The following is a 72,089-nucleotide window of genomic DNA, read 5'->3' as shown; positions in this document are numbered from 1 at the left end:
TCTTCTTCCTTGCCTCCATCTTGCTGGTCTGGCCCTTGGTCATGGCGGCGATGGCGAGCTTCTGAGAAGGATGGGAAGAGAAAGGTGTATGAGCGCAAGAGGTGGCGAGGAAGATGGAGCAAGCGAGAGCAGAGGATTCGGCGAGCGTAACCGAAGGGTCTCGTCGGCCGGAGTTAAATAGAACACCGACTAGGTCGCTGGCGAGTGGGCCCGAAATCTTATCCGCCCAACCAGCCGCGACGATATCGGCGGAAGAGTTGAAGGCGCGAGGATCGAGGGATCAGGCGCTACTCGAGCGCGCTGACGTCGCCCCCGCTAAGCGCGCGGAACCCGAAATTCGAGATCCCGGAAAATCCGCCGCTGTCAGTTGACCGGTCGTGTCAAAAGATGCCACGAAGGCACTCGGTTCCCGACAGTCCGTTCTGCAGAACACATTCACTCGGATCATCGGCCAAGAGAGATAGAATGGATAGAGGCAAGCAACGCCCAAGCCGAACCTAGTCCAGTCGGATCTGAGCATCGAGCACTGCTTTGACGTTTCAACCCCAATCCATTCGGGGACTAATGATGGGGTCATAGTCCTAGGGTAGGGTCATAGGCCTGTCCTACAGGTCCTACCCAAGGACTACCCCACGCAAGGGACAGGACCTTAAGTATGCCCGACTGTATTAAGGTGTCCCCATCATCCAGTCGGTAACGGGCCCAGAATCATCCAGTCGGAGACTAAGACTCGGAGGACACCGGACCTACCGACTGGATACACTCGGTGCGTCGTAACCTCCCTGGAGGGAAACTGCCGTATGTTTCCGGGTGCATTAACTAGCATTTATAGCATACGTTACCTGTAACGCATGCATTCAATCGCCACTACTCCACCCTTGAATCAGAACCGTTGTGGAGGGCAGCGCACTCTATATAAGCCGCCCTCCCCCACTGGTAAAAGGGTTAGAAAAACATTGTACTCCATATTACACTCGGTAACCAGCTCAAAGAGCACTGAGACGTAGGGCTATTACCTCCACCGTAGAGGGGCCTGAACTCATACAACCTCGCCGTAGCTAGGACTCTGCCCATCTCATTCGTACCCTACACATCTACTGGCAGGCTTATACCCACGACACACTGCAATATCTTATCTTTCGCATTCAACTTAACTAATTTCAAACTATAAGAAATATTGCATTTCTATAGGTGCAACTCCTCACAAGTTTAATTCAGACATGCCTGTTAGATGGAACACTACATATTTGATGCTTAAGGTAGTTATTCGAGACAAAGTTCCATTCAATGGTTTTATTAATGCAAATTATGGGGTTGATCCTCTAATCACCAATGAAACTTTACATGCTATTACAACATTAATTGCATTTCTTGAGTAGTTATATGATGCAATAATTACTTTGTCTAGGGTTTATTACCCCACGTCTCCTTTGATGGTGCATACCATATTAGACATTGCTAGTCATCTGAAAGCATACGAAGGTGATGTTGGGTAACGTAGCATAAATTCAAAAAAAATCCTACGCATATTCAGATCTTCCTATGGAGAGACCAGCAACGAGAGAGGCGTGAGTGCATCTTCATACCTTTGAAGATCTCTAAGCGGAAGCGTTGCTAGAACGCGGTTGATGGAGTCGTACTCGCGGCGATTCAGATCGCAGTGTGATTCCGATCTAGTGCCGAACCACGGCACCTCCACGTTCAACACACGTGCAGCCCGGTGACGTCTCCCGCACCTTGATCCAGCAAGGAGGAGGGAGAGGTTGGGGAAGATCTCCTGCAGCACGACGGCGTGGTGTCGATGGAGAGACAAGGTCTCCCGGCAGGGCTTCGCCAAGCACCGTGGGATAGAAGGAAGAAGGGGGGCAGGGCTGCGCCGAGGGGGATGGAAAACTGCGTGCAAAACAGCCCCAAAACCCCCACTATATATAGGAGTAGGGGAGGGGGTGCCACCCCTAGGGTTCCCACCCTAGGTGGTGCGGCAGCCCCCCCAGATGGGAGGTGCGGTGGCCAGGGCAGGGGGAGGGGGTGACGCACCCCCAGCGCCTAGGGTTCCCCTCTCTCTCCACCTCCTACGCCTTGGGCCTCCTTGTGGGAGGCGCACCAGCCCACTTTGGGCTGGTTGCCCTTGCTCTTTTGGCCCATGCTACCTCTTGGGGCTGGTGGCCCCTCCTGGTAGACCCCCGGGACCATTTCCGGTGGTCCCGGTGGTCCCGGTACATTACCGGTGACGCCCGAAACATTTCCGGTGTCCAAAACCATCCATCCTATATATCAATCTTTACCTCCGGACCATTTCGGAGCTCCTCGTGACGTCCGAGATCTCATCCGGGACTCCGAACAACTTTTGGTAACCTCGTATAACAATTCCCTATAACCCTAGCGTCATCGAACCTTAAGTGTGTAGACCCTACGGGTTCGGGAGATAGCCAGACATGACCGAGACACCTTTCCGACCAATAACCATCAGCGGGGTCTGGATACCCATGGTGGCTCCCACTTGCTCCACGATGATCTCATCGGATGAACCACGATGTCAAGGATTCAATCAATCCTGTATACAATTCCTTTTGTCTGTCGATATAGAACTTGCCCGAGATTTGATCGTCGATATACCTATACCTTGTTCAATCTCGTTATCGGTAAGTCTCTTTACTCGTTCCGTAGCACGTCATCGTGTGACTAACTCCTTAGTCACATTGAGCTCATAATGATGTTCTACCGAGTGGGCCCACAGATACCTCTCCGTCACGCGGAGTGACAAATCCCGATCTCGATTCGTACCAACCCAACAGACACTTTCAGAGGTACCCGTAGTGCACCTTTATAGTCACCCAGTTACGTTGTGACGTTTGATACACCCAAAGCACTCCTACGGTATCCGGGAGTTGCGCAATCTCACGGTCGAAGGAAAAGACACTTGACATTAGAAAAGCTTTAGCATACGAACAATACGATCTAGTGCTATGCTTAAGATTGGGTCTTGTCCATCACATCATTCTCCCAATGATGTGATCCCATTATCAATGACATCTAATGCCCATGACCAGGAAACCATGATCATCTATTGACTAACGAGCTAGCCAACTAGAGGCTTGCTAGGGACACATTGTGATCTATTTATTCACACATGTATTACTGTTTCCTGTTAATACAATTATAGCATGAACAATAGACGATTATCATGAACAAGGAAATATGATAATAACCATTTTATTATTGCCTCTAGGGCATATTTCCAACAGTCTCCCACTTGCACTAGAGTCAATAATCTAGTTACATTGTGATGTATCGAACATCCATAGCATTATGGTGTTGATCATGTTTTGCTCGTGGAAGAGGTTTAGTCAACGGGTCTGCAACATTCAGATCCGTATGTACTATACAAATCTCTATTACTCCACTCTGGACATGGTCCTGGATGGAGTTGTAGTGGCGTTTGATGTGCTTCGTCTTCCGGTGAAACCTGGGCTCCTTGGCTATGGCAATGGCCCCAGTGTTATCATAGAAGAGTGTCATTGGACCCGACGTGCTTGGAACCACTCCAAGGTCGGTGATGAGCTCCTTCATCCAAATTCCTTCATGAGCTGCTTCTGAAGCACCTATGTACTCCGCTTCACATGTAGATGCTGCCACGACTTCTTGCTTGCTGCTGCACCAGCTCACTGCCCCACCATTCAAAACATATACGTATCCGGTTTGTGACTTAGAGTCATCCGGATTTGTGTCGAAGCTAGCGTCGACGTAACCCTTTACGACGAGCTCTTCGTCACCTCCATAAACGAGAAACATTTCCTTAGTCCTCTTTAGGTACTTAAGGATATTCTTGACCGCTGTCCAGTGTTCCATACCGGGATCACTTTGGTACCTCCCTACCAGACTTATGGCAAGGTTTATATCAGGTCTGGTACACAGCATGACATGCATAAGAGAGCCTACGGCTGAGGCGTAGGGGACAGTACGCATCTTCTCTCTATCTGCTACCGTGGTCGGCGACTGAGTCTTACTCAATCTCATACCTTGCAAAACTGGCAAGAACCCTTTCTTTGAGTTTTCCATATTGAACTTCTTCAATATCTTGTCAAGGTATGTACTTTGCGAAAGACCTATGAGGCGTCTCGATCTATCTCTATAGATCTTGATGCCTAATATGTATGCAGCTTCTCCAAGGTCCTTCATCGAAAAACTCTTGTTCAAATAGGCCTTTATGCTCTCCAACATCTCTATATTATTCCCCATCAATAATATGCCATCCACATACAGTATGAGGAAAGCTACAGAGCTCCCACTCACTTTCTTGTACAGACAGGCTTCTCCATAAACCTATATGAACCCAAACGCTTTAATCACCTCATTAAAGCGAATGTTCCAACTCCGAGATGCTTGCACTAGCCCATAGATGGAGCGCTGGAGCTTGCACACTTTGTTAGCACCCTTAGGGTCGACAAAACCTTCTGGTTGCATCATATACAATTCTTCCTTAAGATTCCCGTTAAGGAACGCTGTTTTGACGACCATTTGCCAATTTTCATAATCATAAAAGGCGGCAATTGCTAACATGATTCGGACTGATTTCAGCTTCGCTACGGGAGAGAAAGTCTCTTCGTAGTCAATTCCTTGAATTTGTCGAAAACCCTTTGCGACAAGTCGAGCTTTATAAACGGTTACATTACCGTTTGCATCAGTCTTCTTCTTGAAGATCCATTTATTTTCTATGGCTCGCCGGTCATCAGGCAAGTCGACCAAAGTCCATACTTTGTTCTCATACATGGATCCTATCTCGGATTTCATAGCTTCAAGCCATTTGTTGGAATCTGGGCCCACCATCGCTTCTTCATAGTTCGAAGATTCACCATTGTCTAACAACATGATTCCCATCACACGGTTGCCGAACCACTCTAGTGCGGAGCGTACCCTTGTGGACCTTCGCGGTTCCGTAGTAACTTGATCCGAAGCTTCATGATCATTATCATTAACTTCCTCTTCAGTTGGTGCACGCGCCACAGGAACAATTTCCCGCGCTGCGCTACTTTCCTGTTCGAGAGGGGGTGTAATTACCTCATCAAGTTCTACTTTCCTCCCACTTACTTCTTTTGAGAGAAACTCTTTCTCTAGAAAGGATCCGTTCTTGGCAACAAAGGTTTTACCTTCGGATCTAAGATAGAAGGTATACCCAATAGTTTCCTTAGGGTATCCTATGAATACGCATTTCTCTGCTTTGGGTTCGAGCTTTTCTAGTTGAAGTTTCTTCACATAAGCATCGCAGCCCCAAACTTTAAGAAATGACAACTTAGGTTTCTTGCCAAACCATAGTTCATATGGTGTCGTCTCAAGGATTTAGACGGTGCCCTATTTAAAGTGAATGATGCAGTTTCTAATGCGTATCCCCAAAATGATAGCGGTAAGTCGATAAGAGACATCATAGATCATACCATATCTAATAAAGTGCGATCACGACGTTCAGACACTCCGTTGCATTGCGGTGTGCCAGGCGGCGTCAGTTGTGAAACGATTCCACACTTCCTTAGGTGCGTGCCAAACTCGTGACTCAAATATTCTCCTCCACGATCAGATCGTAGACACTTAATTTTTCTGTCACGTTGACTCTCGACCTCACTCTGAAATTCCTTGAACTTTTCAAACGTCTCAGATTTGTGCTTCATCAAGTAGATATACCCATACCAACTCAAATCATCGGTGAGAGTGAGAACATAACGATAGCCACCGCGAGCTTCAACGTTCATTGGACCACACACATCAGTATGTATTATTTCCAATAAGTCGGTTGCTCTCTCGGTTATTCGTGAGAATGGAGTCTTAGTCATCTTGCCCATGAGGCACGGTTCGCATGTGTCACATGATTCAAAGTCAAGAGACTCTAATAGTCCATTAGTATGGAGCTTCTTCATGCGCTTAACACCGATATGACCAAGGCGGCAGTGCCACAAGTATGTGGGACTATCATTATCAACTTTACATCTTTTGGTACTCACACTATGAATATGTGTAACATCACGATCGAGATTCATGAAGAATAAACCATTCACCAGTGGAGCATGACCATAAAACATATCACTCATATAAATAGAACAACCATTATTCTCTCCCTTAAATGAGTAGCCGTCTCGCATTAAGCAAGACCCTGATACAATATTCATGCTCAAAGCTGGTACTAAATAACAATTGTTAAGGTTTAAAACTAATCTCGACGGTAGATGTAGAGGTAGCGTGCCGACGGCGATCACATCGACCTTGGAGCCATTCCCGACGCGCATCGTCACCTCATCCTTGGCCAGTCTCCGCTTATTCCGCAGTTCCTGCTTTGAGTTGCAAATGTGAGCAACAACACCGGTATCAAATACCCAGGAGCTACTACGAGCGCTGGTAAGGTACACAACAATAACATGTATATCACATATACCTTTAACGTTGTCGGCCTTCTTGTCTGCTAAGTATTTGGTGCAGTTCCGCTTCCAGTGACCTTTTCCCTTGCAATATAAGCACTCAGTCTCAGGCTTGGGTCCATTCTTTTTCTTCTTCCTAGCATCTGGCTTGCCGGGCGCGGCAACGGCTTTGCCGTCTTTCTTGAAGTTCTTCTTACCCTTGCCCTTCTTGAAACTAGTGGTCTTGTTGACCATCAACACTTGATGCTCTTTCTTGATTTCTACGTCTGAAGACTTGAGCATCGAGTACAACTCGGGAATGGTCTTCTCCATCCCTTGCATGTTGTAGTTCAGCACAAAACCTTTGTAGCTTGGTGGGAGAGACTGGAGGATTCTGTCAATTATAGCATCATCTGGAAGTTCAACTCCAAGTGAACTCAGACGACCGTGTAACCCAGACATTTTGAGTATGTGCTCACTGACAGAACTGTTCTCCTCCATCTTACAGCTAAAGAACTTGTTGGGGACTTCATATCTCTCGACACGGGCATGAGCTTGAAAAACTAGCTTCAGCACTTGGAACATCTCATATGCACCGTGTTGCTCAAAACACCTTTGGAGCCCCGTTTCCAAACTGTATAACATGCCACACCTAACCAGAGAGTAGTAATCAATCCGTGTTTGCCAGACGTTCAGAATGTCCTGGGCTGCTGCGGGAGCGGGAGGGTCACCTAGCGGCGCATCAAGGACATAAGCCTTTTTAGCTGCTTCAAGGATGAGCTTCAAGTTGCGAACCCAGTCCGCATAGTTGCTACCATCATCTTTCAGCTTGTTTTTCTCTAGGAATGCACTGAAATTGAGGTTGACGTTGGCCATCTACAATATTTATAAAGACAACTTTTAGACTAAGTTCATGAAAATTAAGTTTATTTAATCAAATTAAGTATGAACTCCCACTTAAATCGACATCCCTCCAGTCATCTAAGTGATACATGATCCATGTTGACTAACCCGTGTCCGATCATCACGTGAGACGGACTAGTCATCATGGTGAGCAACTTCATGCTGATCGTATTCAACCATACGACTCATGTTCGACCTTTCGGTCTCTTGTATTCGAGGTCATGTATGTACATGCTAAGCTCGTCGAGTCAACCTAGGTGTTTCGCGTGTGTAAATCTGGCTTACACCCGTTGTATGCGAACGTTAGAATCTATCACACCCGATCATCACGTGGTGCTTCGAGACAACGATCCTTCGCAACAGTGCACACTTAGGGGAATACGTTCTCAAAATTTTAAGAGGGATCATCTTATTATGCTACCGTCGTTCTAAGCAATAAGATGAAAAACATCATAAACATCACAATGCAATCATATAGTGACATGATATGGCCATTATCATGTTTGCTCTTTCGATCTCCATCTTCAGGCATCGCATGATCATCATTGTCACCGGCGTGACAACATGATCTCCATCATCGTGTCTCCGTGAAGTCGTCGCGCCAACTACTACTATAGCTAACTGTTAGCAATGAAGTAAAAGTAGTAAGCACATGGCGATGCAATAAATTAAGACAACTCCTATGGCTCCTGCCAGTTGTCATACTCATCGACATGCAAGTCGTGAAACCTATTACAATAACATGATCATCTCATACATCATACATGCAACATCACAACTTTGTCCATATCACATCACATGCCAAACCTTGCAAAAACAAGTTAGACGTCCTCTAATTGTTGTTGCAAGTTTTACGTGGCTGATTTGGGTTTCTAGCAAGAACGCCTTCTTACCTACGTGACAGCCACAACGATGATATGCCAAAGTTATTTACCCTTCGTAAGGACCCTTTTCATCAAATCCAATCTGACTAGAGTAGGAGAGACACACACCCGCTAGCCACCTTTATGCATGGTGTGCATGTCTGTCAGTGGAACCAGTCTCACGTAAGCGTACGTGTAAGGTCGGTCTAGGCCGCTTCATCCCAGAATACCGCCGGAAAATAATAAGACTAGTAGCGGCAAGCAATTGACAAATCATCGCCCACAACCTTTTGTGTTCTACTCGTGCATAGAATCTACGCATAGAAAACCTGGCTCGGATGCCACTGTTGGGTAACGTAGCATAAATTCAAAAAAATTCCTACGCATATTCAGATCTTCCTATGGAGAGACCAGCAACGAGAGAGGTGTGAGTGCATCTTCATACCTTTGAAGATAGCTAAGCGGAAGCGTTGCTAGAACTCGGTTCATGGAGTCGTACTCGCGGTGATTCAGATCGCGGTGTGATTCCGATCTAGTGCCAAACCACGGCACCTCCGCGTTCAACACACGTGCAGCCCGGTGACGTCTCCCGCACCTTGATCCAGCAAGGAGGAGGGAGAGGTTGGGGAAGATCTCCTGCAGCACGACGGTGTGGTGTCGATGGAGTGACGAGGTCTCCCGGCAGGGATTCGCCAAGCACCGTGGGATAGGAGGAAGAAGGGGGCAGGGCTGCGCCGAGGGAGATGGAAAACTGCGTGCAAAACAACCCCAAAACCCCCACTATATATAGGAGGAGGGGAAGGGGTGCCACCCCTAGGGTTCCCACCCTAGGTGGTGCGGCAGCCCCCCCAGATGGGAGGTGCGGCGGCCAGGGCAGGGGAGGGGGTGGCGCACCCCTAGGTGGGCCTTAGGCCCACCAGCGCCTAGGGTTCCCCCCTCTCTCCACCTCATGCGCCTTGCGCCTCCTTGTGGGAGGCGCACCAGCTCACTTTGGGCTGGTTGCCCTCCCTCTTTTGGCCCATGCTACCTCTTGGGGCTGGTGGCCCCTCCCGGTGGACCCCCGGGACCATTTCTGGTTGTCCCGGTGGTCCCCATACATTACCGGTGACGCCCGAAACATTTCCGGTGTCCAAAACCATCCATCCTATATATCAATATTTACCTCCGGACCATTCCGGAGCTCCTCGTGACATCCGAGATCTCATCCGGGACTCCGAACAACTTTCGGTAACCTCGTATAACAATTCCCTATAACCCTAGCATCATCGAACCTTAAGTGTGTAGACCCTACGGGTTCGGGAGACACGTAGACATGACCGAGACACCTTTCCGGCCAATAACCATCAGCTGGGTCTGGATACCCATGGTGGCTCCCACTTTCTCCACGATGATCTCATCGGATGAACCACGATGTCAAGGATTCAATCAATCCCGCATACAATTCCCTTTGTTTGTCGGTATAGAACTTGCCCGAGATTCGATCGTCGGTATACCTATACCTTGTTCAATCTCGTTATCTGTAAGTCTCTTTACTCGTTCCGTAGGACGTCATCGCGTGACTAACTCCTTAGTCACATTGATCTCATGATGATATTCTACCGAGTGGGCCCAGAGATACCTCTCCGTCACGCGGAGTGACAAATCCCGATCTCGATTCGTACCAACCCAACAGACACTTTCAGAGGTACCCGTAGTGCACCTTTATAGTCACCCAGTTACGTTGTGACGTTTGATACACCCAAAACACTCCTACGGTATCCGGGAGTTGCACAATCTCACGATCGAAGGAAAAGACACTTGACATTAGAAAAGCTTTAGCATACGAACAATACGATTTAGTGCTATGCTTAGGATTGGGTCTTGTCCATCACATCATTCTCCCAATGATGTGATCCCGTTATCAATGACATCTAATGCCCATGACCAAGAAACCATGATCATCTATTGACTAACGAGCTAGCCAACTAGAGGCTAGCTCGTGACACATTGTGATCTATTTATTCACACATGTATTACTGTTTCCTGTTAATACAATTATAGCATGAACAATAGACGATTATCATGAACAAGGAAATATGATAATAACCATTTTATTATTGCCTCTAGGGCATATTTCCAACAGGTGATGGATTATTACTTAATGTTGTTGCTGACATGAAAACCAAGTATTTAAAATATTGGGAACATATTCCACTATTGTATGCATTTCCATTTATCTTGGATCTAAGAGCTAAACTTGAACGCTATCATAGTGCACTCAATGTACTGTCTACATCCCTAAGTTCAGATTATACTGATGACTTCAAAATGGCTCGTGAAAAGCTATTTGAAGTTTATGCTAAGTATGAGAAAAAATATGCCGGAGTTTGAGTGCAACGACCTCCACCAGCACCTACTGTAGGTAAAAAGAGAGGAGCATGTAGCAAGATCTTTGGTTATTCGTCTTCCTCTATCGCCGAAAGCTCTTCCACTTCAACAACTTCGGTTCAAGTTGCCGGGGAGTTAGCGAAGTACCTCAATAGTGACAAAGTCATGTTTGATTTAGATAGTGAGGAAGACTTCAACATATTGCAATGGTGCCAAGAACACAAACATACAATTTCGGTGCTTTCCATATTAGCATGTGATGTGTTATCGGTACGCGTCTCTACAGTGTCATCGGAGTCTGCTTTGAGCCTTGCTGGAAGAATAATTGAGGAAAGAAGAACTAGTCTCACCCCTGATATGGTGAGAACAATGATGTTCGTGAAAGATGGGGAGCTATCAAGAAGGAGAGGCCAACACACTGCAGAAAACATGGAACTACTAGCCATGTTTGAATATATGGGCCTTGACGAAGACTCGACAATGGACCTATCGGTAGATTAGAAGTGTAGTGTAGTCCTTTTCTATTTCTTTTGTAATTTTCTTATCATTTTGTGATTTTCTTTTCTTTTTGTAATTCTAGAGCGTGGCTTTGTACTCTTTTACTTCCCAGGGATGGAAGGTTTTAATGAGGCAGTCACTAATAAAGCTCAAAATTTATCCTAGATGCTACATTGTCTTAAAATCTTAATTAGTTAATTTTTGTTGCCTAACGTGTCATTTTTGGCTATAAAAAGGGATGCCCACTCTCTCATTTCTCACACTCAAATTCCATCTCATTTTACACACGCAAACATGGCTGATGCAAATCAAAACTTTCTTCACGGTCTTGCGAGACGCGGTCGTGGTACCATTTGGAGTTACTACGATGAAGAATTTTTTAGAGATGAGGATGGTCTCGCCCAGATTTTTGCAAAGTGAAAACAATGCGGTAAGAAGCTGCTCGTGAAACAAAATGCGGGAACCGACCACCTCATGAGGCACAAGACGGCACACGCGAAGGAGGCAACACATGCGGCGGCTATAGCTGCACCTGTAGGGCAAGACTGAAGGATTTCCACAGCATGGCATGTAATGTAGTATTTGTAAAAAAAATCCTTTCTCTATCTTTTAATATTTTAGTATTTCTAGAGGATGGTTTGTACTCTTTTACTTCTATGGGATGGAAGGTTTTAATGAGTCCAATGCTAATAAAACTCTAGACTTATCCCATATAATACTCTGTCAAATTATATATTTTTTGCCTTCTTTCGCTTTTTTGGTCCGTTTTACGATAAAAGAAAAAACGGTGTAATCGGGCGAGCGTGCCAAACCGGGCGGGCGTGCCACGGGCCAGCACGTCTACCCCGCGTTTCGCACGTGGGCCGGCACCCCGAGCACGTGGGCCGACACGACATGACCCGATTAGTAAACGTGTCGGGGCGGGTCGTGTCGGGCCGTGCCGTGTTGATCCATCTGATGTACTACTTTTGTATGGTGCGTTTGTTGGGATCCGATGAATTATGGGTTTATGTTCAGATTATCCATGACAAGTATTAGAGTCACCTCTGACATTATTATGATTCTTAATTGCATGATCATCATAGCCTCGTAAGTCTCTCCAATCTATTGAATTGCTTTGACCAAGTATATTGATAGTTCTTTAGTGAGAGGGATGCGTTGTAGTGGGTTCAACCTGACGGGTTTCTATATCCAAGTGACAAAAGGGGACAAGATACATCTTTGTTTTGTTGCTACTAAGGATAAAATGATGGGGTTTATTCATATTCATTTAGTTTACTTTGTCTACATTATGTCATCGTTCTCCAAGCATTACTTTGTTTGTCATGAACTTAATACGTGGAGAGGCAATCATAGAAGCGCTCTTGAAGTGGAGTAATAGTAGTAGGTGGAGGCAGGAGTCGACCTATTTGCTTGTGGACATGATGCCTATATACACATGATGATTGTCGTGAACATCACATAACTATCTACTTTTCTGTCAATTGCCCATTAGTAATTTGTTTACCCACCATATGTTGCTTTTATGCGAGAGGCCACTAGGGAACACTATGGCCCCCGGGTCTATTCACTTATATATTTACAAAACTTATCTTTACCTTGCTTCCATTATTTGTATTTTATTCTATTTTGCAATTTACAATTATCTACACACTTCACTTGCTTGCAAATAACGAGATCAAGGGGATTGGCAACCCTCTTGCCGCATTGGGTGCAAGTTGTTTGCTCTTTTGCGTGGAGCCGTTGAAGACGGTTGTGGATTGATATTCCTATTGGTTCGATAAATCTTGGTTTCTTAACTAAGGGAAATACTTACCCGTATTGTGCTGCAATTACTCGTTCCTCTTCACGGAAAACCCAACACAGATCCCAAGTATCAGCCACAAAACTTGGTGATGAAGGTTTGGATGGCATACCATCGATATGATAACGACCTCACATTGCGATCATGGATTATATGCATGTCATAGGGCACAACATGCTTTCATGCGTGAAACAGTTCATGCACTTGATGCCTGAAGGTCCCCCCCCTCTGCTCCTGCCTACGAAATCCGCGGATACGACCAACCACACATCACACAACAACTCATCCTCCATGGTCGAGTATCCCACCATTCTTCTTAATCTAAAAAAACGACATGACGTTCAAAATAAGCTTAGTGGGATTTGACCAAACACCTACCAGGCGTGATGTTGGACATAGACGACGTCGATTACGGGGGTGTACCTGCCTACAGATGGGTCACAATGTCGCCATGAAAGGTGAGCGCGCGGATTGGTGATGTTTGCGGATGTCCGACAATGCCTATGTGTCGACCAGAGAGACATTGGAGGAGGAGGGCATGGATGCAAAGTAATGGGGGAGCAAAATGGAAGAAAATGGGTCCGGGAGGGGGGTAGTGGGTTGGGGGTGTCACAGTCCTACGTGATTGATGTCTGGACTTTTCCAAAGCCTCCCTCCCCCACTTTTCTCCCACTTTGCCGCCAAAAGTACGCCCGAATCACTCGTCGAATGAAATAGACCTATGTTGATGACACGACACACCCATACAACATGTTTCTTATACGGACGGTTTGAGAGTCGAGATGTGTTAAGAGACTAATACTCGAGTGTTGAGTATACAATATACGTGACACCAGTGTGTGGTATCTAGTGAAACATGGTACTAGTGTGTGTATGCGTTGTGGCGTTGCACATAATGTTTGTCATCAGAAAATAAAATAACCATTAGCCATCGTCATAGATGTTTATTTACTAGCAGAATCTGTGACAGAGACAGGGGGACCAGAAAGGGCCTTGTCCCCTAACATCACCATTTCCTGCTAACTTATATGAACAATGGTAAAATTGATCATTATTTACAACTAAAAATCTACTCCCACCGTCCCAAAATTCTTGTCTTAGATTTGTCTAGAAATGGATGTATCTAAATACTAACATGTGACTAGATAAAAGTTGGAAATATGCCCTAGAGGCAATAATAAATTAGTTATTATTATATTTATTTGTTCATGATAATCGTTTATTATCCATGCTATAATTGTATTGATTGGAAACTCAAATACATGTGTGGATACATAGACAAAACAATGTCCCTAGTAAGCCTCTAGTTAACTAGCTCGTTGATCAAAGATGGTTAAGGTTTCTTGACCATAGACAAGTGTTGTCACTTGATAACGGGATCACATCATTGGGAGAATGATGTGATGGACAAGACCCAAACTATAAACGTAGTATATGATCGTGTCAGTTTATTGCTACTGTTTTCTGCATGTCAATGTATCTGTTCCTATGACCATGAGATCATGCAACTCCCGGACACCGGAGGAATACCTTGTGGGTTATCAAACGTCACAACGTAACTCGATGACTATAAAGGTGCTCTACAGGTATCTCCAAAGGTGTTTGTTGGGTTGGCATGGCTCAAGACTGGGACTTGTCACTCCGTGTGACGGAGAGGTATCTCGGGGCCCACTCAGTAATACAACATCACAACAAGCCTGGCAAGCAATGTGACTAAGGAGTTAGTTATGGGATATTGTATTATGGAAAGAGACTTGCCGGTAACGAGATTGAACTAGGTATAGAGATACCGACGATCGAATCTCGGGCAAGTAACATACCGAAGGACAAAGGGAATAGCATACGGGATTATATGAATCCTTGACATAGAGGTTCAACCGACAGAGATCTTCGTAGAATATGTAGGATCCAATATGGACATCCAGGTCCCCCTGTTGGTTATTGACCGGGGAGTGTCTCGGGTCATGTCTGCATAGTTCTCGAACCCGCAGGGTCTGCACACTTAAGGTTCGGTGAAGTTTCGGTATAGTTGAGTTATATGTGTTGGTGACTGAAGTTTTGTTCAGAGTCCCGGATGAGATCCCGGACGTCACGAGGAGTTATGGAATGGTCCAGAAACGAAGATTGATATATAGGAAGTTGGTGATTGGATTCCGGAAGATTTTCGGACATTGCCGACAGTGTACCCGGAGTGACGAATGGGTTCCGAGGGCCCACTGGGTGGGCCCACCATGCCCCAAGGGGTCCACATGGGTTTATTGTATGCACAATAAGGTATAATGGGCTGACAAAGTCATCCAAGGAAAGCCCATGAGGAAAAAGTGGAAAATCCAAAAGAGGTGGGAAAATAAGGAAGGAGTCCTAATCCAAGTGGAATTGGAGGAGGACTCCTCCCTTCCCCACTTTGGCCGACCCAATGAGGCCTTCCTTGGCGTGCCAAGGCTGCCCCTCCCCTCCTCCTATATATACTAGAGGTTTAGGGCTTTTGAGACACAACTTTGCCATGTGCTGCCCTGTCCTCTAGATCATAGTTCTTCCTCTAGATCGGTTTTCTGCGGAACTGGGGTGAAGCCCTGCAGGAATAGATCATCACCATCACCGGCGCGTCGTCACGCTGTCGGAGAATTCATCTACTTCCCCGCTCTCTTGCTGGATCAAGAAGGCCGAGATCATCATCGAGCTATACGTGTGCGGAACGCGGAGGTGTCGTCCGTTCGGCACTTGATCGAGACGGATCGTGAGACGATTCGTGGGACGGTTCGTGGGACGGATCATGAAGACGTACCACTACATCAACTGCGTTTATAAAAGCTTTCGCTTAGCGATCTACAAGGGTATGTGGATCCGATCTCCCTCTCGTAGATGATCATCACCATGATAGGTCTTCGTTTGCGTAGGAATTTTTTTGTTTCCCATGCAACGTTCCCCAACAGTGGCGTCATGAGCTAGGTTCATGCGTAGATGTAGTCTCGAGTAGAATACAAAAGTTTTTGTGGGCGTTGATGTTTGATTTGCTGCCCTCCTTAGTCTTTTCTCGATTCGACGGTATTGCTGGATTGAACCGGCTCGGACCAACATTACTCGTACGCTTACGAGAGACATATTTCGTCAACTAACATGATGACTGGCGGGTGCCTGTTTCTTCAACTTTAGTTGAATTGGATTTGATCGAGGCGGTCCTTGGATAGAGGTTAAATAGCAATTCGCACATCTCCGTTGTGGTTTTGCGTAAGTAAGATGCGATCATACTAGATACCCATAGCAACCACGTAAAAAATGCAACAACAAATTAGAGGACGTCTAACTTGTTTTTGCAGGGTATGCTTGTGATGTGATATGGCTAAAGACATGATGTGATATATTGGATGTATGAGATGATCATGTTGTAATAGTTAATATCGACTTGCACGTCGATGCTACGGTAACCGACAGGAGCCATAGGGTTGTCTTTAAACTAACGTTTGTGTTTGCAGATGCGTTTACTATATTGCTAGGTTGTAGCTTTAGTAGTAATAGCATAGATAGAACGACAATGTTGATGGCGGCACGATGATGGAGATCATGGTGTGGCGCCGGTGACGATGAAGATCATGCCAGTGCTTTGGTGATGAAAATCATAAAGCACAAGATCATGGCCATATCATGTCACTTATGAATTGCATGTGATGTTAATCCTTTTATGCACCTTATCTTGCTTAGAATGATGGTAGCATTATAAGGTGATCCCTCACTTAAATTTCAAGATAAAATTGTGTTCTCCCCGACTGTGCACCGTTGCGATAGTTTGTCGTTTCGAGACACCACATGATGATCGGGTGTGATAGACTCAACGTTCACATACAAGGGGTGCAAAACAGTTGCACACGCGGAACACTCGGGTTAAACTTGACAAGCCTAGCATGTACAGACATGGCCTCGAAACACAAGAGACCAAAAGGTCGAGCATGAATCGTATGGTTGATATGATTAACATAGAGATGTTTACCAATGAAACTATAACTCAAGTCACGTGATGATCGGACTTGAGTTAGTGGATTTGGATCATGCACCACTCGAATGACTAGAGGGATGTCTATTTGAGTGGGAGTTCTTAAGTAATATGATTAATTGAACTAATTATCATGAAAATAGTCAAAAGGTATTTGCAAATTATGTTGTAGCTTGCGTTGTAGCTCTACTGATTTTCTATGTTCCTAGAGAAAATTTAGTTGAAAGATTATAGTAGCAATTTTGCGGACTGAGTCCGTAAACTGAGGATTGTCCTCATTGCTGCGCAGAAGGCTTATGTCCTTAATGCACCGCTCGGTATGCTGCACCTTGAGCGTCGTATGTCGATGTTGCAAACATCTGACATACACGTTTTTGATGACTACGTGATAGTTTAGTGCATAATGCTTAACGACTTAGAATTGGGGCGCCGAAGACGTTTTGAAACATCACCGAACATATGAGATGTTCCAAGAGACGAAATTGGGATTTCATGCTCGTGCCCTTGTTAAGAGGTATGAGACCTCCGACAAGATTATTTGTCTACAAAGTAAAGGAGAAAAGCTCAATCGTTGAGCATGTGCTCAAATTTTCTGAGTGCAACAATCGCTTGAATCAAGTGGGAGTTAATCTTCCTGATGAGATAGTGATGGTTCTCCAAAGTCACTGCCACCAAGCTACTAGAGCTTCGTGATGAACTATAACATATCAAGGATAGATATGATGATCTTTGAGCGATTCACAATGTTTGACACTGCGAAAGTAGAAATCAAGTAGGAGCATCAATTGTTGATGGTTAGTAAAACCACTAGTTTCAAGAAGGGCAAGGGCTAGAAGGGATATTTCATGAAATGACAAACCAGTTGCTGCTCTAATGAAGAAACCCAAGGTTGAACCCAAACCCGAGACTAAGTGCTTCTGTTATGAGGGGAACGGTCACTGAGGCGGAACTACCCTAGATACTTGGTAGATGAGAAGGTTGGCAAAGTCGACTAAAGTATATTGGATATACCTGATATTGATGTGTACCTTACTAGTATTCCTAGTAGCACCAGGGTATTAGATACCGGTTCAGTTGCTAAGTGTTAGTAACTCGAAGTTATAGCTACAGATTAAAAGGATACTAGCAAGGGTGAGGTGACGATGTGTGTTGGAAGTAATTCTAAAGTCGATATGATCAAACATCGCATGCTCCCTCTGCCATCGGGATTGGTGTTAAACCTAAATAATTTTTATTTGGTGTTTGCGTTAAGCATGAACATGATTGGATCGTGTTTATTGCAATACAATTATTCATTTAAAGAGAATGATGGTTATTCTGTTTGCTTGACTAATTACCTTCAATGATTTATTGAATCTTGATTGTAGTGCTACACATGTTCATAATATTGATGCCAAAACATACAAAGTAGTAATGATAATACCACTTACTTGTGGCACTGCCACTTGAGTCATGTTGGTATAAAATGCATGAAGAAGCTCCATGTTGATGGATCTTTATACTCACTCATTTTTGAAACGTTTGAGACATGCAAACCATACTTGTTGGTGTAAACGCATGAAGAAAATCCATGCAGATGGATCGTTTCGACTCACTTGATTTTGAATCACTTAAGACATGCAAATCATACCACATGGGCGAGATGACTGATGACCTCGTTTTCCAGTGAGATGGAACACGACAGTAACTTGTTGGAAGTAACACATTTTTGATGTGTGCAGTCCAATGAGTGTTGAGGCATGCAATGGATATCGTTATGTTCTTACTTCACTGACGATTTGAGTAGATACACGAGTATTTACTTGATGAATCACAAGTCTGAAATATTGAAAAGTTCAAATCTATTTCAGAGTGAAGATCGTCGTGACAAGAGGATAAACTGTCTATGCTATGATCATAGAGATGAATATCTGAGTTGCGAGTTTTCGTACACAGTTAAGACAATGTGGAAATTGTTTCACAATTCATGCCACATAGAACACCATAGTGTGATGGTGTGTCCGAACGTCATAGCCGCTCCCTATTGGATATAGCGCATACTATGATGTCTCTTATCGAAATACCACTATCATTTTGGGTTAGGCATTAGAGACAACCACATTCACTTTAAATAGGGCACCACGTAATTCCTTGAGATGACACCGTATGAACTGTGGTTTGGAGAAACCTAAGTTGTCGTTTCTTAAAAGTTTGGGGCTGCGATGCTTATGTGGAAAAGTTTCAGCATGATAAGCTCGAACCCAAAGCGAATAAATGCATCTTCATAGGACACCCAAATCAGTTGGGTATACCTCCTATCTCAGATCCGGAAGCAAAGTGTTTGTTTCTAGAAACGGGTCCTTTCTCGAGGAAAGGTTTCCCTCGAAAGAATTGAGTGGGAGGTGGTGCAACCTGATGAGGTTATTGAACCGTCAGTTCAACCAGTGTGTAGCAGGGCGCATGAGGTTGTTCGTGTGGCGCCTGCGCCAATTGAAGTGGAAACTGATGATAGTGATCATTAAGCTTCAGATCAAGTTACTACAAACCTCGTAGGTCGACAAGGTCGCGTACTGCTACAGAGTAGTACGGTAACCCTGTCTTGGAGGTCATGTTGTTGAACAACAATGAACCTACGAGCTATGGAGAAACGATGGTGGGCCCGAATTCCGACAAATGGCTGGAGGCCATGAAATCTGAGAGAGGATCCATGTATGAAAACAAAGTGTAGACTTTGGAAGATCTACTTGATGGTCGTAAGACCGTTAAGTACAGATGGACCTTTTAAAGGAAGACAGACGATGATGATGAAAGTCACCGTTAAGAAAAGCTCGACTTGTCGTAAAGATGTTTTCCGACAAGTTCAAAGAGTTGACTATGATGAGACTTTCTCACTCGTAGCGATGCTAAAAGTCTGTTGGAATTATGTTAGCAGTTGCTGCATTATTTATGAAATATTGCACATAGGATGTCAAAACATTGTTTCCTCGAAGATTTCCTTAAAGAAAGGTTGTATGTGATACAACCAGAAGGTTTTGTCGATCCTAAGGATGCTAACAAGTGTGCAAGCTCCAGCGATCCTTCTATGGACTGGTGCAAGCATCTCGGAGTTGGAATATATGCTTTGATGAGATGATCAAAGCTTTTGGGTTTATACAAGGTTTATGAGAAACTTGTATTTCCAAGAAAGTGAGTGGGAGCATTATAGAATTTCTGATAAGTATATGTGGTTGACATATTGTTGATCGGAAGTAATGTAGAATTTCTGTAAAGCATAAAGGGTTGTTTGAAAGGAGTTTTTCAAAGGAAAACCTGGATAGAGCTACTTGAACATTGAGCATCAAGATCTATAGAGATAGATCAAAACTTCGAATAGAACTTTCAATGAAATGCATGCCTTGACAAGTTTTTGAAGGATTTCAAAATAGATCAACAAAGAAGGAGTTCTTGGTTGTGTTGTAAGGTGTGAATTTGAGTAAGACTCAAAGCCCGACCACGGCAGAAGAAAGAGAAAGGACGAAGGTCGTCCCCTATGCCTTAGCCATAGGCTCTAAAGTATGCCAAGCTGTGTACCGCACCTGATGTGTGCCTTGCCATGAGTATGTCAAGGGGTACAAAGAGTGATCCAGGATTGAATCACTGAATAGCGGTCAAAGTTATCCTTGGTAACTATTGGACTAAGGAATTTGTCTCGATTATGGAGGTGATTAAAGAGTTCGTCGTAAAGGGTTGCGTCGATGCAAGCTTTGACACTAATCCGAATAACTCTGAGTAGTAAACCGGATTCGTATAGTAGAGCAGTCATTTGGAATATTTCCAAATAGCACGTAGTAGCAGCATCTATAGGATGACATAAAGATTTGTAAAGCACACGCGGATCTGAAAGGTTCAGAACCGTTGACTAAAACCTCTCTCACAAGCAAGACGTGATCAAACCCCATAACTGTATGTGTATTGGATTCGTTGAAATCACATAGTGATGTGAACTAGATTATTGACTCTAGTACAAGTGGGAGACTGTTGGAAATATGGCCTAGAGGCAATAATAAATTAGTTATCATTATTTTATTTGTTCATGATAATCGTCTATTATCCATGTTGTAATTGTATTGATTGGAAACTCAAATACATGTGTGGATACATAGACAAAACACCGTCCCTAGTAAGCCTCTAGTTGACTAGCTCGTTGATCAAAGATGGTCAAGGTTTCCTGACCATAGACAAGTGTTGTCACTTGATAACGGGATCACATCATTGGGAGAATGATGTGATGGACAAGACCCAAACTATAAACGTAGTATATGATCGTGTTAGTTTATTGCTACTGTTGTCTGCATGTCAATGTATCTATTCCTATGACCATGAGATCATGCAACTCCCGGACACCGGAGGAATACCTTGTGGGTTATCAAACGTCGCAACGTAACTGGGTGACTATAAAGGTGCTCTACAGGTATATCCAAAGGTGTCTATTGGGTTGGCATGGATCAAGACTGGGATTTGTCACTCCGTGTGACGTAGAGGTATCTTGAGGCCCACTCGTTAATACCATCACAACAAGCCTTGCAAACAATGTGACTAAGGAGTTAGTTACGTGATCTTGTATTACGAAATGAGTAAAGAGACTTGCCGGTAACGAGATTGAACTAGGTATAGAGATACCGACGATCGAATCTCGGGCAAGTAACATACCGAAGGACAAAGGGAATAACATACGAGATTATATGAATCCTTGACATAGAGGTTCAGCCGATAGAGGTCTTCGTAGAATATGTAGGAGCCAATATGGACATCCAGGTCCCACTGTTGGTTATTGACCGGGGAGTGTCTCAGGTCATGTCTGCATAGTTCTCGAACCCGCAAGGTCTGCACACTTAAGGTTCGGTGACGTTTCGGTATAGTTGAGTTATATGTGTTGGTGACCGAAGTTTTGTTCGGAGTCCCGGATAAGATCCCGGACATCACGAGGAGTTCTGAAATGGTCCGAAAACGAAGATTGATATATAGGAAGTTGGTGTTTGGATTCCGGAAGATTTTCGGACATTGCCGAGAGTGTACTGGGAGTGACGAATGGGTTCCGGGGGCCCACTGGGTGGGTCCACCACGCCCCAAGGGGTCCGCATGGGTTTATTGGATGCGCAATAAGGTATAATGGGTTGATAAAGTCATCCAAGGAAAGCCCATGAGGAAAAAGTGGAAAATCAAAAAGAGATGAGAAAATAAGGAAGGAGTCCTAATCCAAGTGGGATTGAAGGAGGACTCCTCCCTTCCGCACTTCGGCCGACCCAAGGAGGCCTTCCTTGGCGCGCCAAGGCTGCCCCTCCCCTCCTCCTATATATACTAGAGATTTAGGGCTTTTGAGACACAACTTTGCCACATGCTGCCCTCTCCTCTAGATCATAGTTCTTCCTCTAGATCGGTTTTCTGCGGAGCTCGGGCGGGGCCCTGCAGGAATAGATCATCACCATCACCGACGCGCCGTCACGCTGCCCGAGAACTCATCTACTTCCCCGCCCTTCTTGTTGGATCAAGAAGGTGGAGATCGTCATCGAGCTGTACGTGCGTGGAACGCGGAGGTGCCGTCCGTTCGGCACTTGATCGGGACAGATCGTGGGACGGATCGTGGGACGGTTCGTGTGACGGATAGTGGGACGGATCGTGAAGACGTACCACTACATCAACCGCGTTTATTAACGCTTCCGCTTAGCGATCTAAAAGGGTATGTGGATCCGATTTCCCTCTCGTAGATGATCATCACCATGATAGGTCTTCGTGTGCGTAGGAATTTTTTTGTATTCCATGCAACGTTGCCCAACAATACATTCATATCTAGCCAAATTTAAAACAAGAATTTTGGAACGGAGGAAGTATTTATCAGCAATTTGGCCTTATACAACCCGATTTATCAGCATTTGGCCCCTTATACATATTTTTTTGGCTTCATCAGTTAGGAGAAGACTCTAGAAATCAAAAGAGAAATCGCCTTTGCCTATACCGGGGATCAACCATGAACGAAACAAAAAGAAGCAAAGAAGGGTAAAGGAAAACCAAGCAAAACAAACAAAAAAGCCAAAAGACTGTCCATGTTTTATACTCCTCTACTATAAATCCTCTCTCCTTTCCCTTCATGAAAGTCCCTTCTTTATCACCCTCACATGGATCACAGGTACAGGCCAGGCCCAGTGCAGGGGGTGCGGGTGTGTGTGGGAACTGGGAAGGCAGCCATCAGCATCAGATTCGGAGGGGGTCAAACACCTCAGTCCACCTCCAGCCTCGCTCGCCCCCGCCCCCGCCCCCCATCCTCACCTCCCTCACTCGCGGCGCCCACTTTACTTCACTCGGCCCATGCGCTGCCGCCGCCGCCGGTGACCGACCCCCATGGGCTGCGTCCACGGCCGCCCCTCCGCCGTTCCTACTCCGGACCGCCCGCCTCCCGAGCCGAAGCCCGAGCAGGCGCCGCCTCAAGAGGGCGACAAGGGTGACCAGCCTGCCCCAGCCCCGTCCGAGAAGCACGCCAGGAAGGAGAGGCGGTTCCGGTCGTCGCGCTCGGTGGCCGAGGCCCGCCTCGGCGGCAGCTTTGCCAACAGGGCACGCGGGGAGCAGGTCGCCGCCGGCTGGCCCGCTTGGCTCTCCGCCGTCGCGGGCGAGGCCATCGACGGCTGGACCCCGCGTCGCGCCGACTCTTTCGAGAAGATCGACAAGGTACGCGCGCCCCTTCCCCAGGCCCGGTTCCTTTTGCATTTACCAGCCGCCATTGGGTCTGAAGAAAGTTTGCGCCTTTTGGGGGCAGATCGGGCAGGGCACGTACAGCAATGTGTACAAGGCGCGGGATACCGTGAGCGGCAAGATCGTGGCGCTCAAGAAGGTGCGCTTCGACAACCTCGAGCCAGAGAGCGTTCGCTTCATGGCCCGCGAGATCCTCATCCTCCGCCGCCTCGACCACCCCAGCGTCATCAAGATCGATGGCCTCGTCACCTCTCGCATGTCCTGCAGCCTCTACCTCGTCTTCGAGTACATGGAGCACGACCTCGCCGGGCTGGTCGCCAGCCCAGATATTAAGTTCACCGAGCCACAGGTCTCCAAGATCCCAATGCTGCTGCCTTTGGTGCCCCTATGACACCGTGCGATGAAATGAGAGCCTAATCGAGGTGTCTGGCTTTGCTCACCTGCAGGTTAAGTGCTATATGAACCAGCTGTTGTCGGGGCTGGAGCACTGCCATGACCGTGGGGTGCTGCACCGTGATATCAAGGGGTCGAATCTGCTTTTGGATAACAATGGCATGTTGAAGATTGCAGATTTCGGTCTGGCGTCATTCTTTGATCCGAGCCGTAAGCAACCGATGACAAGCAGGGTTGTGACACTATGGTACCGACCACCAGAGCTGCTTTTGGGCGCAACCGATTATGGGGTGGGCGTGGACCTATGGAGCGCGGGATGTATACTCGCCGAGTTGTTGGCTGGGAGGCCTATTATGCCAGGCCGAACCGAGGTTAGCAATAATATATCTAACTGTTTGGAATGCTTCTATATCTTCTTTGTGGCATAAAGTTCCTTTGTAACCAAGTCATGTCACTACATCAGCGTAAATGTTGGTGAAATCAGTGAACGCCTGATGTGGCCAGAGACACATTGACCTGCCTTGGGATCTTCTTTCTTGCTACATGTTTTGTGTGTTTATTCATGCGTCAGCTTAGTTTAGCATGACCTCACGCTATTTACGTTGGAAAAATTAGGCAAGATCATGATTAATTCCAGTAAACAATTCATGACTAGAACCAAAACTAGCATACAACAATCTAGTAAACTAGATGAACAGCAGAATATGCACATCACCATCTCACACAAAGTAGCAACTGCTGAGAGAGACTTAACAGATCACGAATAACGTATTGTTCGTTAGCTGCTGTAGGAGCGACAGTGTTGATGACGATGTTGGCACGATCTGTTGTTGACGGCGATGAGTAGCACCGCCCGACTTGTACGGTAGACGACCCGTGATGACGAATTTGAGCAGTCGCGCAGGGCGCTTCCCAAAAGCCTGATTTGTCCTCTCCCGGTGCAGGATCGCAAAGACGAACGGTTCTAGAGACCTGCTCTCCCGCACGCCGGTGCACGCTGGCGTTCGAGATGAGGTAGACTACGGTGGCGTCGCAAGTTGCGAGATGAGGCAAACCCCTAGGTTTTTGGGTCTATTTTTGGCTGAGGCCGGTAAGCAGTATATATAGGAGGACCAGAGGCGGTACCGTGTCGCGATCACGATCTCAAACCGAGTTGGTTTCTAAGTCGCATACTTACCGGACAAGAAATAATTAAGTTGTCTGCCAAGACATAAAAAATAAAACGGCAGAAGGAAGCCGTGCCCCCGCAAGGCAACAGGCTGGATTTCGGCGAACCATTCACGCGTATGTCACACGTACGCCCCGCCCTGCCCAGGCGAGGCAAGGCGAGCGAGCGCGAGTGTGGCCTTCCCCTTTCTCTTCTCAACACACACTTAAGAGTGGTGGGGAGAACTCACTATATAAAGAGGTCCAACTCTTCCTCAACTAGCGGTATAATACTAAACTTTAGCACCACCACACCACCACTTGCCATTTTATTCATGGTCTCTTTTGAGATTTCAGAATTTGTAAATGGGCCAAGCCCATTTATTCTAACAATTTATGCACTTGCGCTGTTCCGTCTTCAGGCCAACCAATCCAGTCAACAGGTACTGCTTTATCTTCCCATGTATCATTTTCTTGACCATGTCTGCTCCTTTCAGGTGGAACAGCTGCACAAAATTTTTAAGCTGTGTGGCTCCCCCACAGAAGAATATTGGAAAAAGTCGAAGTTGCCTCATGCAACGATATTTAAGCCTCAGCAGCCATACAAAAGACGAATAAAAGATACATTCAAAGATTTTCCACAATCAGCATTGCGGTTGATTGAAACACTACTTGCAATTGATCCAGCTGATCGTTTGACAGCGTCCTCCGCATTAAGAAGTGATGTAAGCTAGCTATGAACTCTTACTATTCTGTCCTAGGAACTTAAAATTCTGCATTTATTTTGAAGTCATTGCCTTCTTATAAACGCATTATTTATTGATTTAGGAAACTTGAATGCCGTACAGAACTATGTATGCACGTTAACAATAGCTAAATGTTCCTGTTGTAAACTAGGGTTCGGAAACATGATATTTCTGCCAGCGTATATTTTTTTGGTCGGTAGCTGGTGGCGTAGATTTAGGTTTGAGATGACAACCGAACAAGCATATGGCACTTGTAGTCCATGTTAACAATAGACATTCTATTCATACCGAAATAACCAGTTTATTCTGGAACCTGACAAGTATTGACATGGTTAGTAACATGATATTCTTATTTGGACCATGGGTCTTATCACAACCGAACACATTGACCCTTCGTTTCGTGTGTCCATACTGTCTAAAATCCCAGATTGCACTCTCAAAGCTTCACTGTTAGTGCCACATTGACGTGTGGCTGTAAATTAGCCAGCTTTTGAAAGAGCATTGAAGAACCTTCCTGTCCCATCAGATATGACCACCCTAGTAATCTAGGTTGGTGCAGCCATTCTGGAGATTCTACTTGTATGTCTGTGGATGATCAAAGTCTCAATTTTTCCTTCAGTTGCATACTTTTGGTTTTCCAATAACATGTAAAATTGGATAATGGAGATTCTACTTGTATGTCTGTGGATGATCAAAGTCTCAGTTTTGCCTTCAGTTGCGCATACATACTTTTGGTTTTCGAATAACATGTAAAATTGGATAATGTGTTAACCATGTGTTGATTATATAGGATTATTTTACTAAACAATTGTTAATTATTATTTACACAGTTCTTTACCACTGAACCTTATGCATGCGAACCATCGAGTCTCCCAAAATATCCCCCAAGCAAAGAAATGGATGCAAAGCGCAGAGATGAAGAAGCCAGACGGTTTGTCATCTTGATGCTCATTTTGTTAGCTATGTTATTTGTTTGTGTTGTGCTTTGTCCCTTGGCATCTCTTTGTGGGCGTTGCTCATATGCCATTTTTTATTGGCCTTCCAACATATTTTCGCATATATAAAAATTCTTAGTTTATAATGCAAGTACAGGATTATCTGCTTGATAAAATAGAATATTTTCTCTGCTATCAAACTCCGTTTATTATATTAGTGCTTAGGGAACTGTTGAAGGAACAAACTTCGATTGATAGGTATTATGTATTGCATCTACATCTGAATAGTCTCTTGGACGTATTGGAAAATGGTATTCTGGTTACTAGTATAGTTTAGTATGTGGGGCCCTCATTCTCCCTTGGCCTAGGACGCTAGCCATGTTCGCCTGGTCTATGGGCCGGCCCCAGTTGCAAAATAGAATACAGGAGTAAAAAATAGTTGTGACCCAGTAGATTGTTGCACTGTAATTACTAATAAAGGCCAAAAAATTAAGAGTGTCCTCTCATTTGTTCTTAAAGTAGTACATGCTACTTATTTGTTATGACAAGATTTCCAGGATTTATGTGGAATATGCTATGCAGACTTCATTGTTGGGTCAAAAGTCAATTAATCTCACATACCCCATCAATTCTATAAAGTGTCAACTCATCAAATCCCCCCTTTATGCAAATAACCAAATTTCCTTGGAAGCTATGTTCCCTGTTCACGGTCTCATATGAGTTGAGCGCTTGAATGCTGCCTTACTTATTCATGTCATGATCAACAGTTCAAGAGCTGCTGGTGGTAGACCTAATGGAGATGGAGCTAGCAAGGCAAGGACACGCGACCGGCCTAGGGGAGCTCCAGCTCCAGAGGCAAATGCCGAGCTTCAAGTAAATATTGATGTATGTTCAATGAACTTGCTTCCTCACTAATTCTGAATTATTTTATATTGTTTCTGTTATGACCAGAGGCCCAGTTAGCCAAACTGGCCGAGTTATCTTAATAATATTAGGGGCTTAGCCCAGTTTATTATAGCCTAGGGAACTTATATATAGTCATGTAATCAGCACTTTTGAGATTAAGCAAAGATCAATCTATTTTGATCGGCTCCAACTAGGAGCCGGTGCCCTAACCCTAGCCGCATCTTCCATCGCGCCGCCGCCCCCGTCCGTGCAAGACGGCGCCCCTGCGCCGGCGACCACATCCAATCCCCTCCTTCCCCTACAACCTCCGGCCAAGACCCGGTAGAACCCTAGTTTCTACCAGTTTGGTATCAGATAGCTTCGGTGCGATCATGTCTTCACCGCCGCCCACCTCAACCCTTCCGCTGCTGTCCACCACCACCACCCCGATGACCACCACGACCGGCGCCCCGCAACTGCCTGCGCCGGCCTCTTCTGCCGCGCTGCGTCCTGCTGTCCTCACCCCGGAGGAATTGACCGGCGCGATTCACAACTTGGCCACCGCCGTTCAGGGTATCCGGCTCTACCTGGACGTCCCCTACGGGCTGCAGCCGGTCGCGCCACCACCAGACCGCGCCGGGCCGTCGTGGCTGCCCTGGCAGCCGCCACAGCTGGCGGCAACCGCCGCGCTCGCCTGGCTGCTGCAGCCAACACTGCAGCTGCCTCCGCCACCCTCGGCCGGGCCGCTGCAGCAGACTCTGCAGCCGCCGCCGCCACAAACCACCTCCGGGCCGGGCCCTACCTCGGCGCCGGGGGCGTCGATCCACCAGCTCCGGTTTCCCCCCTCGCCGTCGCCTCTCCCGGCCTGGGTGACCGGGTCGTCACAGCCGGTGTACACGACGGCGCCGTCGCACATCCAGTCGCCACCGGCGCCACCCCCGCAGTACGGCGTGCCCTCCAGCTTCGCCGGCCCCGATGGGTACCCGACACCGACCCCTGCACTACTCCGCGCCGACGAGCCGTACTGCCAGGGCGGCCCTACCCACACGCCGCCGCGCTTCGCCAAACTGGACTTCGCCACCTATGACGGCACTGAGGACCCCCTGAGCTGGCTCAACCAATGTGACCAGTTTTTTCAGGGGCAACGGACGCTAGTGTCGGATCGCACCTGGCTTGCTTCATATCACCTCCGAGGCGCCACACAGACGTGGTATTACGCTCTCGAGCAGGACGAGGGCGGCATGCCTCCATGGGAGCATTTCCGCGAGCTCTGCCTCCTACGCTTCGGGCCTTCGATCAAAGGGAGCCGGTTGGCGGAGCTTGGCCGCCTACCCTTCACCTCCACGGTGCAGGACTTCGCCGACCGCTTCCAGGCCCTGGCGTGTCACGCGCCTGGCGTGACGACTCGCCAGCGGGCCGAGCTCTTCGTCGGGGGCCTCCCCGACCACATCCGCGTGGACGTCGAGATGCGCGGACCACATGACATCCAGACGGCCATGTACTATGCCCGCGCGTTTGAGCAGCGGGCGGTGGCTATGCAGCAGGCGTTCCCGGCCCCGGCACCTCGCCCACCCCCTCAGCCGGCTATGTCTGCACCCAGCCGGCGACAGGGACGCCCGCCACAGCAGCAACTCGACCGTTCTGTCGGCTAACCCCGACCGAACAAAACGAGCGTCGTCGCCAGGGGTTATGTTTCAACTACGATGAGCCCTACGTGCCAGGCCATGTCTGCCCGCGCCTCTTCTACCTGGAGGCAGACGACTATGTCGTGGAGGATACAGCTCCCTCCGAGCTTGCCGAGGCGGCAGCCCCGGCGTCAGCCGCTGCTCTCGTGGTCTCCCTGCACGCCCTTGCCGTCATACGAGCGGAAACAACGATGCTGTTGCCAGTGACGGTTAATGGGGAGCGCCTCTTAGCTCTCCTGGACACGGGCTCTACACACAACTTCCTGCCCGCGTCTACTATGCATCGCCTGGCCCTTCAGTCGATGGGCGGTGAGCAGCTCCGAGTTACCGTGGCTAACGGTCACCGTCTCCGCTGCCACGGAATTGCGCAGCAGGTTCCCATCCTCATCGGCGACGAGTCCTTCGCCATCACGTGCGTCGGCATCGACTTGGGCGACTACGACTTCATCCTTGGCGTTGACTTCTTGCGGACGCTCGGACCCATCCTTTGGGACTTCGACGCACGGACCATGACTTTCTGGCGTCAAGGGTGCATGGTGCAGTGGAAGGGCGAGGGTGGCACTTCTCCAGCAGTTCCCTCTCAGCCGTCGACCGCCATAGCAGACTCCGAGCCGCCCCTGTTGCAGCGGCACGACGACCTTTTACCGGTGCTCCTTGTTCACAAGCCCGGGGGCTCGTGGCGTTTCTGCCTCGATTACCGTGCTCTCACTGCCACGACGACGAGGGTCAATTTTCCTATACCGGTCGTGGAGGAGCTCCGGGAAGAGCCGCCAGGGCCACGCTTATTCCCTACGCGCGACTTGCGTTCTGGCTACCATCACGATCACTTAGTTTTTGGTGATGCCTTTCGGTCTCTCCAACGCGCCGACGACATTCCAGGCCTTGATGCACGACGTACTTTGGACCAGCTCAACCCTCCGAAGGCACCTTGGGAGCAGCTCAAGGAGTTCCGCCAACATTTTCTAGATGTCCAGCTCGAGGACGAGCTGTTTGCGCAGGCGGGGAGAAATGTTATGACCAGAGGCCCAGTTAGCCAAACTGGCCAAGTTATCTTAATAATATTAGGGGCTTAGCCCAGTTTATTATAGCCTAGGAAACTTATATATAGTCATGTAATCAGCACTTTTGAGATTAAGCAAAGATCAATCTATTTTGATCGGCTCCAACTAGGAGCCGGTGCCCTAACCCTAGCCGCCTCTTCCATCGCGCCGCCGCCCCCCATCCGTGCAAGACGGCGCCCCTGCGCCGGCGACCACAGCCAATCCCCTCCTTCACCTACAACCTCCGGCCAAGACCCGGTAGAACCCTAGTTTCTACCGGTTTCTGTGAGCCAGTTTTGTTTGGAACTTAGTTGTCTGACTTGCCTACTGAGCTGAGGTGGTGCCATCACTCGGTTGGCCTCAGTTCTTCACATGAGCAATAAGCCAATTTTATTCCCTCATCCCAAGTATATGAGCTGTAGTTTTCACAATGAACCTCTTACAGGGTATGACCTAAAATGGTATCGTGCTCTCATATTTCTGCTAACTCGTGTCTATTTTTGTTTCTTACAGAAAAGGAGGATAGTAAGTCATGCAAATGCAAAAAGTAAGAGCGAAAAGTTTCCTCCCCCGCATCAGGATGGTGCAGTTGGTTTCCCTTTGGGTTCTTCAAATCAAATGGACCCACTATATGAACCCCCAAACCCGACTTCCTTCAGCACTGTGTTTGCTCATGAGAAAAGCTCCGTGCCTACTTGGTCTGGGCCATTGGTCAATTCTTCCGCAGTTGGGAACCAAAAGCGGAAACACAAGTCCAGCCGCTCATCAAAACAACCGTCCACTGCCCGTGCTCGGTAAGTTGCTGAGAGGTGGTACTTGTAGAGAAAACGAGGGTCCACTCCGTGGTGTTGCCTACACAATGTTTGGCAAACAAGGCATGTGATGATAAATTAATTTGTTGCTTCATCAATTATTTTGGTGCACTTATTTTCTGGGGGAACTTCATTGTATAGTCTGGGGAAGGAACTCAAGTAGTTACTTGTGTACATTAGGTTCTCCTTTTTTCTGTTCTTATAAGCAGGTGCATTTGATGTTAGATTCATTTGAGTGGAAGCTTAGATCTCTAGCAGTTCAGGACATCCCCTTCCATTGTAACACCTTTCGTTTTTACAGTTGAACCTATATAAAAATTTCTCATCAATTCCAGTTGAAATTTTGAACTTGTGGTACTTGCAATGTTCCAGTTTAATCTAGCCAGGAAGCTAGGACAACCGATTCCCAAGTCTTCTCAATTTATTTGGCCTGTGACAAAGTGCCAATCTGAACTTTGCCTGCAAGTTGTCTGTGTTTTGCGTACAGAATGTTATTTTTATCACATACCTGATGCAATTCCAGTCATAAAATGGATGAATATAAATAAGATATCTGTTTTCTTTGCCTCGGAAAAAGGCAGAAGATGAACTTCTCGTTCATAAGAACAAGACCTTGTCTTGTCAGCAAAGATGGCAAAGATTAAACTAAAAGTCTTGGCATACAGGGTTTAGAGAATTTCCAACGCCATCCTCTATAACGGGCACACTAGTCATCCGTGGATCGTGTCACGACCCTTCGGTCGACGGGAACGGCCATCCGATCTGTACGTCAAATGTGTGTTTTTATTAACTTCAAAAAATAGCAGCAAACCGTTAGAGTTTAATTAACATGTGCTAGTTATGGGGTAATCTCTCCATTTAACTGCCACCTCTCCCTAAGAGATGTCTCTTCATTGCATCTTTTATATATATATATATACCTATAAGAGCAACTCTAACCGTCCGAAGCAAACGGACGGTCATTTTGTATACTTTCTGTTTGTTTGGGTTGGTTCAATAGACACCAACATCCGTTTCGGCGTTTGGACCGACACATGCGTCCAACATTGATCCGATCCATTTTTATCGGTGCATGAAAAATAAAATAAAGCATTAATAAACAAGCATTAATTAAACATTAAAAGCCGACCAGAGTCTACGCGTCCCCATTATATTAATTAAACATAAAAAAAAAATCTAAACTTGGAGGCAACCCTAGGCGGCAACGACGTCGTCGTCTGGGCCGGTGAGGTTGACCAGCGTAGGCGCTAGGCCGAACGAGAGGAACGCCATGGTCCAGAGGGCACCTTCGTACGCCTCCGTCGTCTGTCCCACCGGCGCGGGCTGTGTTGTTGGCGGTGGTAGCACAACACGGGCGCGCTCCTCCTCCATCTCCCGTCGTTCCTCCTTCGCCTCCTTCTCCAGCTCCATCTGCCGACGGCCTTCGGCTTGCTCCGCCCGCAGGTGCTGAGAATAACAGTGCAGGAGGTAGGCTTCCTCCTGATCCGGTGTCGCGTCCAATCAGATGGGCGGCGCACTGACCCACTCGCGGACGCAGACGGTCCACTGGTAGACCTCCCGCGGCTCCGTGGGCTTGGTCTTCGATGGAGTGGCACGACACAGTCGTCGGTGGTCGATAGCGCGATGGTCTCCGCGAGCCGCTGCTGGTACGCCGCCTCCTCCTCGCCGGCCTTGCGTCGCTCTTCCTCCTCGCTCTCGCGGAGAACAGCTGCCAGCGACGCCTGGTAGGCGGCCTAAGCTTCCTGGTCCTCCTCGCTGACGACGGGCGGGGGTGACGGAGGGCCTCCTGGTTGCACGTTGCGCACGCCCTGCCGACAATGCTCCTCCTGCTCGATCGTGAACGAGAGCTCCCAGTGGGGAGAGTCGGCCTGGTAAGCAGGGTTAAGCTGCTGCTCCGGCGTCTGCAGGCGCCGACGACGACTCACCCCCTCCGCGTGCAACCGCCCCGACCGCCGCACGATCGGCACCGGGATCCTCTCCGGATCCAGATGCCAGTGGTGCGGGAGGGTGACATCGGGGTACGGCAGCGAGACGTGGTGCTTCCAGTGCCACCGCGCTTGGTGCACCGGGAAGCTGACACGCTGGCGAGGCCGGCGGGAAGATGCCGACCGAGAGATCTCATGAGGGTAGACGGGGGCCTTTCCCTTGTTTTGGAAGGAGACGGCCATGGCACACGATGCTAGGGTTTGGTCGCCGACGAGGTGGCGAGATGGGACAGGTGGGTTCTGGAAGCAGATGAGGCGGAACTCACTGCACGCGCGGATTAAAAAAGGTCGATTGTGGGAGCTGACGCGTGGGTCCGAGGAGGGCGTCCGTCATCAATTATGTTGACCGTGGGTGGTTAGGGCGGACACCGAGAGGGCGCGCATGCGTCTGATTCGTGTCCGCGTCGACGCATTCCAGTTTCAAATTTGGGTCGAAAATGAACGGCACGGACGCATTTTGGCAATGGGTTGACGCGTTGGGTCATCCGTTTTGTTTCCATGACCCCAAACGACGGAGGATAAAATGAATCGTCGTGTTGGAGTTGCTCTAATCATTTAATGATAGAGACACAGATCGGTCCATAGTCTTTCCGTTGAGAGAGAAAGAGCCTATCAGGCGGCAGTTACACGCTCTCGCATCGGTCAGAGTCGTCTTATCGCATTCGCGTCGGGCCAAGCGAGGCCTCCGATGCAGATCCATCTGACATGGTGTTTCTATAGCAGAGCAACGGCGCCGCTGGATGAGTTCTTCACCGTGCCGGTACAAGGTCGGCATCAAGTGATGGCGCACAACTCCAGCCGGTGGCGTGGCCGCGGTGGGTGCACACCAATCCGCAGCAGAGCAAACCCTGACTCGGCTACTCCCGGCGTGCGTGATCTTCGAACGGCCGGTCACGCGACCACACGACGCGGTGCTGCGGCAGCGGCCTTCAGCCTGCTGCATTGCCCTGGCAACAACCTCCCTGAAAATGATGCTGACGGTCACTGCGGCAACGACGCCCATGCATAAATCAACTTGGTTGTCTTATTTAATTAAGGATATCAAATTCAATGACTAATGAAAAAAATTAAGTAAAATCGTGTGCATAGCTGCTTTCCAGTGCTGCGGGCTTTTTTCACTTGCGTGCCACTATAAAATAGATATTCGTACTACGGTGAACATGGACTACATGTGCTCCTGTGCGCTACAAGTGCTCAATATTACATGAAACATATTCGCTAGAGTTATAGACGACAGTGATGCTTTTTTCACAGAACTTGTTCTGTACAACTAACACACATCTTTTATTTTATAGAACAATGTTGACTTATATATTATATTATTAAAAATTTAACTGGGTATAAACTATACGATAAGATTCATGAAAACTTAACATAATTAATCGGATAGGCAAGCACAACATATAATTCTGGTAATTGTGTGTAATTATTTTGGCGGTTTACATAAAATAAAATTGGCCACTTGCACAATTAAAATTGATAACCGTGTGTAATTTTTTTGACAAGCTATATAGAATAAAAAGACCAAGTAGGCACAGTTTAAATGATAATTAGTGTGTAACTTTTTGGCAAGCTGTATGAAATAAAAATGGGAACTCGGATACAGTTAGGAACTGACAACTGGAATGTAGTTTGTTTTACAACTAAGTTAATTAAATATGGCTATTAAGTGGATCATAATCTGACAACTAAATAATAGTAATCCGGCAACTATCGAGGAAAACAAAAGTTGTCGAAATATGTTAACATGTGATCTAGTTTTGAAGATCTCGTTGCGAGAAAGACAAGGGTGAAAGCGGATCATCAATTAGATTTGTAGTTTAAAAGATAAAACTTTTTAAAATTCAAAATTAGAGGAATCTGTAGTGACATTTGTTAGGTTGATCTCTTTCCCCAATGGGCCCAACGACCCATTGGACCTTGACTCACGTCCTGATCGGGGGCGTCCAGCCCAAGTAAGGCTGGTGGGCCCCTGTCGTGCAGTGCTATAAAGAGGAGGTGGGGACCATGGCACAAGATACGAGGTTCGCCGCCGCCACTGGTTCCCCACTCTCAACCCTAATCCGATCCAGAGGGCAGCACTAAAGCGATGGGAAGTCCACCGCCGTCGCTATCGGATCTCTCTCTACTTCCCCACCGACGTCCCCATCTCACGACGGTCGCCGGAGGGAGCTCATCGAGTACGGGATAAGGTAACAAATCTCCACATCACATCGAACACATCTAGCCTTGTCGATCCACATGATCTATCAATGGTATCAGAGCAAGGTTGGTACTAGATGTGTTTTTAGTTGAAGATAACGAAAGCGATAAAGTTTCCCCTCCCCGATATGAACCCTAGAAGAGGGCAAAGATCGAGCTGAAAAGAAAAAGAAAAAGAAAGTGACCGGATTTCCATCCGGCAAAGAAGCACCGCCGCAAGGCCGCGCCAACCCTCTCGATCTCGACGTGCATCGGCAAGCCGAGGCGTCGGACGAAGGTACCACCTCTTCGGAGGCAAAGAAAAGGTCGGATTGAATCTGAAAAAGAAAACAAAAAAAGGGGGAGGAGGGGAACACGCAAAGACACAGCAAAGGAAAGCCAAGAAAAGCCACCCCTCCTCGGAGGCAAAGTATGGATCTAGATCCAAAAGGAAAATAAAGAAAGCAAACGGATCGGATCCGGAAAAGGCAAACAAAAGGAAGGGCAAATGCAAACAAAGGATAAGAAAATCCACCCCTCCCGGGGCAAAGGGCGCCACCACCGAGCCGTTTGACGGCGGCGTGTTCACCCTAGAGGTGCTCGCGCTGCTGCCAAAGGGGACGGGGATGGCGCCGACGAGTTCACGCATCCGGGCCTCCTTTTGGTAGTGTGGTGAATGTCAATACGGAAAAGAAAACGGGACCGCAGCCATCCGCTCAACGGCGGCGCACCCACCGCAAGGCGTGTGCGCAGCCGGTGAGGGGAAGGCCACGACCCCGGCAAGAAGTAACAGGGGGCGGACTCGGAGAAGGGGCCGGATCCGCGCGGGGCACAGAGCCACCACGGGATCCCTCTCGGCGGGGCTTGAGAGCCACCGCGCGAGGGGAAGGCTCGGCCACACCGCAGTAGGAGGGCGCGCGGCGTGGGGCTTTCAGCCGCCACGGCCGGCGGCCACCGCCTAGCTAACCATGGCCACACGAGAGGAGAAGGCCCTGCTCTCTCTCTCGAGAGAGTCACGAGAGAGGAGAGAGCTGCGGCGCTGGGGGGGATGACTAGGGTTTTCCTCCCCCACCCGGCCGACTGCCCTTTTGTCTCCCCGAGGGCCACGGCGCGCCATCGGATCACCAAGGACGGCCAGGATCTCTCCTGAGCTGAACCCTAGGCCAGACAGGCCATCGGGCCACCAGGCCGCAAGTAGCAGGCCGGCCCAAGCCGACGGGAGGAGGACCAGGCCACGGGCCAACAGGAGGGCGCTGGCCCAGGCCGAAAGGGGAAAGGCCGAAGCCGGCCCAAGGAAGAAAAGGCCTTGGCCATTTTCTTTTTTAAGGAATTTTAGGTTTCTGTCTATTAATAGGCAGATTTAAAAGACTTTTCTAGGCATTTTTTTTTCTACGAAAATATGTTTAGAAAATAGCAAAAGAAAATGTTCAAAGTTTCTGTCAATTTAGACAGAATTGTTAATTTATTTTTCTGAAAAGAAAAGTAAAAAGATTTCTGAGAACAAAATAGTTTTCTCAGAAAAAGAAAAGTTGATTATAAAGTGCATGAATTTTTTAATTATGACAGAATATATTTTTCTGTAGTAGTGACAAAAATTTTCTGCAAAGAAAAATAAAAGTTTATGAAAATACAATATTTTTCAAAAAAAGAAAAGTTCACCGATTTTATAAAAGTAATTATAAAGTTCATGAAACTTTGATTTTAGCAGAATATTTTTCTGTAAAGGTGCATGAATTTTTATATTCACGTTTTTCCGCTGCAAAGTAAAAAGATTTAGTCCTCCAATTAAATTGGAACCAACGGGAAAATTTAATTGGAAGAATTGTAATTAGCAAAGCTTTTTCCGTGTGGGTGAAATAAGATTCAAACAGTTTCCGCTATGGCAATAGAATGAAGTTTGTTTTAAAGTTAAAATATGGTATTGTTGTTTTCTGACCAACGTTGATGATAACAATACTATATTTGTATGAGTCATCTTATGTTTAAAGCTTAAATATCTGATAAATTTTGTATCAAAGTGATCAATTTTTCGGAGCACAGATAAAGAAATGCATATGGTTAATGATGATGATTATTATTTCTTAGCAAAGTTGTTCAATAGAAATACTATCATCACACTGTTTATGAGTTATATGCATTATTTCCATTTCTGTCCAACGGTGATATGGAATCAATGCAGGAGAATGATGCTTTATTCTAATAGAATCATCATCGTTGTTTATAAGTTATATGCATTATTTCCATTTCTGCCCAACGGTGATATGAAACTAATATAGTAGGATGATGTTTTATTCTAATTCTGCCCAACGGTGATTTAGAATATAAAAGAAAGTCTTACAAGGTTTAATCTGCATGATTTTAATCAGACCAACGTAGGATTATTTTTATGCTCATTACCGTTGTTTATTGGCTAAGTTTTCTCAGACTAAAAGTTATTCAAGCTTTCACTCATGAAAGCGAATGTTTGGGTACTAGTGAGCCGAAAGATGGAAAAGAAAGGTCATAACTTGAGGGAATAAATTCTCTCTAAAGAATGGCTTCAAAAGAAAAGAACTCTTGGATATTAATTCAAGAAAAGAAAAAAGATAGATCATTGAGAGTCTTGGTTGACGAATGTCTTTCATGTACTCTCTATGATGAAGTCTCCTTTTTTAGTCAACATGATTGAAATGAAACAAGCAACATGCATGTTTAATTTGACCAACGTCGGATCAAACATGTGTGTCAAGGATAATTCAGATTTATTTCTGAATTTAATGCAGTCAAAAGAGCCAATTATGGCATTTATGTCCCTTACAGGGAATTACCCGCATGGCGGGAAAAGTCTGGGAAGAATGCCCGCGTAACCGGGTAAAGTTGACATTGTATTATGTCAACAATCCGTGTATGGCGGGAGAAATCTTGGTAAAGGCCTTATCCTGTATGACAGGAGAAAGTTATGATGACTCATGTGTGGTTAATGTGTCCCACTATGGGAGAAAAGTATGGAGTAGCTATTAAGCTTTCCTATTATCGACCGTACACTTTATGTGTAACGGTCATTATGCAATCACTAAATCCAGAAAGGATAAAAGTAACAGACGAACCTAAAGACAAGAATGATATGCAAGTGTGACTTGCGAAAGAGACAATGATAAAGAACTCTATTGAGTTTGTGAAATGAAATGAGGAAAAAGTACTCCCATACTAGTTAACTTATAACTTCATTTTAAATGAAGCGATAAGATGAATGAGCTAGATAATCGAAGTTTCCTCATTTCACAAGAACTATGAATGGGTTTCGAAATTGTGGCAGAAAAGTTCTTGCCACATTTCGAGGGGGAGATAGAGACATGAAATACATTGTAGTGTATTTCATGACTCCTCTGTACTTTAGATGATGTGATTGTCAAGGGGAGTACGACAGTCATTTGAATACCGCCATTATGATACCCCTAAAGAAAAGAAACAGTTGTATTTTCGGATCTTTTATAGTTCCAAAAGCAGACTAAGGAATACAACTGTGGTGCTTAAAGTGCCATAAAGAAGAAAGGTTAAAGATTCGCCATTTCTTCAGTGAAGATGGAGTAATCTGGGGGAGCATGTTGTATGACCTATACAACACATGTTGTTAGCTCTACAAGGGATCTTGTGATACAGGTCACTGTAAAACCTATTGCCTTTTGAAAATGGGTGACTATAGAATGAATTTGTCTCTTGGCAATGACAGAGCAACGACAACCCCATATGAAATAAGTGCGAGTACCTGAGATTTTGATGGTCTCTAGGCATGTGAAAATCAGATACTTGTGACTACTATAAAGTCTATGTTAGTGGAATTTCATCATTTGAATTTCACTAACATAGACTTTATGAAGGGTCTACAAGGCAAATGTGACTCCAAAATAAATATGCAAATGTGTAAAACATGACTTAACTCGAAAGATTTTGTGCAAAGAAAATGAAAGGACAATTGCATTCATGCAAAGTTATAGAATGGGAAATTCGTTTCCCAATTCCTATGCATGTGGATGATGTCCTACTTGCTAGTGGTGATGTCAATCTACTGCAGGAGGAGAAAAGAAGTTCTTCTCCTCAAAGTTCAAAAGAATAAAAGAGGGTATTAGGAATGTCGCATGGACATGCTAACAAAGATCTCTAAAGCATGCATACGAGAAAACCTACGCCTGTTCTTATAGTCAAGGGTAATGGAAGTGGAAACTATGGTGTTCCAAAAGTTAATAAGAAAAGATTGCAAACGGATATGGTACCATATGCTTCAGTTGTTGGAAGCTCAAGATATTACCCTGACACAGTTCACGTATATATTCGGGTTGTTTTGGCAATGTCCAGTCCATAGATAAATCAATGGAATGGATTCAAAGATATCGGCCTCATGCTGAAAGAAATAAGTGCTCTCAAAACATTGTGAGTACAAAGGAGGACTTGTGAAATGTATAGCGAAATCCATAATTGTCGCTAACTTTCATACTCGGAGTTTTGTGTGGAAAATCTTCAAATGAGTGAAACCATTGTCATCGATGTGATGCAATGATACGTTATAGCTTGATATGAGGCTGAGGGATAGGCGAAATGGTTAATGGCTACCTATACCCGGAGTTGATAATGGTTGACAACAACGATAACCATTTTAAATTCTTTCGCTCCTGTCACAACGAGTCAAGTGTTGATGCCAAACACACTGACAAAGAGTTACGTGTTGTGAAGGAGAAAGTCCGGAATTATGGAAAAATGCTTGAAGCATAAAAGCAACAAACAAGTGTTTGCAGATGTGCTTATCAAAGGCTTACCGCCCAGTGCGTTCGGAGAACACATAATCGACATGGGTTTTATGGTATAGTCTAAAATTTCCGGACAATAAATGGCCCAAGGTTAAAGAATCTGTCTCAAAATAGAGAGGTACATTGTGGCTGTCTGATTCCATCGGCAATTGAGCCGTGACGATGAAACATGCCCTATGCATTGATCTGTTACGAAACGGGTAAAGTTAAAAGTATATGATGAGATCAAGGGGGAGAATGTTAGGTTGATCTCTTTCCCCAATGGGCCCAACGGCCCATTGGACCTTGACTCACGCCCTGATCGGGGGCGTCCAGCCCAAGTAAGGTTGGTGGGCCCCTGTCGCGCAGTGCTATAAAGAGGAGGTGGGGACCATGGCACAAGATACGAGGTTCGCCGCCGCCATTGGTTCCCCACTCTCAACCCTAATCCGATCCAGAGGGCAGCACTGAAGCGATGGGAAGTCCACCACCGCCGCTATCGGATCTCTCTCTCCTTCCCCACCGACGTCCCCATCTCACGACGGTCGCCGGAGGGAGCTCATCGAGTACGGGATAAGGTAACAAATCTCCACATCACACCGAACACATCTAGCCTTGTCGATCCACAGGATCTATCAACATTATGTTGGTATATTAGTTTGCATGCATAGAAGGAATCCGTCGCACCGAAAGGGTGCTATGTAGTGACGTCCATGACTAATTGTGTATTATTCGTCCATCTATGCATGTACGTGTGCACTACTCGTTGAAGAATCTCGGATAATGGAATCCATCGATTCCAAGAAGAACGAGAAAAGGGTCATGGCATTGACGGGCCTGACGCCCGCGACGAAGGTGGCGGAACGAGCAACATGTACGTACGAGATACCCATGCCGGAAGGAGGATACACAAACACGTTGCTCTCCATCAAGCGAATGGACGTCGAAGAACCTCGCCTCCGTGACGACGCAGCCTAGGCCGTCGGCCCGCCGATGTCATCTCCCGATGCCTTGTCTTCTCCATTGGATACCCCGTCACCGGCGCAGGGTCCTGAAGGCGTCCGGCGCCACGAGTGTAGAGGAGACGTCGACTTCGACTTCGACGCTACTCCTCTCGAGACGGCGCCACAAGTGTAGAGGAGACGTCGGCACCGCGCCCCTCCGCCTGGCCGTCGCCCCGCGCCCGGCCGCACCGTGCCAAGCGCCCCCGCCGCACGGCCGCGCCCGTGCCACACCCATGGTCGGGTCCCTGCGCCAAGCCGTGGCCCGCAGCGCCACGTCGTGGCCTCCCTCACGCGCGCCCGTCCTGCCCCAGGCCTGGCCCGGTTCCCGCCAGGCCGCGCCTGCCCGCGCCAGGCTGCGGTCGGCCTCGCCTCCACCGCTACGCCGCTCGGAGCACGCCTCCGTTCCCGGCGAAGCCACCTTCCGTGCGATGCATCGGCCTTATGGCTTGATGCGGCCGTGACCCCGGCCCTGACGAGGTATCCTCCTCCTGCGAGGCCAACAGCCAGGCTGGCGGCGACGGGGGCAAGACTGGCTCGGGGGCCGGTGGGATCCGATCTGAAGGCCCTCAACAGTGCGATTCTATCGGCTGAGCCGGGTAAACTCTCTCTCCGCACGCTCAAACAAGAGCTCAAGCATATGGTGGCTGGGGAGTGGGATTGGCAGATCTTCCAGGTCGGGGACGACGATTTCTCGGTGGTTTCCCCCTCTGCGGATCTGCTGCACATGGCCAAATCGAGCGGCAAGCTTTTCTCTCTCTGTCAATGCTATCACAGTCAAGGTGCGTGACACTGTTCTTGAAGAGATAAGGTATGGCTTCGTCTGTACGGCATCCCTAAGAAGCATCTGTTCTTGAAGAGATAAGGTATGGCTCCGTCTGTGCGGCATCCCTAAGAAGCATCGCCACGTCGCTCGGCTGATGGAGGGTCTAAAGATGCTTGGGAGGCTTATTGTGGTGGACGAGCTCTCCCTTATCCGGTTGGGGCCGGTGAGGATGAAGTTCGGTTGCAAAGTTACTGACAAGATGAATGGGTTCGTCCAGGTTTGGTTTAACCATGAAGGATACAACATCGAGGTCGAGGTGGAGCGGCTACCAAAGCGTCCAGGGGATGGGCCGATGGCGCGTGGCCCAGTGACGCTCCCCTACGGCCATCTGACAAGAGTGGGGGTCCCTCTCGGGGCAAGACTGGCTCGGGGGCCGGTAGTTCGCTGGGTCAGAGGAAGGACGACCAGGGCCAGGGAGGCACTTCTGCTGGTCAGATCAAGGACGCGGAGATGGCGTGCCGTGATGATGAGCTCGAGGACAGTTTGCCTGACACTTTCATTGACACCAAAACTTGGGACAGGCTGGGCATCAACGTCCATGACCTTCCTGGTGACAAGGAAGCGTTGGAGGCCGGTGCGCTTGCGGTGGTGGACACGGCAGGGAGCAACCCCACACGGCTCGTTCCCTAGAACGTTCCTTTGATCAGTACGGCTCTAACCTGGTGGTGGCTGCTGTCGCTAAGTCTGCTGGGGGTGGTGCTGTAGTGGCTGGGGCTGCTGCGACCACCGTGCCATCCCCGCCTGGGCTTCGGGGTTTCGACACGGAATGCGTGTTGAATGGTCCTCCCATCTGTACCCCATCGTCGTACCACTGCAGTTCGGGCGGCTCTGGGCGCGCCCCAAAGATGACGGCGGGCCGGAAGCCGGCAGCGAACCCTGCTGTGTTGTCCCTCCCGTCGTCGGCCGCCCCGTCTAGCGGTGGCCTCCAGGTTGCGCTGGGCTCGGTGGGTGCGAATGCGAAGGCCAAGCGTTCCAAGGCGACTCCGGTGTCGCAGCGGGCTCCAAGCGCCAGATCCGAGGCGGCGCTGGGCGACCTTTCTTCTCTGGAGAGTGCTCAACTTTGTCCCGCCGACAAGAACCTGGAGATCTCAGGTAATCCCCCTCCCTCCTACAAGATTCTGAATGCTTTTTCTCATCCTCAACTAGTTACGATCCTAGATGATAGTGGTTTTGCGTTAGGCTCTGAGGGTGGTACGATCGTCTCTATGATTCGTGCGCGCGAAGAGGACCATGCGGCTCTTGCGGAGGCCGCAAATGCGGCTAAGGCTAGGGAGGCCAAGGTCGCGGCTGCTTCGGCCGCTGATACAACAGGGGATGTATCCGGGGCCGTGATGCCTGTTTTGTTGGGTGGAGAGGCCGAAGCCAGGGAGGCTGATGCGACCCCCTCCACCAGCCATGCCCCGACCAAGAAAAGAGTGGCAAAACCGGTGACCTCTAGAGGGGTGCGCCTACGTAATCGTATCATCTAAATATGCTACCTCTTCTGGAATATTAGGGGTTGCGGCCATGCGGGTTGTCGTACCCAACTTAGAGAGTACATTGCCCGTGAACAGATCGACGTCGTTGCGCTGCAAGAGACGATCAAATCAGATTTTACCTTTCGGGATCTCGCAGCCTTCGATCCGATCCAATGTTTTGCGTGGGGTTGGGCGCCTCCAGTGGCCACTCGGGCGGGCTCCTTTTGGGTGTTAATCGTGATGTTTGTGACGTTGTTTCTTGGGAATCAGGTGTTTTTTTTATTTCTGCTATGATCAAACATCGCTTGTCACTAGCTATCTGGGCGATAGTTTGCGTTTATAGCCCCGCTGCTCACTCGTGTGCGGCTGATTTCCTGGGCGAAATCGAAGCTTTGGTTGGGGCCAAGCAGGCCGCCGACATCCCCATAGTTCTTGGGGGTCATTTCAATCTTATCCGCTCGGGGGCGGATAAGAACAACCGTAATATCGACTGGCCTAGGGTGACGCTGTTCAACAATGCCATTGCGGCCTCTGCATTGCGGGAAATTGCTCGGACTGGTGCTAGATTCACCTAGACTAACAAACAGTTATGCCCAGTCCGGAGTGTCCTCGATCGTGTCTTTGTTTCTCCTGGATGGGAAATCCTTTTCCCTTTCTGTACCCTCGTTGCCGAGACACATATCGGTTCAGACCATGTGCCGCTTATCTTAGCCTCAGGGGAGGATAGGATCAAACGCAGCTCCCGTTTCTACTTTGAAACGGGCTGGTTTGAGGTAGAGGGTTTTATTCCGCTGGTTATAGCTTGCTGGGAGCAAGCGATCTCAGCGGCTGGGCGGCCCAGGGGGCCGATGGATATCTGGATCTCTGTGGCTGGGGCTCTGCGGGGATTCCTTCGGGGCTAGGGGGCTAATCATGGTAGCGAGAACAAACGAACACGAGAACTGATTATCAACGAGATCAAATATTTTGATGCTCAAGGCGATTCTAGACCTTTCTCGAAGGCTGAATGGGCTAATCGCTACGCCCTCGAGAATCAGGTGCTCTCCATCCTCAGGGAAGAAAAGGAGTATTGGCGCCGTAGGGGCGGTGTCAAGTGGATCACCAAGGGCGACGCTAACACCGGTTATTTCCAAGCTTACGCCAATGGCCGTAAGCGGAAATGCTCGATATTGCGGCTCCAAGCCGAACATGGTGTGTTAGTTAGCCAAGCTGATATCACTGCCCACATATAAGATTTCTTTCTCAAACAGCTGGGAACAGAGGAGGAGAAATTGTTGCGTTTGCGTGCTGATCTGTGGGGAGAGGACGAGCGCGTTTCGCAAGCGGAAAATGACCTCCTAGCCGTGTCCTTTTCCACCGAGGAAATTGACTTGGCTGTGGGTTCGATGAAGATTGACACTGCCCCCGGTCCTGACGGCTGGCCGATGGCTTTCTTCCGCCGGTTTTGGCCCGTGTTAAAACAGACGTTCTACGATATCATCAACGGCTTTGCGTTAGGCATTGTAGACATCTCCTGCCTGAATTTCGGCGTTATTAGCTTATTACCCAAGGTCAAGGGGGCCGACTCGATTAAGAAATATCGCCCTATGACTCTTATTAATGTTCCTTTCAAAATCTACGCAAAGGCCTACACAACGTGTCTCACTCCCGTTGCTCAGCGTGTGATCAACCGCAGCCAGTCGACTTTTCTCAAGGGCCGCAATATCCTAGAGGGTCCGGTAGTGCTTCAGGAGATAGTTCATGAACTGAAACATACCCGACAGCCGTCCGTGCTCCTCAAGCTAGACTTTGAAAAAGCATACGACCGCGTGAAATGGGAGTTCATTCGGGAGGTACTGGATAGAAAGGGATTCGAATTCGGTTTTGTGCACCGTATCATGCATCTCGTCTCGAGGGGCTAGACGACAGTGTCCATTAACAGAGAAGTTGGGAATTTCTTCCGCAACAAGAGAGGACTCAGACAAGGAGACCCTTCCTCTCCTTTGATTTTCAATCTTGTTGTGGACGCCCTCTCTGCCATGATCGATAAGGCTAAGGGTGCCGGTCATATTCGCGGTGTCGCCCCTCACCTTATCCCTGGAGGGGTCACGCACCTCCAATATGCTGACGATACAATGCTGCTCTTTGAGCCAGATGACCATGGTATTGCCTCGATCAAACTTATCCTCCTCGCCTTCGAGATGCTCTCTGGCTTAAAGATCAACTTCCTCAAGAGCGAGGTGATCGCCATGGGGATGGCCGATCGCGCTGCCTCCCGTGTAGCCAATTTACTTAACTGTAAGCTTGGGAGCTTCCCGATTAAGTATTTGGGGTTACCTGTCTCGGACAAACACATCTCCATCCATGAGTGGGAACCCTTATATGGCAAAGTGGCGAACCGTGTTAGCCCTTGGCGCGGTAGGTTCATGTCGTCGGCTGCTAGGCTTATCCCGACAAACACTTGTCTCTCCTCCTTGCCCATGTTCACCATGGGCATGTTCCTGCTTGCGGACGGTGTACACGCCAAGCTCGACACTCCTCGCTCCAAGTTTTTCTGGGAAGGAATTGGAGCTAAAAAGAAATACCACCTGGTCAAGTGGGCAACGCTATGCCGGCCAAAGAAATTTGGCGGCCTAGGAATCATAAACTCCAAACTAATGAATGTGGCCTTGCTCGCTAAGTGGCTGTGGAGACTTTCCCAAAATGAGCACGGGCTCTTGGCGGATATTCTCCGGGCAAAATATTTCCCCGATGGGAACTTTCTGACCTCTAAGACCAAGGGTTCGGCTTTCTGGAATGGGATCCAGACGGTCAAACCGGCCTTCGCGTTAGGAGCCAAACTCAGTATGAATGACGGTAAATCTACGCAGTTTTGGCTTGACCACTGGTTCGGCTCAGAGCCGTTATGGCGCAACCATCCCTCCGTTTACCAACTTGCCACCGATACTGATATCCTGGTGGCCGATGAACTTAGATCCTCCCCCCGCTGTCTCCTTCAAGCGGCCTCTCCTAGAACCTGAGCGGGCTTGCTGGGATGGTCTGTGTACTGCGCTTGACGGCATGGTGTTGCGACCGGAACCTGACAAGGTCTCTTGGTCCCTCATGAGTTTCGGGAAGTTTTTGGTGAAGTCGCTTTATTCTAAGTTAACGGAGGGTCCGACGCTCGAGATAGCTAAGGGGCTATGGAAAGCGTCTATCCCCCTAAAAATGAAAATCTTCCCGTGGCAAATGCTCCGTGACCGTCTCCCATCCTCTAATAATATTGCCAAGCGTAATGGGCTGTCCGATGGCATCTGCGTGATATGCGCAGCCCATGAGGATGCAAATCATATCCTTTTAACTGCTCGTTATCTAGGTTTGCCTAGACTGCGGTACGTGAAGCCTTCGGTCAGAACTGGAATCCTCACTCGGGCAGTGAGCTTCTCGCTATTCTTAGGGCCCATAGCGGTGGTTACGCCCGAGTTTTATGGCGTTGCGTTGGGGCGCTTTTATGGTCTTTGTGGACTATCAGAAACAAAATTACCATCGAACACAAATTTCCTTCTCACCCTGCTGACATTATCTTCAAATGCCATATGTTCCTCCATACATGGATGCCGTTGGGGAAACAACGGGACTCTGAGCGGTTGCAGGAGGCCCTTGAGCGGATTCGCCTGATTCAGATCGCCGCCTGACACTAGATGATGGTGGTCTGCTCCTTTTGTCGGTCGCTAGCCTCGTTCTTTGTTTTGTCATCTGTTGCAGGCATCGGCCGGTTGCATGTATCTGACTTGGGCTTCGGCCATTATGTCATCGTTGGTTTTCTCTCTGTTAGTGTTATCTGGATGCTGCCTATTATGTGGGCATTATTAATTTAAAGCCGAACGCTTCTTGCGTCTTAGTTCTAAAAAACCGATTTACTCTGAATCAGGAGCCGCATGGGAGAAGGAAAGCAAAAGCTTATCCTTATGGCCATTTTGCAGTAAGATCCCTGAAATTGCAAGGATTAGCAAAACAAAGCTAAACAGTGGTCCAGACTAGTTTTGCCACAATACCCATCTTCTTATGGGATTTCGCAAATTGGTCATGTTAACAGTGCTATTTACTAGCATTCACATGTTATGGACCGTGTTATTTCCAGTATTTGTCTTAAATCATATATTTTCTGTTGAGTACGGATGTATTCGAGATCTTAAGTTGATGTAATATATTTCTACGTTTATTAAGTGTTGATATTAATTGCATCCATTTGCAATCGAGAGTTATCAACTCTTGCAAAGATAAATTCAGTACCTCCAAAGTACTAATTTGCAATTGATATTTTTCTTCTCTCGCAAAACAACCTCATTGCGATTGAGATTATTTTTTCTCGCAAAATATTAATTCACTTTGCTGAATTATCTTGCAACTTGATACAAGATCATCTCATTTAATTTGAGGTATATACAATTCAAGTTTTTTCACTTGAACATCAAGTTTGCAATATCATTACTATTCATTACTATAGTAGTGTACTTCTGTTGAGTATGATGTATTATGGAATGTATGCATCTCCATGTTCTATACATGTTGAGATTAATACGCTATTTGCAGTTGAGATTTTCAATTTCTTGCAAATACATATGCAAAATTCAAAGTCATTTCTTTAAATTGATGTTTGGGATCACAAGGTAGTCATATGGATCTCATGCCTACGCAGATTATCGATGACTACTGATAAAGCCTACATTTTGTCTTTGACATTATGATTTCTTTACAAAGTGCTCTTCCACATATTTTTCTAAGTCATGACATAAGGCATTACGAGTGAGTATCTACTAATTTCATCAGATTATACTCCCTAGTGGTGAGAGATCTACTCCATTTTGGAGATTATCTTCAAGGTGTCATATTTAAAAATTTGAGATTCACACTAATGGTTTCAAGATAACTTCTTGAAATACCCATTTATTTTGCTAAGTTCATTACAACACCAACCATGATGGTCTTTAATTTGCTGGCTCAAAATTAATTATCTGTGGTTTACCCATAGAGGTAACATATAACTATAGAATTTGAGGCATTCACGCTCAATGGCCACCATTGCACTATGTGGGCCAAGGACATCATGATCACTCTTGTGTCTCGTGGGATAATGTGTGAAATCCAAGATCATAAGATTCATCTCTGGTCAGGATCACACCGCTAACAGAAAAATATTGTCTTATACATCATAAGGCGCTATATTGATACATATCTCAGCATCTGGTTATTTTGTATCAGCAATTCCTGGGATATGGTGAACCTCAAGGGCAAAGGTTTGAAGCTCACTTAAACCTTCAACCCGACATCACTAGCGGTGACGGGACCCTATGGGCACGGAGAATATGATGGTTGAATATGACACAACTAACATGTTTGAAGACTTCGTCGAGTCTCTCAATCTCTTGAGTGGTCAATATTTATGTATGTCCATTTATGAGTTGTATTAACAACATAAGTATTGTTGTCATCATATATTGTATATCACAATATATTGTATCAGCACTTTGGTACAAATACATTTGTATGTATTCTATATATCTGATAGTGATTTTCTTGAGAATCATCATGTCAGATTTCTACGTGGGTCAATCTCATGAAAGATGAATTGTGCCTTGTGGACATATGCGCCACAAACTCTGTACTCAGGGAAGTAAAATATTTCCACTCTCCTTGGGAGAAAAGGAGATACTTTAAAATCACTAGACGCGATGAGGTATTTGTTGGCTCAACTTGAGCCATATTTACTATCCCTGTGGGTACTCGAGTAACGTGAGGATGCTGTATTGCTTCCTGGTTTAACTCGTACCCTACTAAACCATAGAGATATCTGTCAAAATAGTTTCTGTAGCGAAACTTAGGATGAAATCAAAGAGGAATACATTCTCTTGACTATATGCAACGGTTATGGCAAGCACATTCTCTATGTATCATATGGATTGTACTACACATACTACAAAACCCGTAGCACATGTTGCGTCCAAGATAGTTTTCCATAATGTCTTGTACATGACAAACTTGGCATACTCGCCTTGGTCATCGAGATATTGGGTTGAAACTGAAACTATGAGCAATTCCAATAGTTTATGATTATTTTGATGCTAAAATCTAACAATATTTGAATTTTGTGTGCACTACATGTGACACAAGAAGCTAATTTTAAGGGTCGCACACCTTAAAGTCTACGCTGAACCACTCAGACTCCTTGAATGCATCAAGTCGAGGTGAGTGGCTCTTCCCATCCATTGACTAGACTATTCAGGTATTCCGTGGTTCCAAAATACATATCTACATGATGGTCTTAAGTATGTGCTTTATTCGCATGAAACCATTGGCTCATTATCCTGACTTCGATTTCAAGCAAATCGAATGGAAAAGTTGCATAATTCTCCTTGTGTGCCTTCAATTTGGCACTAGGATTGAAGTTTTGCACTCCGTCCTATTTGTCTAGACTCAAAATGTTTTGGTAGATTCCTATCCAAAGAATTAAGCTCACTGGATTATCTTTACTTTGAAATTGCAACTTACCAACTTTACGTTGGAGTCATGCAGTTTTACACGCTCATGACCAATCTGCATTCTATTATTCCCATCTAACTTTGATACGTGGAAATCTACCAATTATTTCCCATCTGCGGTAATTCGGTTGCATACCGATATCACCACCCAACATACATCATTGTCCCCTCAATACATAGTTGGGATCTATGTGAGGAATAACTGTATTTTCGTCAATACCTCAAGCCCTCGCATGGGGAGTTATTCAAGGCCAGTATGCTGATTCAATGAGGAATATTGTCTGGCTTTAGGGGAGAATTCAAGTACCATAAACAATGCCAGGAAATGAGTTGAATGCTCAACACATTCCTGCCTCAAATCCACGTACTCAAAGAGGTGAACCATGTGTTCAAAAGGTTTGCAACACATTGCAAATAACCAGCGAGATTCATTTGCTGACTATAAAGGTGTGACGCAATCCTACAATCCTGCAAAAGAATATGCGAGAAAGAGTGGAAGTACCAACTAAAACCACTCAACTCCGTGTTCAAAGCAACATGGGGAGAAGTACGACGATGGTATATCAGGATTCAGCTTCTCGCAAACAAGGATATCAAGGCCTCTGAATCAGTAAATGCAAGTCAACTTCACATTGATAGACACCTAATGGGCAGTATACACCTAGTGGATGGGCAACCTCAACCAACCCAGATCATAGTGCACACAATGACTGGGACATAGGAATACCCGACTCAATCGCATTGGAAAATCGCGAGCAATCACCATGGGTAACGATATTTCCATCAACTATATATTGATATATAGATTCTGGAGAAACATGTAACCAGAAGTCTACAATTGTCGACATACATTTCTCAACTAGATTGCAAAACCTTTCACATGATTTTGGTCCAAGACCATGGCCGTGGCATAGTGTGAACAACACTTGGACTGAACTCAAGCAAAGGATATAATATAGGTAGAAATGATCTTGCTCAATAATGGAAATGTATTCATAAGCAATACATCCACCAGTTTTCTTCTGGAAACAGAATTGAGAACAGCGAGGTGGTAAAACAAAGAGCAAGTATTGTAGCACAAGGGTTCACGCACATACCCAACTATTCTCTAAAGGTGGAATCTCTTTCCGATAACTTATATCATTTGGCAGTACAAAATCATATATCTCCGTAGTTGGTAGATGTAGTGATCACATATCCATGTGGATTACTAGATGCAGACATATAGCATTGATTCCGAGGGAATCTCACTTCTGAATCGAAATGCAAAATGCAACATACATTGTGTAAAAATCAGTAAGTCACCATACGACTTATTGTTGTCGATACGTATGGTACAACAGATGTAGTGAGTTCCTTATACACAAGGATTACTCCTACAATGATGATTATCCATGCTTGTGTGTTTGCAATGATGACACATGTAATCATCTAAATGACGGAGTTTAAAATGAAGGATTTGGGTAAACCAAAATACCGCTCCTTACTACAACTTGAGCGCCTTCATTCATACATTACGGTATACTATGTTGTCTATATACAAAATATACTGGAGAAATTCATTGTGGACAATTCTTATCCATCCGTAACTCTCATGATAGTTCATTGCCTAGACATAGAGAAGGATCTATTTAGACCGAGAGATGATGGAAATGAGATATTGGGACTCAACATTCCATAATACCATTGGATCCACCAAACACAATTGGTTGGTACTCAATAATATCTTTCGATATCTCCAAGGCATCAAACATCTTGTCTTGGTTTTTCAGTTTCACAGAAATGTGAACACCTATATCATTGGATACATTGATCAGATCCCCACTGTGTCAGATCATAGACAAGCTTACTGTTCCCACTGTGGCTACATCTACCAACCAATATCTTAACGATAATGTTTTCTTGTGTTGCCCGGATGCAAACAGGTTATGCAATAAGCAACATCACTATATTGCATATCTTGTAAATCAAATCATGTGACTGATTTTTCCACGAAGTCTCTACCAACTTTTAGATTCCAGAAATATGTCCATGGAATTGGTACGTGGCGGCTTAGAAATTTGCAAGAATCAGGGGGAGTATCTTCCTGAATTATTCCTATTCAATGCATAATATTATACTCTTTTTCCCTTCATGAGTTTACTATAGAGTTTCTCATAAAGGTTTTTAATGAGGTAGTATCAACATGAGATCATATGTCATACTTTTAGTTTTCCCCACTGGGTTTTTAAGGAAGTATATACGACATATTTATTGTCCTCTAAACTCTATGGGTTTTCTCATATTGAGTTAAAACAAACAATAATCATTATATGTTGCGATGTTTTCTCCTTATTTTCCCACTGGGTTCGAAGGAGTTTTGGCAACATATCAAACATTATACTCCTCATATTTTTCCCAGAGGGCTTTTGGAGGAGCCTCTAATCAAAATGATGATTTTGGATGGACAAATGTAGATTAGGGGGAGTGTTGGAGTTTAATTAACATGTGTTAATTATGGGGCAATCTCCCCTTGTAACTGCCACCTCTCCCTAAGAGATGCCTCTTCACTGCATCTCTTATCCTTGTATATATACCTATAATCATCTAATGATAGAGACAGAGGATTTACTTCTAACAGAAACAACCTTCTGGCAAAGCAGTAGGCTTACACCAAAATAAAGAACCTTAATGAAGCTATATGTGAAATGACTTAAAGCTATATGTGAAACAAACGTGGTTATGTCATCTTAATAAAGCCAAACTAGCTTTAGAATAAAGCTACATGTGAAGCCAATGTGTGATAATAAACAACCTTAATAAAGCTACATGTGAAACAACTACATAATTAGCAGTCTTTCATGACCGTAATAAAGCCACACTAACTTCAAAATGAAGCTACATGTGAAACAACTACCACGGGTGCGTGCACACCCATGCATCGGGTGTATCGAGGTTTTACTGGATCATGCATCCATCATTCTGGATTCTAATTCTACGAACCCAGCTGCCCATCGTCCTTTTAATTTTGAATTGGGATGGATGCATAGGGATGAGTTTATAGACATAATCAAGAATATTTGAGAGAGGTCTGCTGTTGGTCGTACACCTATTTAGAGATGAAACTTTAAAATATGGGCTATAAGGAAACACCTCTCTGGATGGGCAAAGCATACCATCGGAATTTATAAAATATAAAAACAAAGACTCTCTACCATTACTGATGACCTCGACAAAATTGTAGAGACACCCACCTTATTTTGACAAGAGATCGAATTGAAAAATCAATCTAATGAGAAGGTTGCCCGCCTTGTGCGAGAAAATAAGATCAAATACTACGAGAGATCCAAAGCTGATTTCATTTTGACCGGTGATACTAATACAAGATTCATCCAATTGGTTGCTAATGGGCGACATAGGAAGAAATGTATTTACAGTCTCCAACAAGATGAGTGGCGGATCGAAGGTTAGGAGGAGCTCAAAAAGTATATCACCAACTACTACAAATCTTTGTTCGGAGGGCTGATTGAAGGGAATTTGACCCTTGACGAGACCTGAATAGATGACATTCCACAAGTCACAACAGAAGAAAATGATTCCGTGACGACACTATTCTCACAAGAGGAGGTGAGAGCTGGTGTGACGCCCCGGTAGTTAAGCTACATTAACCACACACTAATGATGCTAGGTCATCAAGCTTAACTAAGCTAGATTATCACTTAATAAAATCAAAGCCAAATTTCAATTTAAAAATTAAGTCAAATATTCATCAATTTGTAAAATAAAAATGTTGGCTCACTTGAAAATATTCACCAAGGAATTGTCATGTTGAACCCAACATTATGAGACCCATCAATTAACCCCTAAAAAATATAAAGTGGACCATCAGCAAAGAAAATAGCCTTTTCGAAATAAACAAAATACTTTTTCAATCGACTTTAAACATTGTGGGCCTCTCCAATATTTTGCCTAGCAATTATGTGCCAAGCTTAATATCTAACTAAGATCATTTTGTAGTAAAATTAAATGTAAAACCGAGAAGGCAATACAAACAGAAAGATCGTATGAAAAAGGGAAAACCCCCTTCCTCCCGGGAAGCGGCCCATTCCCCCCGGCCGGCCCACACCCCCCAGCCGGCCCAGCCCCCTCCCGCTCCCACCGGCCTATATAAGCCCCCTTCCCTAACCTAATCATTTTCTCCCCTCCCCCTGCTCACCCGACCCGGCAGCGGCTCCTCCCTCCAACGCCCTCGTCCCAAGGCCGCAGTCGTGCCACCCCGACGACCACCTCGCCAACATCGATTGGCCTCTCCCACCAGCTATCACTGGATCCTCCCGTTCCTCTCCCCACGCCGGCCTCCACAAGGCACGCCGCCCCCTCTATTCAACAACGATGGTGAGGCCAACTCTCTCACCTCATATCCCTCCTCGGTGGACCTTGCTCTGGCGACCCCCTATCGTGATCCCCTGCCGGCGCCGCTGCGCTCCCCAGTGCTCGCACCAGCCACCCATCACCGGGTCCGCCCAGTGCGCTGCCGCGCTAGCCGTCGGCCGTTGGCTCCCGTCGCCGGCCGCGCCCGAGCCCGCCATTGCTCGCCGCGCCACCGCTCCGGTCGCCTCTCATCTGTCCCCTTCAGCCACCGCTCTCGCGGCCCCTGCTCGCCTTGCTGCGCTCCCCACACCACCACTCCCCACCGCTGATGTCCACTACCGCTCTCCGGCCGGGCACCGGCCGACGCATGGCCTCCCCTCCCCACCAGCTTCGGCAACTACTGCTTGCCTTGGCGAAGGCCATGGCCGTGCGCGCGCGCGTGTGGCTAGTGGGACACCGACATGTGGGGCCGACCCTAAAAGAATATATTTAAAATGAAATAAAAGAATTGTAAAATAATTATGAAGATTAAATAGTGGACTAATTAAATAACTGTTACTTAGTCTAATAGACAATGACATGAGGGCCCCATCACTGTTAAACATGTTTAGCGCTTTAGTAAAAAAAGAAAGAGACTGTCCATGACATGTGGGGTCCACTGGACCTCTTTGACTAGTCCAAGTCTCCAACTGACTCTTGACTCGAAAGTCAACTCGGACCCCCTATCTACCTTTAGTACATTGCTGGGTGCACTGGACCGGGTGCACCTAGCCATTTCCTTTTATTTTTAGAAATTAAATAATTCCAGAAAATATCTAAAACTTTGTAAATTCATATAAATTAATCTCTAACTTGTATGAAAATAATTTGCATACGAAAGTTGATTAGAAAAATGAGACGAACCTTGATACGCTGTCCGTCAGTTTGTCACATGCCCCAAGCATAGCGAATGTGGAACTTTTTCATCATTTTCATTTGTCCGGTAGTAGCCAGAATCCCAGGAAATATCGTTAGATATTTTCATGACCCGTCCATAACATGTAGTACTGCATATTGCCGTGCCATGCATCATGATGCTCATGTTTGTTGTTATTTATTTTTTCTTCCCCCTCTTCTCTCAGGTAGACGCCGACGCTGGTGCTGGGTACGACTATCCCCTCGACGACCAACCTTTTACAGCAGAGCAGCAAGGCAATCAACCCTCCCTTGATCATTCCTACATCGCGCATTCCTTCTCCCTCGTGGTTGCATTAGATTCTGCTACTGTTATAGATAGCTCCTATTCTGACGCATAGCCTATTTTTGATAAACTGCTGTTATACCCCACTATACTTTAAATGCTTAGTATAGGTGGAGCACTGATCCCCATTGAACTCCTTAGTCCCAATTGCCCTCACTTTATCGTCGAAGACTCGATCAACCAATCGATGAGCCAAGACCCGTCACATAACTCACACCCCCTTGTTGTACGACGCTGTAGATATATTATCGAGTACTGAGGGTGACACCTCATTACGTACTCCTGATGTTAGATCTGTAGTGTAGTTAATCGATGGTGGTTTATGAAGGGTGATTCCTCCTTCACCACCTCTGATAACGACTCTGTCGTGCAACCCCTCAAGCGTGGATCATTGAGGATGACTCCTCTGTGGTCACCTTGACGGTTACATTGTTTGGAATCCATCGAGGATGATACCTCGGATCCCTCTCATGTTACAGCCACATAGTTACTTGACCTTACTACTGGGAACATGGTGAAAGGTGTGTTTGTTGGAAATATGCCCTAGAGGCAATAATATAATGGTTATTACCATATTTCCCTGTTCATGATAATCGTCTATTGTCCATGCTATAATTGTATTAACAGGAAACAATAATACATGTGTGAATAAATAGATCACAATGTGTCCCTAGCAAGCCTCTAGTTGGCTAGCTCGTTGATCAGTAGATGATCATGGTTTCCTGATCATGGACATTGGATGTCATTGATAACGGGATCACATCATTAGGAGAATGATGTGATGGACAAGACCCAATCCTAAGCATAGCACTAGATCGTGTTGTTCGTATGCTAAAGCTTTTGTAATGTCAAGTGTCTTTTCCTTCGACCGTGAGATTGTGCAACTCCCGGACACCGTAGGAGTGATTCGGGTGTATCAAACGTCACAATGTAACTGGGTGACTATAAAGGTGCACTACGGGTATCTCCAAAAGTAACTATTGGGTTGGCACAAATCGAGATCGGGATTTGTCACTCCGTGTGACAGAGAGGTATCTCTGGGCCCACTCGGTAGAACATCATCATAATGAGCTCAATGTGACTAAGGAGTTAGTCACGGGATGATGTGCTACGGAACGAGTAAAGAGACTTACCGGTAACGAGATTGAACAAGGTATAGGTATACCGACGATCGAATCTCGGGCAAGTTCTATACCGACAAACAAAGGGAATTGTATACGGGATTGATAGAATCCTTGACATCGTGGTTCATCCGATGAGATCATCGTGGAACATGTGGGAGCCACCATGGGTATTCAGACCCTGCTGATGGTTATTGGTCGGAGAGGTGTCTCGGTCATGTCTGCATGCCTCCCGAACCCATAGGGTCTACACACTTAAGGTTCGATGACGCTAGGGTTATAGGGAATTGTTATATGAGGTTACCAAAGGTCGTTCGGAGTCCCGTATGAGATCCCAGACGTCACGAGGAGCTCCGGAATGGTCCGGAGGTAAAGATTGATATATAGGATGGATGGGGTGTGATGTCGAAAATGTTTCGGGCACCACCGACAACGTGCTGGGACCACCGGAACGGTTTCGGATGCCCACCGGGAGGGGCCACCAGCCCCGGAAGGCTACATGGGCCAAGTGTGAGAGGGAACCAGCCCCTGGGTGGGCTGGTGTGCCCCCCACACCCAGCCCAAGGCGCCAAGAGAGGGTAGGGGGAACCCTAGGTCAGGTGGGCCTTAGGTCCAGCAGGGGGTGCGTCACCCCCTCCTCCCCTCCTGGCCGCCGCCCTGGCCTCCCATCTAGGGCTGCCGCACCCCTTAGGGGTGGGAACCCTAAGGGGGGCGCCACCCTCCCATCCGCCCTATATATAGTGGGGGTTTTGGCCATTGGAGACACGCAATTTGATCTCTCTCTCGGCGCAGCCCTGCTTCTCTTCTTCCTCGTCTCCCACGGTGCTTGGCGAAGCCCTGCCGGGAGACCTCGTCGCTCCATCGTTACCACGCCGTCGTGCTGCCAGAGCTCTTCCCCAACCTCTCCCTCCTCCTTGCTGGATCAAGGTGCGGGAGACGTCTCCGGGCTGCACGTGTGTTGAACGCGGAGGTGCCGTGGTTCGACACTAGATCGGAATCACACCGCGATCTGAATCGCAGCGAGTACGACCCCATCAACCGCGTTCTAGCAACGCTTCCGCTTAGCGATCTTCAAAGGTATGAAGATTCTCTCACCCCTCTCTCATTGCTGGTCTCTCCATAGGAAGATCTGAATATGGCGTAGGAAAATTTTGAATTTTTGCTACATTACCCAACAGTGGTATCCGAGCCAGGTTTTCTACGCGTAGATTCTTTGCACGAGTAGAAAACAAAAAGGTTGTGGGCGCTGATTTTGTCAATTGCTTGCCTCTACTAGTCTTATTCTTTTTCGGCGGTATTGTGGGATGAAGCGGCCCGGACCGTCATACACGTACGCTTATGTGAGACAGGTTCCACCGGCTAACATGCACTAGGTGCATAAGGTGGCTAGTGGGTGTCTGTCTCTCCCACTTTATCGGATTGGATTTGATGAAAAGGGTCCTTATGAAGGGTAAATAGCTTTGGCATATCATCGTTGTGGCCGTCATGTAGGTAAGAAGGCGTTCTTGCTAGAAACCTAAATCAGCCACGTAAAACTTGCAACAACAATTAGAGGACGTCTAACTTGTTTTTGCAGGGTTTGACATGTGATGTGATATGGCCAAAGGATGTGATGTTACATGTGTGATGTATGAGATGATCATGTTCTTGTAATAGGATTCACGACTTGCATGTGATGAGTATGACAACCGGTAGGAGCCATAGGAGTTGTCTTAATTTATTGTATGAGATGCAACACCATGTGTTTACTACTTTTACTTCATTGCTAACGGTTAGCTGTAGTAGTAGTAGTAGTTGGCGTGATGACTTCACGGAGACACGATGATGGAGATCATGGTGTCACGCCGGTGACAATGATGATCATGCGATGCCCGAAGATGGAGATCGAAGGAGCAAAGATGATAATGGCCATATCATGTCACTATATGATTGCATGTGATGTTTATCATGTTTTTCATCTTATTTCTTAGAACGACGGTAGCATAATAAGATGATCCCTCGTAAAATTTCGAGAAAGTATTCCCCTAAGTGTGCACCGTTGCAAAGGATCATTGTCTCGAAGCACCACGTGATGATCGGGTGTGATAGATTCTAACGTTCACATACAACGGGTGTAAGCCATATTTACACACGCGAAACACTTAGGTTGACTCGACGAGTTTAGCATGTACAGACATGACCTCGAATACGAGAGACCGAAAGGTCGAACATGAGTCGTATGGTTAAATACGATCATCATGAAGTTGCTCACCATCGACGACTAGTCCGTCTCACGTGATGATCAGACACGGGTTAGTCGACATGGATCATGTATCACTTAGATGACTAGAGGGATGTCGATTTAAGTGGGAGTTCATACTTAATTTGATTTGATGAACTTAATTATCATGAACTTAGTCTAAAAGTTGTCTTTACAAATATTGTAGATCCAATGGCCAACGCACCTGTCAACCTCAATTTCAACGCGTTCCTAGAGAAAAACAAGCTAAAAGATGATGGTAGCAACTATGCGGACTGGGTCCGCAACTTGAAGCTCATCCTCATTGCATCCAAGAAGGCTTATGTCCTTGATGTGCCGCTAGGTGACCCCCTGTTCCCGCGGCAGTCCAAGATGTTCAGAACATCTGGAAAGCACGGAGTGATGACTACTCTCTGGTTAGGTGTGGCATGCTATACAGTTTAGCACCCGGGCTCCAAAGACGTTTTGAGCAACACGGAGCATATGAGATGTTCCAGGATCTGAAGCGAGTTTATCAAGCTGATGCCCGGGTCAAGAGATATGAAGTCTCCGATAAGTTCTTTAGCTGCAAGATGGAGGAGAACAGTTCTGTTAGTGAGCATATTCTTAGAATGTCTAGGTTGCACGGTCGTCTGACTCAGCTTGGAGTCGAACTTCCGGATGATGCTGTAATTGACAGAATCCTCCAGTCTCTCCCACCAAGCTACAAGGGTTTTGTGCTGAACTACAACATGCAAGGGATGGAGAAGACCATTTCCGAGTTGTATTCGATGCTGAAATCTGCAGAAGTAGAACTCAAGAAAGAGCATCAAGTGTTGATGGTCAATAAGACCACCAGTTTCAAGAAAGGCAAGGGTAAGAAGAACTTTAAGAAAGATAGCAAAGCCGTTGCCGCGCCCGGTAAGCCAGATGACAGGAAGAAGAAAAAGAATGGACCCAAGCCTGAGACTGAGTGCTTCTATTGCAAGGGAAAAGGTCACTAGAAGCGGAACTGCCCCAAGTACTTAGCGGATAAGAAGGTCGGCAACGTCAAAGGTATATGTGATATACATGTTATTGATGTGTACCTTACCAGCGCTCGTAGTAGCTCCTGGGTATTTGATACCGGTGCTGTTGCTCACATTTGAAACTCAAAGCAGGAACTGCGGAATAAACGGAGGCTGGCTAAGGACGAGGTGATGATGCGCGTCGGGAATGGCTCCAAGGTCGATGTGATCGCCGTCGGCACGCTGCCTCTACATCTTCCTTCGGGATTAGTTTTAAACCTTAATAATTGTTATTTAGTTCCAGCTTTGAGCATGAACATTGTATCAGGGTCTTGCTTAATGCGAGATGGCTACTCATTTAAGTCAGAGAATAATGGTTGTTCTATTTATATGAGTGATATGTTTTATGGTCATGCCCCGCTGGTGAATGGTTTATTCTTGATGAATCTCGATCGTGATTTTACGCATATTCATAGTGTGAATACCAAAATATGTAACGTTGATAATGATAGTCCCATATACTTGTGGCACTACCGCCTTGGTCATATCGGTATCAAGCACATGAAGAAACTCCATAGTGATGGACTGTTAGAGTCTCTTGACTTTGAATCATTTGACACATGCGAACCATGCCTCATGGGCAAGATGACTAAGACTCCATTCTCAGGAATAATGGAGAGAGCAACCGACTTATTGGAAATAATACATACTGATGTGTGTGGTCCAATGAACGTTGAGGCTCGCGGTGGCTATCGTTATGTTCTCACTCTCATCGATGATTTGAGTAGGTATGGGTATATCTACTTGATGAAGCACACATCTGAAACATTTGAAAAGTTCAAGGAATTTCAGAGTGAGGTTGAGAATCAACGTGACAGGAAAATAAAGTGTCTACGATATGATCGTGGACGAGAATATTTGAGTCACGAGTTTGGCACACACCTAAGGAAATGTGGAACTGTTTCACAACTGACGCCGCTTGGCACACCGCAACGTAACGGAGTGTCTGAACGTCGTAATCGCACTTTATTAGATATGGTATGATCTATGATGTCTCTTACCGACTTAGCGCTATCATTTTGGGGATACGCATTGGAAACTACAACATTCACTTTAAATAGGGTACCTTCTAAATCTGTTGAGATGACACGGTATGAATTATGGTTTGGCAAGAAAACTAAGCTGTCGTTTCTAAAAGTTTGGGGCTGCGATGCTTATGTGAAGGAACTTCGACCAGAGAAGCTTGAACCCAAAGCGGAGAAATGCGTATTCATAGGATACCCTAAGGAAACTATTGGGTATACCTTCTATCTTAGATCCGATGGTAAAATCTTTGTTGCCAAGGACGGATCCTTTCTAGAGAAAGAGTTTCTCTCGAAAGAGGTAAGTGGGAGGAAAGTAGAACTTGATGAGGTAATTGTACCCCCTCTCGAACCGGAGAGTAGCGCTGCACGGGAAAATGTTCCTGTGGCGCCTACTCAACCTGAAGAAGAAGTTAATGATAATGATCATGAAGCTTCGGATCAAGTTGCTACTGAACCACGAAGGTCCACAAGGGTACGTTCTGCACGAGAGTGGTACGACAACCCTGTGATGGAAATCATGTTGTTAGACAACGGCGAACCTTCGAATTATGAAGAAGCAATGGCGGGCCCAGATTCCAACAAATGGCTTGAGGCCATGAAATCTGAGATAAGATCCATGTATGAGAACAAAGTATGGACTTTGGTGGACTTGCCCAATGATCGGCGAGCCATAGAAAATAAATGGATCTTCAAGAAGAAGACTGACGCAAACGGTAATGTGACCGTTTATAAAGCTCAACTTGTCGCAAAGGGTTTTTGACAAATTCAAGGAGTTGACTACAATGAGACTTTCTCTCCCGTAGCGAAGCTGAAGTCAGTCCGAATCATGTTAGTAGTTGCCGCTTTTCATGATTATGAAATTTGGCAAATGAACGTCAAAACAGCGTTCCTTAACGGGTCTCTTAAGGAAGAGTTGTATATGATGCAACCAGAAGGTTTTGTCGATCCTGAGAGTGCTAACAAGGTATGCAAGCTCCAGCGCTCCATCTATGGGCTGGTGCAAGCATCTTGGAGTTGGAACATTCACTTTAATGAGGTGATTAAGGCGTTTGGGTTCATACAAGTTTATGGAGAAGCCTGTCTGTACAAGAAAGTGAGTGGGAGCTCTGTAGCTTTTCTCATACTATATGTGGATGACATATTATTGATGGGAAATAATATAGAGTTATTGGAGAGCATAAAGGCCTACTTGAACAAGAGTTTTTCAATGAAGGACCTTGGAGAAGCTGCATACATATTAGGCATCAAGATCTATAGAGATAGATCGAGACGCCTCATAGGTTTTTCACAAAGTACATACCTTGACAAGATATTGAAGAAGTTCAATATGGAAAACTCGAAGAAGGGTTCTTGCCAGTTTTGCAAGGTAAGAGATTGAGTAAGACTCAGTCACCGACCACGGCAGCAGATAGAGAGAAGATGAGTACTGTCCCCTACGCTTCAGCCGTGGGCTCTCTAATGTATGCCATGCTGTGTACTAGACCTGATATAAACCTTGCCATAAGTTTGGTGGGGAGGTACCAAAGTGATCCCGGTATGGAACACTGGACAACGGTCAAGAATATCCTCAAGTACCTGAAAAGGACCAAGGAGATGTTTCTCGTTTATGGAGGTGACGAAGAGCTCGTCGTAAAGGGTTACGCCGATGCTAGCTTCGACACAGATCTGGATGACTCTAAGTCACAAACCGGATACGTGTATGTTTTGAATGGCGGGGCAGTGAGCTGGTGCAGCAAGCAAGACGTCGTCGCAACATCTACATGTGAAGCAGAGTACATAGCTGCTTCGGAAGCGGCTCATGAAGGGATCTGGATGGAGTTCATCACCAACCTTGGAGTGGTTCCAAGCACGTCAGGTCCAATGACACTCTTCCGTGATAACACTTGAGCCATTGCCATAGCCAAGGAGCCCAGATTTCACCGGAAGACTACGCACATCCAACGCCGCTACAACTCCATCCTGGATCAGGTCCAGAGAGGAGTCATAGATATTTGTAAAGTACACATGGATCTGAATATTGCAGACCCGTTGACTAAACCTCTTCCATGAGAAAAACATGATCAACACCACAATGCTATGGGTGTTCGATTCATCACAATGTAACTAGATTATTGACTCTAGTGCAAGTGGGAGACTGTTGGAAATATGCCCTAGAGGCAATAATAAAATGGTTATTATCATATTTCCTTGTTCTTGATAATCGTCTATTGTTCATAATATAATTGTATTAACAGGAAACAGTAATACATGTGTGAATAAATAGATCACAATGTGTCCCTAGCAAGCCTCTAGTTGGCTAGCTCGTTGATCGATAGATGATCATGGTTTCCTGATCATGGACATTAGGAGAATGATGTGATGGACAAGACCCAATCCTAAGCATATAACTAGATCGTGTTGTTCGTATGCTAAAGCTTTTCTAATGTCAAGTGTCTTTTCCTTTGACCGTGAGATTGTGCAATTCCCGGACACCGTAGGAGTTCTTTGGGTGTATCAAATGTGACAACGTAACTGGGTGACTATAAAGGCGCACTACGGGTATCTCCGAAAGTAACTGTTGGGTTGGCACGAATCAAGATCCGGATTTGTCACTTCGTGTGACAGAGAGGTATCTCTGGGCCCACTTGATAGAACATCATCATAATGAGCTCAATGTGACTAAGGAGTTAGTCATGGGATGACGTGCTATGGAATGAGTAAAGAGACTTACCGGTAACGAGATTAAACAAGGTATAGGTATACCGACGATCGAACCTCGGGCAAGTTCTATACCGACAGACAAAGGGAATTGTATTAGAGATTGATTGAATCCTTGACATCGTGGTTCATCCAATGAGATCATCATGGAACATGTGGGAGCCACCATGGGTATCCAGACCCCGCTGATGGTTATTGGCCGGAGAGGTGTGTCGGTCATGTCTGCATGCCTCCCGAACCCGTAGGGTCTACACACTTAAGGTTCAATGACGCTAGGATTATAGGGAATTGTTATACGAGGTTATCGAAGGTTGTTCGGAGTCCCGGATGAGATCCCGGACATCATGAGGAGCTCTGGAATGGTCTGGAGGTAAAGATTGATATATAGGATGGATGAGTTTGGACGCGGAAAATGTTTCGGGCACCACCGACAATGTGCTGGGACCACCGGAGGGGTTCCGGAGGCCCACCTGGAGGGGCCACCAGCCCCGGAAGGCTACATGGGCCAAGTGTGAGAGGGAACCAACCCCTGGGTGGGTTGGTGCGCTCCCCACACCCAGACCAAGGCGCCAAGAGAGGGAAGGGGGGGAACCCTAAGTCAGGTGGGCCTTAGGCCCACCAGGGGGTGCGCCACCCCTCCTCCCCTCCTGGCCGCCGCCGTGGCCTCCCATCTAGGGCTGCAACACCCCTTAGGGGTGGGAAGCCTAAGGGGGGCACCACCCTCCCCTTCCCCCTATATATAGTGGGGTTTTTGGCCATTGGAGACACGCAATTTGATCTCTCTCTCGGCGCAGCCCTGCTTCTCTTCTTCCTCGTCTCCCACGGTGTTGGCGAAGTCCTGCGGGGAGACCTCTTCGCTCCATCGTCACCACGCCGTCATGCTGCCGTAGCTCTTCCCCAACTTCTCCCTCCTCCTTGCTGGATCAAGGTGTGGGAGACGTCACCGGGCTGCACGTGTGTTGAACGCGGAGGTGCCGTGGTTCGGCACTAGATCGGAATCACACCGCGATCTGAATCGCAGCGAGTACGACTCCATTAACCGCGTTCTAGAAACGCTTCCGCTTAGTGATCTTCAAAGGTATGAAGATGCTCTCACCCCTCTCTCGTTGCTGGTCTCTCCATAGGAAGATCTAAATATGGTGTAGGAAAATTTTGAATTTTTGCTACGTTACCCAACAGTGTTGTGGGTGGATTCCCGCGTGGATGTGATGAGGCGTGGTCGGGCATGCTTGGCCCTTGCCACACGTCCTCGAGACAAGGTGATGGGACCACATATCGTGGATTGCTGATTGTCGCCATAGTGTTAATTAAATTACTAACGGGATTTGGGTATTTGATCTGAGTTTATCCTTGTCCTTTTCGCACTAACATTCACGTGGGAGAAGTTATGGGTACTCAACGTCGTAGTATCAACCGAAGCTCTTGAGACGTCAGCAATGAAGCGGTGTGTGCCTGAGTGATCTGCATAAGCATTGTTCTTGTATAAGAGGTGCCAGGACTGACGTCGACCACCCACACATCATGCAGGAGTGCAAAGGGTGATGGGCCCATGACCCCTACGTGCTTAGGATGTAGACCGACGGGCTGGCCTCTCTGTTGAGCCTCGGTAGGGCCGCAATGTGTTGATGTTCCGAGGCCGGGCATGATCGAGGAAAGTCTGTCCAACCAGAGTTTATCAAGTGAGTTGGGTAATTTGGTGCACCCGTGCAAGGATGAAAATTAACTATTCGAATAGCCGTGTCCACGGTTACACAACGACTTGGAATTGTATCTCGATCTATTACAACTAGAACTGCTACTTAATTGGAATGGTTGGCTCGTGAGGAAGAATTTCGGGGCGTGACTTAATTAAATCTGCCACAACAATATGATTATATATGTGTTATTGCTCTACTCTCTTTTAATGGTGCAAGACACTGAAGATTCTAGTCTTCGATAGGACTAGTCCCTTCTCTCTATTCTCGCATTGCTGTAGTCAGTCCAGATATAACCCCATTCCCTTGATACTGATGCATACTTAGCATAGTTCTGATGTTAGTCTTACAAGTACTTTGGATGAGTACTCACCGTTGCTTTGCTCCCCCTTTTCCCCTTGATACGATTGTCACGAACAGATGAAGGAGCCAGGAGATGGCGTATCCCGCCGCCCACGACTACTACCCCGACAGTGCCTACTACTACGTGGAGGCAGCTGACGACCAGGAGTAGTTCAGGAGGCTCCTAGGCAGGAGGCCTCGCCTCTTTCAATCTATGTATCTTTTGTGCTAGCCTTCTCTAAGGCAATAACTTGTTTCTATGTCTGTACTTAGATATTTTTGTTTCCATCGACTTTTGTGTTCTTGAGCTTATGTATTCGAGCCCTCAAGGCCCCTGGCTTGTAATATGAAGCTTGTATGACTTTATTTGTGTCTAGAGTTGTGTTGTGATATCTTTCCGTGAGTCCCTTATCTTGGTCGTACGCATTGCATGTATGATTAGTGTACGATCAAAATCGGGGGTGTCACAAGTTGGTATCAGAGCAGACTGTTTGTAGGTAGCCCCCTTTCCAACTCATTGGCCAAAGTTGAGTCTAGTACTTGAAAAACTTTTACTGACATTGTTGTGTGGCTTACGAGCCCACATCTCAATCCGGTGGTATTAGTATCTTTTACTCCTTTTCCATACTCTAGGTTCTGATCTCTCTTCTCTTCCGGGTTAAAGATTTTGCTAACTCTAACTTGGGATCTCGTAACTAATTCCTCCGGAGGGCCCCTCATTCCATACAATGGCTTGATTCGTCTGAAGACTCCGAAGATACTCTCTAATGTTCTCCCAAGAATTTGTTCTCATAGCTTTTGTGATATCCCTTCCTCCATCAACCCCTATGGATGACTACATACACATGTCGATCATACTTTCTTTCCAGTTGCTCTTGTTATTACAATGTACATCGAATTATCTTACCAGGGATTCGTTCATCCTCAGTTGATCATGTCTTTCACAAAAAATTTCAAAACACTTTTTTTTATCTTTCGAAATCCATAGTAGCCTATTGCGCCTGACCTTTCTCACGTACTTGTGTTATGGTTAATTCCATATGTCTAGCAACATTCATTAAAATCTTTTGTGCTTGTCCTTTGATCTTATTGATTCAACCTATGTGTGAATGCACACAATCATAAGTTGATCCTCATAAATTGTGTATCCGACTCAGACGTCTTTCCAAACAGGAGGTGGTTCTTGGCAAATCAACCTTGATTGATTGTCCATCTAAGTCCATTCAACTTACTTGTATTTGATCGGAGCATCTGATTCTGATACACCAATGTGGAAATCATAATTCCTTTGTTATTCAAGTATCAATATTATTCATATGTTCTATAATCCGATGCCTTGCATTATATCTTCATCTGTTTGAGTACCGATACTCACATCAGGTCCTTTGTGGGCCGCCAGATCCATTGTTGGGGTATTATCTGATGGCATCCTGTACATTCAAAAATTCTTGTGATATTCTTCCCCTCATACATGATGCCATTGGTAAACTGTGTCTTCTCCCTCTAATAAGTTGTATCGTATGCTTTTGCCAGCCATGCTGTGTTGTCAAGCATGTGTTAATTACTCTTGAAGTTTGTGGTATATGTTCCTACGATGCCCCGATGGGTTGAACCCATGCCTTCCTAAATTTGTGTGATCCCAAGAGTTTTCACGAGACTTACTCTTCTGGTGTTTTGCCAAATAATATTTCTAAACTACAACCTTATAAAAGGCGAGGAGTAAATGGGAGGTCTCGTGGTTTTGTCACGACAGATGTCCTCGTGAAAGGACTTAGTGATGAGGCCATCACAGCTATGTGGCGACTCAAAGGGGTTGATCGGGAAACGAGAGACGAGTTTACCCAGGTTCGGCCCCTCAGATCGAGGTAAAAGCCTACGTCCTTCTATGTGTATATTGCTGTGGGAATCGATTACAAGGGTGCGGATTCACGTGACCTAGCTCTCAATTGATGTTAACTTAACCCTATCAACCCTAGAGACTTTCCTTTATATATAGGTCGAGGCTCTGGGTTTACAAGAGTCCAACTCTCATTACAACACGTGAGCTGGTCTACCTCTAACTCACCTTGTCCCTCACACAAGGAAACTTCATGTGACTCTTTCGTTATGCAGACTGTAAGTCGCCTTCTTTGAGTCTTGGGCCAACCATCTCTTCACAGCGTACGTTGGCGACTTCCGCTTCTCAGATAATGACCCATCTTGTTCATGGAGGTAGAGCCGCCATTATCCTGACCCGGCCTCATAGGCGGGTCTTATAACGGGATAACATCCCCAACATTAGGCCCCAGATTGACTTGAATTTATTCATGTCAATAGACTTTATTTTAATCTTTGGCGGCTCAATTGAAGCGTCATCCTATTCTCAATGGAAAAATTGCCAGCTTGCGGATTTTCTATGATTTTCCGCCACGTGGGTTAATGACGTCACTTACTCCGAAATTCCAGGAATCTTTATGACGACACCCAACGGCTCCTTTCGATCTTATCTGTCCAGCCAGAAAATCGAGGCGCCATCAATTCCGGATTTACAACGCCTCCTAGTTTCCCGCGCGTGCCGTTTCCATTCCCCCACGGTCTTTAAATACCGACAGGGAATCTTTTTCACTTTTTACCCTAGCTCGTCTTCCTCCTCCTCGAGCCTTTCAGACCTCGACGCGCCGCCAGTGCATCTCTTCCAGGGAACTTCTCTGAAGCACGGATCCCGCCTCCGTTTCACCTCGTGCGCCAAGCCACGGTCTTTTTCCTCCGCCGGTTGACGCTGTTAGGTATGCCTTCATCCCTTTGTAATAGATCTACTCAGGTCGTGTACTGTAGTTCACTGGAGTTCTTCTAGGGTTCGTTGCACCACCATTAGCAACGCGAGTCTCTGCACCCTTAATAGGCAGCGAAACGGATGCGAGATGAATCTCGCATAAGCCTTACTGATATCTTTGTAAGAAAACTCGTCGCCATTTAGTTGTTGTCACCTCCGTTCTTTGCCGTTTAGTTCAGCCATTAATTTTTCTTTTCTGCACTACTGGTAGATCCATCCTGCTCTGTAGTTTTAACAAAAAACTGTTCTTCCAACACTTGGCATAATTCAATCTTCGTGGTCCTTCATGACCTAGTAGCGGCTTATTATGAAGCCGGCTTAGTCTTTTTGTGACTCACCATCATCATGCGCCCTCTTATTCTTAGGTGACTTAAAATATTATGATGTCCCTTCGTGCTAGTCATTAGAATAACCCGCCATTTGTATCCATGCAGTTGGCCTCTTTTCGGCTTTGGACATTATGTCAAAGCCATCAAAATGTGACTGGTTACCTTTCGATATTGACGAAGCCGCCTTGCAACGTTTTGTGTCAATGTGAACCTTGCCCCCCAAAGTGGTGATTGAATGGAGAGCTCTTGCCAGAGAAGTACGACCTCAACCCGCCGAAGGGGAAGTAGTAGTCTTTGTAGACCATTTAGAGCGATGCTTCTCTCCTCCTGACTCAAAATTCTTTCGAGATGCCCTCAACCTTTTCAATCTCCACCCCCAAGATTTAGGTCCTAATTCAAGTGCTAGTTCCAGTTTTTTTTGCGAAGCATACTTAGAAATAGAACGCACCATTTCCCAGTGTAGGGAGTTTTTCTATTTAAACCGCCAAACGTAACGGGCTGATGGCCCTAGCATAGAGCTTGGCAGAGTCACTATCCAGAGTCGGTGTGAAACCGGCTTCCCCGCTGCCGCCTTACCCAGCCATCCCAAAGGTTGGGGGAAAACCTGGTTCTACTGCAAAAAAACTGCTCCAGATCACGAAAATCCCCTACCAGGTTACAAAGAAGATCGTTTTCCAATGTACTTTGAACTCCTTGAGCTTCTGACTCAAGAAGAACAGGCCGCCCACAAATCTATTTGGCCCCTGCCGAGGGCTTTGAACGCCAACGGTTTGACTGGAGTCGACTTGATTCGATGCTGGGTTGAATGGCGTATCATGCCTCTGAGCTGCCGTGAGGGTCTGATGTGTCATTATGATGGTAATATGAACAATGCTTAGCATTTCACGAATGTCATGCTTGACTCTAAAGAAATCAACAGTCTTGTGAAGAAGCTATGTGGTGAACCCAAAGAGGCTTGTTCCAAAATTGGTCTGAAACCATTCTGGGTTGCCAATCCTGCTGCTGAGGTAAATAAATTTACCTCTCATCTGTTTTATTTGATACCTTGTTTTGCTACTTGGTAGAACTAACCTCCCCTTCTTGCAGAAAAATACACCCTTCTGGAAACATAGAATTGTCAAACCGCCCGTAAAAAGGGTGAAGACCCTCGTCAAGAAGAAGAAAGGCAAATTGGGTGCGGGGAGTCATCCGTCGTAGGCGAGTCACCACACATTGATGATGTGTCTGAGGTAAATACCTGGACCGTCCCCTTGTTGCATCATATATTTGTTCTAACCTTTTACTTAACTTCCAGGGAGATGACGTGGAAAGTGATGCTGAAGAGGGTGACGTAATTTCCATATTTTATGACTCGAGTATTTCCTTGGAATGACCTCAAAGGCGGGTCTGTAGGAAAGTCCCCATGAATTACCCAGATGCTCACATGGTGTGACATCCCCGATTAAGCAACAGTAATAAATGTAGTTAGACTATAGTAATCACTCGCTAATAGTGCCACGTCCTCAAGTTTAACTAAGCTAAACTTTCACTTGATAAAAATCAAAGCCATTTTAAAATTAAAGATAAAGTAAAGTAAATTATTTCTCTAAACAGAGAAAAAAAACTAAAATCTTGGTTGGGTCACAAGTATTCACAAAGTAATTGTTATCTAGCAAACAACATCATTTGATATATTTAAGTGCCATAAAGTAATTATAATAGAGGCCAAAACATTTTTTTAAATTGCCTATTCTAAATTATGAGAATTCAAACTAATCCAAATAATTAACAAACTTTTTGGAGCAGTGTCTATTAATGCATCGTAAATAATTATGCAAATTATATATTTCTTAAATCAAAATACTCTAGTTTTAAAACAAATAAAAGAATATTAAAAACAAAAAACAAAAAAACAAAACAGAAAAGCCCCTGGCCCAACTCGGCCAAGTTGGCCCAGCCGGCCAGGCCCCCCAACCGGCGCTCCCAACTCCCAAACCCTAAGCGTCCCGCGCCAGTCCCACCTGCCGCCGCCACCTTCTCCCCCTCGTCGCTCCCACCACCCCACGTCGCCAGAGCCCCACCTACCGAAAGCACCCCACCTACCACACCCCTTTCCCCACCGCTCCCCATCTCCCACCGACAACCCTCCCCACGAGGCCCCTCTCCCCTCGAGCGCCCCCCTGCGCCTCCCTCCTCTCTCGATCTCCCTCTGGAGACCGAGCCGAGGCCAACCCCCACCTCGCCCAGTTCAAACCCTCCCCCAACCACGCCGGCTCGCCCCTCACCTCACCCCTGGCCACCGCGCCCCCCCGCGAGCCCCTGCTCTCTCTCCCTCGCTAGGCTTCCCCACGTCCCTGCCTCCAGCTCCGGCCGGCCCTTCGGTCCCTTCTCCGGGAGGCCGGCTCCCTTGCCCCACGGCCTCCCTGGACTGAAGCTCCTCCGCGATCCAGCGCCGGCCCCTCTCCGCCCCACCGTCGAGCCTCCACGCCGGCGCCCTTCGGGCGCCTTCGCCATCGGCCCCCCCTTCACCGTGCCGCCGGCCACCTCGGCGCCTCCCCATCACCAATCGCTCCACCATGCCGGAACCTTCCCGCGCCCGCTGCCTCCTCTACACGGAGGGTGAGGCCCCCCTTCCTTCGTCTCCCATCTGGCCCCGTTTCCACGCGCTGCCGTCGGCCTCCTCGTCCGTGAGCCGTGTTTTCCTCCTATTGGTCAGGAGAGGGGGATTAGCCCCTGTGTTGATTTAGAACAAAAAAAAGTAATAAACGAAATGAATGTATGTATGCAAATAATTGTATGTATGTATGTATGTATGAAATGGTGTGTATGTATGTGAAATATGTGAATATGTGCTATGTATGAATCTGGTGTTATGGATGTGTGTGTGTTTAGTGATTATGGTACTCGCTGTCTCAATGACATGCGGGGCCCATGTCCCTAAGAATAATAATAATAAAGAAAGTGAAAAATTAGTTATATTAATTAATTAGTTAATTACTTAAATAGATATATATAAGTTAATCTATTAATTAGGATAAATAATTAACCTAATAAGGTATGACAGGTGGGTCCCCCACTAAATTAATATGATTTATTAATATTTAAACTTAGTTAATAAATTGTGTCTAAGACGCATGGGACCCACTGGTCAGTTGACCAGTCAGTTGCTGATGTCAGCATGACATCATGCTGATGTCATAATTGCTTTTAATCAATTTATTTAAATCTGTTTTTAATTCCTAAATAATTAATAAAACTTTAAAAATTAATATAAAATAATTCGTAAGTCAGATCAAAATATTTTCAACATGAAAGATGATCACCAGAACGAGACGAACCTCGATACACGGTCCATTCG

At 46.5% G+C, this 72,089-nt stretch overlaps 3 protein-coding genes across 3 annotated transcripts; 2 read left to right on the top strand and 1 right to left on the bottom strand.

Moving 5' to 3' along the window:
- Positions 1-22,961: 22,961 nt before the first annotated feature.
- Positions 22,962-31,500, top strand: LOC123448665 (probable serine/threonine-protein kinase At1g54610). Its single transcript, XM_045125628.1, has 7 exons — positions 22,962-23,484; positions 23,573-23,857; positions 23,955-24,272; positions 25,545-25,772; positions 26,624-26,724; positions 27,496-27,613; positions 30,852-31,500. The coding sequence occupies exons 1-7, from the start codon at positions 23,161-23,163 to the stop codon at positions 31,134-31,136; spliced, it is 1,659 nt and encodes a 552-aa protein (XP_044981563.1). The 5' UTR covers positions 22,962-23,160; the 3' UTR covers positions 31,137-31,500.
- A 9,186-nt stretch (positions 31,501-40,686) lies between these two features.
- On the bottom strand, positions 40,687-41,929 carry LOC123448663. Its single transcript, XM_045125625.1, has one exon. It carries the CDS (start codon positions 41,804-41,806, stop codon positions 41,051-41,053), a length of 756 nt encoding a protein of 251 aa, XP_044981560.1. The 5' UTR covers positions 41,807-41,929; the 3' UTR covers positions 40,687-41,050.
- An 812-nt stretch (positions 41,930-42,741) lies between these two features.
- On the top strand, positions 42,742-48,902 carry LOC123448664. Its single transcript, XM_045125627.1, has 2 exons — positions 42,742-42,995; positions 48,581-48,902. The coding sequence occupies exons 1-2, from the start codon at positions 42,749-42,751 to the stop codon at positions 48,598-48,600; spliced, it is 267 nt and encodes an 88-aa protein (XP_044981562.1). The 5' UTR covers positions 42,742-42,748; the 3' UTR covers positions 48,601-48,902.
- Positions 48,903-72,089: the final 23,187 nt, after the last annotated feature.

The sequence above is a fragment of the Hordeum vulgare genome, chromosome 4H, assembly GCF_904849725.1.
Source record: "Hordeum vulgare subsp. vulgare chromosome 4H, MorexV3_pseudomolecules_assembly, whole genome shotgun sequence".
Lineage (NCBI taxonomy): Eukaryota > Viridiplantae > Streptophyta > Magnoliopsida > Poales > Poaceae > Hordeum > Hordeum vulgare.
Note: the sequence above shows the minus strand (reverse complement) of the source record. Positions and strands in the feature narration are given on the sequence as shown.

Coding starts and splice junctions, on each gene's coding strand:
- LOC123448664 (XM_045125627.1), top strand. CDS start 42,749: ATGACGGCGGGCCGGAAGCCGGCAGCGAACCCTGCTGTGTTGTCCCTC. Junction 42,996..48,580: donor CAAGAACCTGGAGATCTCAG/GTAATCCCCCTC, acceptor ATTTTGTATCAG/CAATTCCTGGGATATGGTGA.
- LOC123448663 (XM_045125625.1), bottom strand. CDS start 41,806: ATGTGCAGCAGATCCGCAGAGGGGGAAACCACCGAGAAATCGTCGTCC.
- LOC123448665 (XM_045125628.1), top strand. CDS start 23,161: ATGGGCTGCGTCCACGGCCGCCCCTCCGCCGTTCCTACTCCGGACCGC. Junction 24,273..25,544: donor TTATGCCAGGCCGAACCGAG/GTTAGCAATAAT, acceptor TGCTCCTTTCAG/GTGGAACAGCTGCACAAAAT. Junction 26,725..27,495: donor AGAGATGAAGAAGCCAGACG/GTTTGTCATCTT, acceptor CATGATCAACAG/TTCAAGAGCTGCTGGTGGTA.